This window comes from Hemicordylus capensis, chromosome 4 (genome assembly GCF_027244095.1).
Source record: "Hemicordylus capensis ecotype Gifberg chromosome 4, rHemCap1.1.pri, whole genome shotgun sequence".
Taxonomy (NCBI): Eukaryota; Metazoa; Chordata; class Lepidosauria; order Squamata; family Cordylidae; genus Hemicordylus; species Hemicordylus capensis.
The window spans coordinates 142,244,885-142,316,973 of record NC_069660.1 but is presented as its reverse complement, the minus strand read 5'-3'; the positions used below and the strand labels follow the sequence as shown (position 1 = coordinate 142,316,973).

Sequence of the window (72,089 nt, the reverse complement as noted above, 5' to 3'; positions counted from 1 at the left end):
GGAAAGGCTTCTAAGCATGGGGTGGGGAAACAGCCAGAAGCTACCCATTTATTACTTCAAAATGAGAAAATTTTACTTTGAATTTGTTCAATTCAAAACAATAGTTATTTTGGAAAGTTCGTACCAAACAGCAATCATATGAGCACAAGGAACAACTAAAATATGAGAAAAATGCATCCAATCTATAAAAACGCATCCTATATGCACGAATACTGGGCCTTACCAAGAGTCCTCTTGCAATCACCGTTAGTCAGCTTCTGCAGCAAGCCTGTCTTGTCTCTTGTTCAGGCTCAGGGCCTGCTCTTCCTTCCCAGTTCTGTGGGTTCATTCCCAGACTTCAGCTGCTTTGGGAGCTATTCAGTCCTTCGGAGAATCAAAACTCTCCCAGTGATTTCTCAGCTCTCTTTCCAGCAGCTCTTCTCAGTTCTTTTTTCCAACTCCATCTCTGATTCCCTCTGATTCTGACAGCAACTTGCACTCCTTGAACACCCTCACTTGAACTCTTCGGCTCTCAACTTGCACACTAACTCTCCTGAAAGCAGCCTCCTTATATTCTTTTCGCCTCCATTTTCTTTCAAACCAATCCCACCATTATTTTAAAACTCATCCAATCCAATCAAACCCTCTCTACCCTCTAAAACTAAAGCAATACAATTATTCTCCCTCCCAAACCAACTGCAGAACAGGAGCTGTGAACCTTAGACCCCTTCACAGCTTTTGGACATTTGTATAGCAAAGCAATTGCAATACAGAAATCTTGTATACAAAAAGAGGAGGTTCAGGCCTCATTACTTCACAAGAGGATTGCTTGATTTTGATGTAAATCACTCCCTACCTGTATATTGTAATGTCTAAGATTTTTGGCTTTATAGTGCTGTACATTCTATGCATTCCTACTGTTTCAATCAGATTTTATCCCACGTAAGTGTGAATAGAATTGGAGCCATAACTGAAAAGCTCAGGGTATTTTTTGTTCTATTGCTGCTATTAGTATCTCAAACTTCATCTTCATTTAGTTTCTATAGGTATTATTTTGGTTTTGTGTGCTTTTAAATTTTGCTTTAAGCCACCATGAATTTTCCCTGCCTCCTGCTGTTTTCCAGCCTATATTCATTTTGGTGTTACATTTTATGTACTAATCTCAGGATGTAAATGGTGACCATGACAAGGCCTTAATCCCTAGCACCAGTTTTGTAGGGTCACTTGTAGAATTTAGTGGTGAAGAAAATGCACTCAGCACTGCTCCTCAGGATGAGCTTAGATTTGGTATCTTCACCAATCTTATCTGGTATCTTCACCTTCACCAATAAACAGTATATTTAAATTAGCATATTTAAACCAATAAATAGTATATTTATTCACTAATAAATAGCATATTCAGGTAGTGGAAAGTGGAATGGGGTGGTAGTCTGCAGTTGGTGATGAATCCATGACAGCACTACACACAGCTAATTAGACAAGTTCAAAAACTCAACTTGTATATTAGAAAGTGTTGGAATATCTGGATGTTTAATGCTCAGATAAATGGTCAGGTAAAGAGATCCTCCCCAACTATTCTTGGTAGATATCCAGATCAAATGCAAGTCAACTGGACAGTGCATCAGTTAATTTATTGCATAATCAGCATAATATGATTGATTGATTGAATTTATATATCACCCAATATTGAAATCTCTAGGTGGTGTACAGATTTAAAACACAATATAAAATATAAAACATTTAAAATACATAAGAAGATAAAAATCATAATAGATAAAAACATTAAGATTTAAAATTTTAGGCAATCCTTTTCATAAAATAATTTATGCCAATTATTTGCTAGCTAATTTGCAGAACTTTCAAAATAGGGTGTCCAGATTTGGGGACCTTGAATATGGCAACCCTACTCCAGAGTGGAGGTTTTTCGGAACTCTGAAATATGTAATACTGTCATTACCCAGCTCCCTGCGTACTTCCAGAGACATTTCTACCAGATTCCTGCACTTCTTAGCAGTAGCCTAGGCTTTGCAAAAGCGCATAGAGTTGCCAATCCAAATACTGGGAAATTTTTTAAACAGGGAAGGAGAGATGTAGTGTAGCTGCTTACAGAGTTTCCTGAAGTACTACAGCTTTCAGCAGTCTGTGCAGCAGAGATAGGAACTAACAGCACAAACAGAGACTCAGAGACTAGGGGTGTGCAAACCAGTTTGACCAGAGTTTGAGCTGAACCAGCCAAGTTCAACCAGTTTGAGCTTGAACTGGACCAGTCCTACAAAAGAGGGGGTCGGTCCAAGCTCAAGCTGAACCGGGCCCAATTCGGATCAAAACGGTTTGGCACAGTTCGAATGGTTCTAGTGCTTGTAAAGGGGAATCCGGTAAGGATCTGCCCATCCTTTTTAAACCCCATATAGGGTTCCTCCAGTGCTTGTAAAGGGGAATCCTTACCAGATTCTCCTCTACAAGCACTAGGACTGGGGTTGAACCAATTCAACCCTGGTTCTAAGCACAAACCGAACCACTGGCTGTTTGGGCAAAACTGGTACGGAGACCAGGCGGCTTGGTTCAAGTCCAGTTCAGACTTGAACTGAACTGCCTGGAGCAGTTCCATGCACACCCCTGTCAGAGACAGAGACTGAGAACAAAAGGTGTAGTAAATATGTTAAATTAAATTTTGTAATTATTAAATACCTTAATATAATTTACTAAGCCTTTAAGCAAGAGAGTACACAAAAAGTTGGAGTAAGCAGCAAAGTGTCCAAATTTGCAGATGACACTAAACTATTTAGGGTAGTGAAATCCATAACAGATTGTGAGGCACTCCAAAAAGATCTCTCTAATCTGGGGGAGTGGGCAACAAAATGGCAAATGTGGTTCAGTGTAAGCAAGTGTAAAGTGATGCATATTGTTACAAAAAAGCCCAACTTTACATATATGCTGATGGGATCTGGGGACAGACCAGGGGAGATATCTTGGCGTTGTGGTGGACAGCTCATTGAAAGTGTGTGCGGCAGTGGTTTAAAAAGGCAAATTCCATGCTAGGGATCATTAGGAAGGGGGTTGAAAATAAAAATGCTATTTGTTTGTTTATGACATCTCTATACTGCCCCATTCAAAGGCTGTGGGCGGTGCACAGCAAGTAAAATACAAGAACAAACACCATTTAAAACAAAGAGGTTACAAAAAGTTCAGAACCATAATGATATAATGCCCTTATACAAACCTATGGTGCGGCTATAACTGGAGTACCACATAGAGTTCTGGTTACTGTATCTTAAGAAGGATATTGTAGGACTGGGAAAGGTGAAGAAGAAGGCAGCCAAGATGATCAAGGGCCTGGAGCACCTTCCATACGAGGCTAGGCTACAGCATCTGGGGCTTTTTATCTTGGAAAAGAGGCGATTAAGGGGAGACATGATCAAAGTGTATATAGTTATGCATGTTGTGGAGAGGATGGACAGAGATAATTTTTTCTCCCTCTCTCAAGAGACACTAGAACCAGGGGTCATCACATGAAAATGAAGGTCGGCCAATTTAGGACCGACAAGAGGAAGTATTTTTTCACACACCACATCATTAATCTATGGAATTCTTTGCTGTGAGATGTGGTGATGCCACTAGTTTGGATGGCTTTAAAGAGCTTAGACAAATTCATGGGGACAGGTCTACTAATGGCTAGTCTGGTGGCTACACCCTTGCTAACTTGGCAAAGAGGCACCTTTTAATGTGGTGATTCTCTTTATTTAGCAGGGGTAGAGTAACTGGCCCTATCCACCCCAGCACAGTACCTCCAGTGACTGTTGCTTGTGTCTATCTTATGTTTCTTTTTAGATTGTGAGCCCTTTGGGGACAGGGATCCATCTTCTTTATATATTATTTCTCTGTGTAAACCGCCCCGAGCCATTTTTGGAAGGGCGGTATAGAAATCAAATAAATAAATAAATAATAATAATAATAATACCAAAATAATCCCAGTGGTAATTGGCGCCCTAGGTGCAATTCCAAAACAACTTGAAGAGCACCTCAACATGATGGGGGCCACAGAAATCACCATCAGCCAATTACAAATAGCAACTTTACTGGGAACAGCCTATATTTTGTGACGATATCTATAATAACCAACAGTATTGATGATAAAATTCAGCCATCCCAGGTCCTTGGGAAGGACTCAATGTCTGGATAAAAACAAACCAGTTAATAACACCTGTCTGACTGTGTAAACAAGAATTAATGATAATATAGGCCACCTCCAGCCTCAGAGGCAAGATGCCTCTTAATACTAGTTGCAGGGGAGCAACAGCAAGAGAGAGGGCATGTCCTCACCTCTTGCTTGTGGGCTTCCCAAAGACATCTGGTGGGCCACTGTGTGAAACAGGATGCTGAACTAGATAGGCCTTGGGCCTGATCCAGCAGGCTTGTCCTTATGTCCTTATGTATGTTCTTAACAAAAGAATGTGAAATTCAAGGCAAATATATGGATTCTTCCTCAGACTAAAAATCTAAGAGCAATGAAAGCAAGAATCTTTCCTAAGGCAAGGCTAACTGAACCTTTATCACTTTTCATACTAGTATGCCCTGTCAGACTTCCAAAATGCAGTAGTACTAAGATATTTAGTGAAGGTTTCCAACTGCAATATTTTCCCAGATGTGGGCTAATCTGGCAGCAGCTGTAGTGCCCTACAAGAACAAAAATTATAGCCCCCCCCACCCGCAGTATTTCAGGAAGACAGTTCTAAAGTTGTGGGTGAACTGAAAACCACCAGCCATGATGTCATGAGCTCTCCCAACTGAAGTAGCTGACCAGAGATTTATCACACAATAGCCAGTTGTAGTTGCAGCTCAAGTTTCAGCTTTACTGATAAATGGCAAGTTACAACGAACAGTCTCACTATGTATATAGAAATAAGAAGTCAAAGCACCACATTCACAGTAAATATCTGATGGCCCAGGCTTTCCAACACAACTCCAGAGGTCCAAATTCCAGGGCCACAAACTATCTGACAGAAAACAACAGGCTGATTAGATGTGTTATTCCCAGCAGTCTGTTCAAGGCACAAGTAGCCAGATTTATAGCCCACAGCCACATGCACGTAATCAGCACTCCACCCCTGCCAGCTGCCATACATTCAATCCATCTCCTGTGGTCTTCTTGCCAATAATCGGCTACCTCTTTGTAATTCTATCACCTGCCATTGATGCCTTTCCCACCTGCATCCCCTAGGAGATAACGGCAGTTCAGTCTCTGGCTCAGATCCCAATCCTTCCCTCCAAAGATCACTTTTAAGGGATCACCTCCCATTTGAACTTCCTGGTCTCTTTAAGTGTGTGTTTGTTTTAACCATGTTTCTCTAATGAGTGATTTCCTACACTGTCATGATTCCACAGCTGTTGAACTCAGATCTCTGGATGCTTTATGGACAGCAATGAATACATTTTTCCTTTACGAAGAGATACTGAGAATGACATGAAATGTGGCTTTAATATGTACCGTATTTTATGGATGCACTTTTTTCCTCGAAAAATATCCACCAAAATTCAGGTGTGTCTTTTACTTGTAAGCCTGCCCAACAGGTTCAAGGGGGGGCTATCCCCCGGCAAAGCCTGTACGGATGCTAAAGGAGGGGGTTGGGGGGGACCCTCTATTAACCCCATGCAGCCTGGGGACTGCCGCTCCAGCTCACCCTCCGCCGTTTTACATCACCACCAGCAACACCATTGTTATCAGCTCTCCCTCCTGTTTTACTTTCTGCAAGCATGTTCAGCTGCCTTTCTGCAAACATGTTCAGCTGAAAAAAGTGCAAAGACGTAGGAAAGCCGAAGTGGTGGCTGCTCCCTCCTCTGGTATGTGCATTCTGGTGAGGAGAAGGAAAGCTTGAAAACGAAAGAGGTTTGGGGTTTTTTTTAATAGGGTCAGAAGCAAGGTTGAAGAGAAAACAAGGAGTGGAGTAGAAGCAATTGAAAGAGGACTTATCTGAGGCAAGAAGAACAGAGAACAAACTGAAGCAAGGCTGCGAGTCCTTTCCTGGAGCTAGCAGGACTTTTCGGTACAGTTTTGATAACAGTTTAATATGTTAAAACTCTGAAAAACTGGATTAAAATTAAGGTGTGTCTTATAGTCTGTAGCATCTTATAGTCCATAAAATACGGTATTGTACTGACAAGTTCAAGATGGTTTTTAGTCTACTCTCCATAAGGAAAGTAAGCTTATAAGATCAACCAGCATTCTCTCTCTCTGTGTGTGTGTGTGTGTCTGTGCACTCATGAGTGTGTGTGTATGTGTGTTCCAATCAACTTTGCAATGCCTGGACCAAATTTGCTACAGCTGTATGGACACATAGGGACACCTCAAAAGCATAGTTTGTGATGATGTCATTCATCCCAATTAAAGATGGACTCGTAAACATGTGAGGAGCAAGCGGGCTAACTTGTGAACCACCCAACCAATTTGAACCAAATTTGCTACAGCTTTAGGGACACATAGGGGCACCTCAATGGCGTAGTTAGTAATGATGTCATATACCCAGTTGGCAGATGTGTGAAGGTTTGAGGGGCAAATGAGCTAACTTCTAGACTGTCTAATGGATTTGAACCAAAATTTGGTACAGTTGTAGTGAGTGACACAAAGGACACCTCAATGGTTTAATTTGTGATGATGTCATCTACCCCAATTAAAGATGGTGGACACATGGATGTTTGAGGTGCAACTGGGCTAACTTGTGAATGACCAAACTGATTTGAACCAACTTTGCTTCAGCTGTAGGGACACATAGGGATGCCTCAACGGCATAGTTTGTAATGATGTCATCCACCCTGATTAAAGTTGGTGGGTACATGAACATTTGAGGCGCAAGTGAGCTAACTTGTGAATGGTCTGATTTGAACCAAATTTGCTACAAGTGTAGGGACACATAGGGATGGCTCAACAGTGTAGTTTGTAATAATTCCACCCACCTAATTCAAGATGGCAGACATGTGAACATTTAAGGCTGAAGTGAGCTAATTTGTGAGGATGGTAATTATCAATTAAGGTTATAGTGAAAGGAAAATAGGCAGATTAGTTCTTACCACAACAACTCGTATTGTCGATTTCATTGCTGTTTAGCTGATGAATTGTGTTATTGAATCTGTAATCTGCCTTGGCTGAGTTCATGATGTGGAGAAAGGCAGGACAGTAATGAAGGCAACCCAGAGGTGCTTCTCAAGAGCACACTTGTGTAGACCCTTAAAACAGTGCATGGGCAAAACAGTGTATTGGAAACAAAATAGTTTAGCACTGTGGAAGTGGCCATGCATTGTTTTAAGTAGTTGCAGAAGTGTGCTCTTGCACACAACACTTCCAGTGCTGCCTGCTTTTCATGTGCACAAGAGACAGACCTGACAGGTTGGATGTCCACAATGTTGGATAATAATAATGTTTCATGTGACCAAAATAGGATTTAACTATGCTCAGGTGCATCCCCTCAGCTGAGCCACTAAGTGTTATGATGATAAAAATAATACTAATAAAATTAAGTAGATAAAAACCAATGGACAATGCAGTCAAAAACTGGCTTCTAAACAGGGGTGAACACAGGCTGAAATGATAGTACATTTCCCTTTCCAACTGCTAGTTATGCAAATGTTTCAAGGCCTCTAAGAAATGAGTGTCTCAGCAAATGGCATTTCTACAGGTTATGAGTATTTTGGGGTGATAATGGGATTTTTAAGCTAGTTATCATTCATCAGCTCTCACTGATCTGTTCAGGGTATTTCTCCCAGCTTCATACTAATGTTGCAGCTGTCTCTTTTGTTTTATATTTTTTAACGGGACTTAAGAAAAATATTATTAATTTGTCGACAGCAGGGAAAAAAATGTGTGTAGAAAAACTCAGACAAGATACAGAGAAGCAAAACAGCCTTGTGTGTGAATTTATATTGCTAGGGAGAGAATTAAATTTGCCCTGCAAAATTCATCTTGTACATAACATCATAGTTGATTTTTCTTTTCCTTAGTTCATTTTATAGTAATAGAAGTGGACTGTTACTGAGTTTGTAAGCAGAGCTCCAGCAAGTGCTAGCTAAAGTTTAGTGAGCAGAAGCTGGGGCACTTCTAGAAATATTGATTTCTCTGAGGACCCACCAACTATGCAGTTCCTGTTGTACATCTCCCCAGCAGCTTCAGGCCCCTTTATCTCCATTTGCTCCTGCTGCTTGGGACCTCCTGCACCACTGAAGTTTAGTCAAAATGTGCAGAGGTGTGTCTGATTTGTGCATGATGATTCCCATAAAAGGAAGTGGGTCTGCTGCTGGGCTTGAGGCTGGGCCACCTCTATGTGCAAATGTCATTTGTGTGAGCTACCACTGTTCAAAAGGTGCTTCTGCCATCATGGAACTCTCATTATCCCTATATATACATGACACATGTGGGAGTGCCAATTCACACAGGTGCTGCTCTCCCCATGAGTGTGTTCTGACCAAGAAATAAGTATTGGCCCTCTACATTCTCATCCATCATTGTATATTAAAACAAATGAGAAAGAAGGAAAGGGGGGAAATGACCAAGAGGAGACTCCACAAAGTGTTTCAAAGATCCTTTATTCCATCCAACACATTTCAGACAACATTATCTAGGGCTCTGAAAAAGAAACAATATTATGGTTGTTCACACAACCATTTTTTCCTGAGGTGAGGATGGGCTGGGTGGAAGGCAGGATCACTCCTACCTGCTGCCACATGACTGCCACTGCTGCCCCACTCAACACGGCATGCTCATATGATCACCATGGCAACGAGTGGTGCGGTGAGAGAGAGGCATTGTATCAATTCCAGAGGCTGGGTTGCTTCTTCCCCCGGCCTCTATGCTACCAACTGGCAGTTCTCATGACCAGGTCTACCCAGGAAGGTCTGCACTAGCCTGGGTAGACCTGGCTGGTTGTGTAAACAACTTCACTGTCTTTCATTCAAAAAGCTATACAAAAACTTGTGTAGAAGGGTGGCACTTTCTGGTGGCTAACATGAAATACAGTTTAAGACTTGGATGAATTGTTTAAGAATCAAGGCTTTGTAGTAAATATCTAAACTTTGTAGAAGTTTTTAAATTTTAGAATGGGTGTGTTGGTAGAAATATGTAGCCTGAACTATATTAAGTTCTTGCAGGGTTGTTTTTTTTAAGCCACATAAGTGTGAAGTTCCACCATAGTTTTAAGACATTTTCTATTATTTCTTGTGGGGAAATGTTTTCTTTTTATTCCTTTTTTGTATTAATGGCAACTATCTTGGTATAGCAAAATTGTACAGCACCAGATAGTGGTGGCTTACATGAGGTACAGCCCTCTGGAGATGGAAGGAGGGCTGTGGGTCTGTGAGAAGCCTTCAGCATCCCTTCACTAAAGACTTCTTTGCACAGTGGCCTGGGTGAAGAGTGGGAGGGGAAGTTATTTTCATGGTTCCCTCCCTCCAAAAGCCCTTTCTGTTGGTATAAATCTGTTCCTGAGAGTCGTGCAGCCCTCATATTTATACCGATGGAAAGGGCATTTAGAGGGAGAGGAGGGATGTGAAAATTACTCCCCTTCCCCCTTGGCACCTTTGTGCAAAGAAGCCATCAACAGAGGGATGCGAGGGTTTCTTGCAACTCCAAAGCATTCCTTCCATTGCCAGAGGGTTGTGCATCATGTAAGACTCTGTATCTTGATGAAGGGGTTGTTATCCAAAATACATTGAGGCTATTCCCATGATCAGCCAAAATCGGGCTAGGGGAGCCTAGCCCGATTTCGGCTGATCGTGGAGCCACTGGGCTCGCAGGAGAGCCCGGTGGCCTCCTGGCAGTTAACCCACCAAACAACCCCTCCCCTTAACCTGGGTTTGTGGAGCGAGTGCAAACCCTTTAAAAAATCATGAGTAGCGGTGGCTCTGCACTGTGGCTACTCATGAGTAGACCCCTGGAGGGGAGGTGAAAAGCCACCTCCCAGCTCCGGGGGTCTCTCCAGTATACCCTGTGCACTCATGCAGGGCATACCGGAGCCTCCGGGGGCCATGCGGCCCCCAATCTTCCTAGTCCCCACCGGCTCCATCATGGAGCTCGCAGTCATGTGGGTGGCTGATCCAGCCGCCCAGGGCTTCCTCTCTGCTCATCTGTGGGGAGAGCGGGCTTAGCCCGCTCTCCCTACTTACCTTCCCAAACCGGGTCTCACTGATCGTGAGACCCGGCTCATTGGATGCAATAAAGTTCTTTGAGGCGTTTTGAGGAATCTCCTCTTCATGGTTGTATCACCATTGTGTATGAATAGGCCCATAAATGAGATCTATAGAGCTCAATGAGATCCATGAAAGTTGGAAATGCCCGGGGGTGGCCCAGCTCTAGAAGTAAAAAAGTGAATATCTTATGCCAAAGTGTTTACCAGACTAGAGTTTGAGAGCCATGAACTCTTTCACTCCTGTTAGCAGCACCTGTCTCACTGGCACTTCACTCACAATTAAATAAAGTTGACTGTAACAGTTCCACATCTACGTTAATATTCTTTGTCAGTGCACAGTGCTCACAGTCTGAAACCTCAAACTGAATCTTGCTCTGCTGATTCTCTTTGACAATTGTTCTTATTTCATCAGAACTATGTAGATGCATCTGTTAATGTCAGGATTCGTCCTCCAGCTGTCATCCTTACTCACATGGCTTCCATAAATTCTAGCCCCCAAGAGAAGTCTGTGGTTGTCATAATCTCACCAAAGCAGTAACTCTTGTCGCATTTACTAGGTAAAATAAAAAATAATAACAACTTTGTTAGCTACCCCATAACAAATTCTTCTCTGGGTGGGTCACAACACAGCATTAAAACATCAAATAAAAAGCACAACACACCAAAAAAATACGAAATACGAAATACAAAATGCAATTTAAAAAATCAAACTTTTTTAAAAAGTCAGTTTAAAAAAATAAAAATCAAAATTTAAAAGGCTTGAGTGAACAAAAAGGTATTTATTTATTTATTCATTCATTTCTACTTTTATACCGCCTGATATGTACATCTCTATTTAAAAGGACAAAGAGACAAATCCAGCTGAAACTCACTTGGGAGGCTATTCCATAAATGGGGTGCAACAACCAAAAAGGCCCTCTCCCTGGTAGGGATGTGCAAGCTGGCTGTCATTGAACTGACTTGGTTCAAATTGGACCAACCCTGGGTTTGAAGAACCAGCTTGCGGGCTGGCTTGGAGGGTGTACTTGTAAAGGGGAATCCAGCGAGGATTCCCATTTACAAGTAAAGGGCATGCCCAGTAAATGAGGGGTGGGGGCAGGGGCAGGAGAAAGACTTCATTTTACCTTTAAAATGCAGGCTCCAGAGGCAGTGTAGACATTAAAGGTGGCAGTGGGGGTTCCTCCAACCCTCCTGCCGCCCTCCCAAATGACAACCCAGGCTGGCTGCAGCCCAGCTCAGGCCTCTGTGCATGTGTGGAGGCCATTTTCGTGACCTATGTGCATGTGCACAGACCATTTGCATCACCACCATGGGTGCCATCATTTTAAATAGTAAAAGGAAGCCTTTCTCCTGACCCTCCCCTCCACACATTTACTGGGAATGCCCTGTAGTTGTAAAGGGGAATGCATGCTGGGGTGGATTCCCCTTTACAAGTATACCTCACAAACCAGCCTGTGAATTGCTTCAGCCCATTTCGATGGCCGAACCGGACCAGATCCGGTTCAGCAGAGCCCATACCAGGTTGGTTCAAATCTGGTCCGGATTCGAATCAAGCCAGACAAATGGCCAGCTTGTACACCCCTACTCGCTGGTAGCCACCTGCCTCACCTTGTTTGGCAGGGGCACTCAGAGCAGGGCCTTTGAAGAACTTAAGGTCTGAGTTGGGACATATGGGGCAAGGTGCTCTATCAGATAACCTGGTCCCAAGCCATTTAGGGCTTTAGTTTAAAGGTTAAAACCAGTACTTTGAGTTCAGCCCAGAAACTGACTGGGAGCCAGTGCAGCTGACAAAGCACTGATGTCATGTGATCAAAACGTCCAGTCCCAGTTAATAATCTTTCAGTCCTACCTTGTACCAGCTGCAGTTTCTGGACTGCTTTCAAAGGCAACCTCACATACAATGCGTTGCAGTAAGCTCTGTATAAAGTCCCATTGAGCTCAGTGCGACGTAAAAATGGGTTGTGAGGCACTCAGTGCTGAGGTCTGGGCAAGGCACGGCAGAGTAGAAAAATGAAAAGTATTCAAGTTGGGATGCAATTAATACTTGTGATTTTTGTCTGGGGGAGTGGAAATAAAGTTCAGAACTGTGGATGAGTACCACAAATACAGCAGGAGGTTTCTGAGCTGTTTTCACAGACCTGCAAAAAAGGGGGAAATACAGTGGTACATAATTCAGCAAGTTGTTGCATAATAGGCACCCTGTACAACAGCATGCAACTCAGTGCTTTGAATTATCCAATTACCTATTATCAATGCTAGAAAATTGGCCAGGGCTTAGAATGGGAGACTGTATGAGTAACAGAAAACCAGTTATTTTAATGTCAAATCATAAGTGATTACATTACTCAGTAAGGAATGGAGATGTCTATATCTATATCTATCTATGGCAGAGGATGTGGCCATATGGGCTAACACAAATGCCTTTATTCCCCACCTATATATTTAATTCTCTTAGCTGGTGCGTGCCCTCCTGGATGTGGTGGCAGAACTCTCACGACACATTGCGAGAGTTCCTGGGCCCAGTGAGAGTTGAGGAGAGAGAAAAAATGGCGGCAGTGGGGGCGGGCTGCAAAACGGCCAGAGGAGGTGGCCTCAGCTGGCTGCTCGGAGGCGGAGGCGGCGGGACGGCCTGGCCAGGCCGTCCCAGGTATGAAAGAGATGGCGGTCGCCCCCCAACTTGGTGAGAGGTGGTGGGGCGGCCTGGCCAGGCTGTCCCAGGTATGAGAGGCGGCGGTGGCGGCCTATCAAGCAGGAGGCGGTGGGACGGCCTGGCCTGGCTGTCCCAGATATGGAAGAGGCAGCAGCCTGGCCGCCTGAGGCATCGGAGGCCGGGATGGGAGGGAAACCTGACTGTGGCGGGAGGGGGCAAATAGAGTGGGGCTGGAGGGAGGGGACAGGGGGAGGGGGCAGGAGAGAGTGGGGCAAGGGGGGCAGGAGAGAGTGGGGCAGGAGGGTGGGGGAGTGGGGTAAAAGAGAGTGGGGCTGGGGGGGGGAACAGCAGGCCCCCAAAGAGCACACAGATGCTCTGTGCAGGTTGGCTAGTTTATATTATTTATTTATTTAATACATTTCTATACCGCCCGGAATGCAAGTTCTCTGGGCAGTTTACAAAACATTAAAAAACAGCCAATAAAAGATTAAAACATTTTTAATCTTGTTCCTACTCATTGTATCCACTGGCTGACATCCTGACTATCACAGTGGGCCTGGGACATTAGTTCCACGCCTGCTACAGAGGATTTAACCTAGCTGCACTGTAAAGCATTCAAAAGTGAGGCAAATTTCCTCCTGATCTTCAAAGCCCCCTGCCCTGTGTGTAAATATGTCCCTGAGGGTCATACTTTCAGGTGGTACAGAGTGCTTCTGGGAGAAGGAGAAATGGGGAAGGCTCTTTGGGAGCAACCTTTGGGTGCTCCCACCACATGTCCTGAACCATTCTGTCTTCCATCCTCTGTCAGGAAGGTTGGGTTGGCGGGCAGGGCAGCTGGACAATAATTTACAATTATGTATGCACAGGTTTATAAACAGTATGATAAATAATTGTGTAGCCATACAACTATATTTTTGTCTTATCAGAATGATAATGTCTGTTTTTTTAATATTCTGAGATGGCAAAGCTTACAGCACTTATAAGAGATGAAAATTTGGAATGTTTTAAAGAAGATTGGGTACCATTTTTGCTTTACTTGAAGAATTATTTTTCTAATACGGACTTTTCAGTAGGGTTTGAAATATAATACTAACAGCAGGTTGGGTTGGGTAAAATCGAGTAGTATTGTGGAGTATATTTGTTTTGAATTATTATAACAATGGTTTATATGTTTAGTTATTGTGAACCACGAAGATAAGGTAAGTGGGAAGTCAATATTTACTTATGTGTAGAATTAAATAAATGAATGTAATTTGAATGTAAAAGCTATTTAAAAGGCCAATAAAAATTTAAAATGCAAAAAAAAGAGAGAGAAAGAGAGAGAATGATAACGTCTATTTTAGAGTCTTTTTCCTTTCTCCTTTTTTTCCAATCAATTACATAAAACTTGAAATTTAGTATTTTGGGACTTTCAGAGGGCCCAAGTTCCAGCTTATTTAGCTTGTGCCTAAATTCAACCCACCATTAGGAAGTGCAAACAGGTTCAAATTTGAACCAAACAGGCCAAGCCAGTTTTGTGCACATCCCTCCCCACCACGTATGTCAGACTGCCTGGCGTGTGCCAGCTCTCCTGGTTTTTTCCTCCTGTCTGGAATGCCATACACAGAGGGATTCACAGAGGAATCTTGGTGTTTTGGTGTCCATTCAAAGTTCAGTGACACGATATATGGGCTGCAAAAGGTAATAAGGCTGGAACATCATGAGAAATCCAAAGCAACAATTATCAGTATGGGTATGGAATTCTTTATATGCAATTAGGGCTGTTAGCATACATGGCTTTTAATCAGGATTTGGGGGAAAGTAGATATCTATTAGCTTTATGATAAAGGTAAAGTGTGCCATTAAGTGCTGGCACCTCCTGGAGCCCACAGAACCCTGTGGTTTTCTTTGGTAGAATAGAGGAGGGGTTTACCATTGCCTCCTCCCGCGCAGTATGAGATGATGCCTTTCAGCATCTTCTTATATTGCTGCTGCCCGATATAGTACCAGCAGGGATTCAAACTGACAACCTTCTGCTTGTTAATCAAGCATTTCCCCGCTGTGCCATTAGGTGGCTATTAGCCATGATAGCTAAATGGAAACTTCTTGCTCAGAGACAGATAATGGAGGCAAAGCGTAGGGACCGATCATTATCATCTTACCTGGCTTATGAATTTACAGAAGCTGGGCATTGTTGGAAATGGAATAATGCTGAACCAGATGGACCTTGGTCTGATCTGTCAAAGCAATACCCCCGCCCAGAGTGGTGTGTACATCAGGATTCTTCATAATTGCAAAAAGCTCCAAAATGTGTTAAACCCTTTCCTGGCATTGAGATGTGGAGAGGTGGGGCTGGATTGGAGCATGCTGAATTGGGCTGGGCACACCCCCTGCTCTCAGCACTTGCCTCTGCAAAGTATTAAATACAGGGAGACTAGGGAACATAGTCATGGAGTGCATTGGCACCAGGGGTGTAACTAGCCCATGCTGTCCTGATACTGCTTTCCTGAGAGACGTGTCATTTTGGTCAGATAAGTAAGGGCCAGCAAGACAGGCAGAGCTGAGGATTCTCAATGCATGGATGAGACAGTGGTGCCTGGAGGAGGATTTAGATTTGTTAGGCACTAGCATACATTTTGGGGCAAATGAAGCCTGTACAAAAGGGATGAGCTCCACTTGAACTAAGATGGAACTAGACTGCTGGCACGTAAAACCACTGAGCAGCTTTTAAAATGATGCCTGGGGAATTACTGACAGGTACTGGTGGTATCTGGTTCAGCACGCAAAATCAGGTTACAATCCTGAACAGACAATCAATAAGTATGTAACTGATAATGAAATAAGTTTTATTATCAATGGAATAGGAAATTACACACAAATATGATACAATATAGGTGAGCCTTTAGATAATAATACAAACAGAAAGCTGAGACTATATTATAAATTGAACAATGTGATATTTGTAGCACTAAGATCAAACTTCAAAATATTCCTCAGTCAATGAAGTACAATCAATAATCCAGCTACTTATTTTGTAAATTATAAGCACATTCCAGAATCCTCCTTAAATCCAAAGGGAGCTGTCTTGAAGTGTTACTCAATAGATTGACAAAGTCTTTCTCAGTCTTCAGATATGTGGTGCTTTCAATCTGTGGACTGCTAAAAATAAGAAGGTACAAATCTAAAATACCAATATTTTATTTTAATTAACATATTGGTATACCACCCACTACCAAAATCTCTATGCAGTTTACAGCAATAAAACAAACCAAGACACTTTAAATTTAAAAACATAAAAAATTAATTAAAATACCCATTAAAACTACAAGTCTAAAACTACAATACAATATTTTAAGCCAAAACTACAAAGAAAATTAATAATAAGCACTTTCTCCAAGTAATTATAGACCGATAACCTGCTTGCCAACCATGTTCAAATTATTAACTGGAATAATAGCAGATGAAGTAATGCAACACTTTTTAAGTAACAAACAGCTTCCAGTTGAACAGAATGGAAATTGCCCAAACACCAGAGGCACAAAAGACCAGCTGCTGATTGACAAAGTGATTTTAGAAAACTTCAAGAGAAGAAAAACAAATTTAAGTGTTGCATGGATTGACTACAAGAAAGCCTTCGACTCATTGCCTCACACATGGATACTAAAATGTTTAGAAACAACTGGTGTCAGCAAAAACATTCAGAAATTTATTTTTAAAAAGCCACAAGCATGAGGAGTACACAGTTAACAATCAATGGCGAGACACTTGAACAGGTTAGCATTAGAAAAGGTATTTTCCAAGGGGACTCACTATCCCCTCTGTTGTTTGTGATAGCCATGACTCCACTTTCACAAATACTAAACAAAACAGGCCTCAGATACGAAACATCTAAAACATCAAGTAAAATCAACCATCTGCTGTACATGGACGATCTGAACTTGTATGTAAAGTCCCAGTCAGAAATTGAATCACTGCTAAACACTGTCCGTATATTCAGTAGCGATATAGCAATGGAGTTTGGACTAGACAAGTGTGCTGCATTAATAATGAACAGAGGAAAAATCAGAAAAACAGAAGGAATAGAACTGCCCAATGGAAGCAACATCAAGAACCTGGAACAGAAATAACATTACAAATACTTGGGCATTCTCCAGGCTGATAACATTGCACACACTGAAGTTAAAAGAAAAATTGGAAGTGAATACATCAGGAGAGTTAGAAAAATTCTAAAGTCCATGGTGGTAACACCATACAAGCCATAAACACCTGGGCTATACTTGTTATCAGATACACTGCAGGAATAATAGACTGGACCCAGGCAGAGCTAAAGATGCTAGATCGTAAGACCAGGAAAATCATGACCATTAATCATGCTCTGCACCCCCACAGTGATGTAGATAGGCTATACTTCCCTCACAGCACAGGTTGAAGAGGAATGCTGCAAGTCCATCAAACAGTAGAGGAGGAGAAAAGAGGCCTTGAAGAATATATCAAGGACAGTGAAGAAGATGCACTTCAAATGGTCAATAATTAGAAACTATTCACCACCAATGAAACAAAGCAGGCCTACAAGAACTGAGCAGAAAAATCTACAAGTCAAGAACTGAGCAGAAAAATGGAAAAATAAGCCCCTGCATGGTCAATATTTGCACAATATAAGTGGAAAATCCGACATCACCAAGACCTGGCAATGGCTTAAGAATGGCAACTTGAAGAAAGAAACAGAGGGTTTAATACTGGCTGCACAAGAACAGGCACTAAGAACAAATGCAATAAGAGCAAAAGTAGAAAAATCCACAACAAACAGCAAGTGCCGCCTTTGTAAAGAAGCAGATGAAACAGTGGACCACCTAATCGGCTGCTGTAAAAAGATCGCACAGACTGACTACAAACAAAGGCATGACAAGGTAGCAGGGATGATACACTGGAACATCTGCAAAAAATACAAGCTACCTGTAGCCAAAAATAGGTGGGACCATAAAATCGAAAATGTGGTAGAAAATGAAGATACAACAATACTATGGGACTTCCAGCTACAAACAGACAAACATCTGCCACACAATACACCAGATATAACTGTAGTCAAGAAGAAAGAAAAACAAGTTAAAATAATCGATATAGCAATACCCGGGGATAGCAGAATAGAAGAAAAAGAAATAGAAAAAATAACAAACACAAAGATCTACAAATTGAAATTGAAAGGCTGTGGCAGAAAAAGACCAAAATAATTCCAGTGGTAATTGGCGCCCTGGGTGCAGTTCCAAAAGACCCTGAAGAGCACCCCAACACCATAAGGGCCACAGAAATCACCATCAGCCAATTACAAAAAGCAACTTTATTGGGAACAGCCTATATTCTGCTATGATATCTATAACAGCAACAACATTGATAATAAAATTCAACCATCGCAGATGTCTGGATAAAACAAACCAGTCAATAACACCTGTCTGACTGTGTAAATAAATAATAATAATAATCAGCACTTACTCCTGTTATCTTTCCAAGAAGCAGATTTTAATAGTACTTTCCACATCCAGTGTCTCTTATTTAGTGTATACTTAAATCAAAATACATTTTCTAAAGAACCCAGCTACATTTTGTTATCCTTAAGCAGTATTCTAAGTCAGTAGCCAATTCTTTCAAAAGACAAACTTACAAAACTGCCAATAAGACAAAAATAGTCTCCAAACTTATTTTGGAGTTATATTGTTGTGTTCATTTTTCCTTTTATAAAAACAATGAAAATTGGTTTCTTGCCATGAAGACCATAGTGAGTTTTATTTAAAAACAAACAACAACTCCCAACTTTCTCATTCTTATGGTGCATTCAGTGCCTGGTAAATCTCCAGATAGCTTCCTGCCTCTCCCCATACTTTGAAGATGTGTAAGAAAGTATTCAAAATAGTAAAATTTCAGAATAACATGTAAAATAATACATAGAGAGTGCAAATGTAAATAATGTGCACATTGTATACTACTTGGAGAATTCAGTTTTCCCTCTCACAAAATCTGGCTTACCTTGGCACACCAGTTTTATTGGCTTAGCAGTGAATGTACCCAGTCCTATATATATCCTTAAATTCTTACATTCATTTTTAAATCCAAAAACAAACAAAAACAATGTACTAATTGGCCTACACACTTTAAAGCAAAATCAGACAAAAGCTCACTTACTTTTGAGCTTTGTAGGGAGGAAAAAGGTCAGTAGCAGCCTCAGGTTTTGTCTGTCATAGTTAATTGCAACATGCACCATAGAATCTTGAAGAAAATAAGTCTACTGCTTTCTCATCCCCCCCACAACACCAACACCTGTTGTAAGCATTGATAAGAGATTACAATGCTTGTTATGGTTAACCTCTCATTTTTGAGGGACGACCTTTTCTTCTTTTGACTGGAATGCATTATAAAGAAACAACTGCAAATCACCTTCGGTTCAGCTGAAAATAAGATTGACAAAGAAAGAGATAATATGTTTGTCACATAGCAAGGAAGGGAAGAAAGCATCATGATCAAGAAGCACTGATTATAGCAAAACATTAATCTGTACAGGATTTTCAAGTCCCAGACCCCTTCAGTGCCCATCAACTCTCATCAGTGTCTCTTCCTAGGGGACATTTTGAACAAGTAACAATAAGAGGATCCAATCTCAGTCTAACAATCTAGCCAAATCTGAAGATAACGCCAGTTGTTATTTTAGGAAATTGGGTAAATACAGCTGTCAAATCGGTGGCACTATATTCTAGGCACAGCAAAAGCAGGGTGTTATGTATGGCTAAGTTGGTTTTTATTTAATTGCTCCCTCCTAAACCTGATGCACACTCTTCAGAGTTATGACACATAAAACTGCTCTACAAAGTGTCTAAATATTGTGTTGGAATACCGTTTTAATTATTGTTATCTCTTTGAAGCATGGCTTTTTATTTAACTTCCCTTAATTAAACATAGGCAGCTGGAGGCTAATATGCAGTCATTTGTAGTCAGAGGGTAGGTTTTGTTCCTTGAGTAAATCACCTTGTGCTTGCTCTGATATTATGTTAGTTCTAACAAATATTGTTGAAATGGGCAAGGATAACAGTTGAACGTATCAGAAGCTTTGCGGATTCCCTTAAGATACAACTCCCTTAGTCTAGGAAATGCATAGAAATGCATTTCAAAAGCAGAGTTCTAAGTATTTGCATACAATCATGTACTCAAACACTTGGGAGGATGGGTATTATGGTCTGTTCCTCCCCAGCTCGTCTAGGGGGTAGGCTCTTTGCCCCAGCCTTGCAAAAGGCAGGAGGCATCAGAGCAGCCATTGGCTGGAGGATTGCAAGGGGGCAGGAAGCCTGCCCCAAACACAGTCTTCTCCAGTCCTTTCTAGCGGCGAGGGACAAGCTCCTCATTGCATCTCCAATGCTCCCTCCAGCAATGGCTGCAGCTGCACCGTTGATCGGGGAAGGGAGGAGAATTTTGGCTCCACCACCCGGCGGCCTGCAACATGTTGGGAATTCTCTCTGATAAGAGATATTTTTCTATTACAGCAGAGTGCGCAGAGGCACAACACGGCGGAGTCTGCCTAGGCATGCGTGTATGCTGAGAGTAAAAGAAACTTGGAGCCAGTTCATAGTTTCAAATCAAAATAAGGAGTCTTTATTGGTGAACTCCATTCTAGATAGTAAAGTGGAGAGATAGGATCTCTAAACTAGCTAGCTAGCTAGCTGGATGCCGAGGGATGTTTTCTGCTTCTCTGCACACATGGTGCAGGGAGAGAGGAGTGTGGGTGTTGCAAGGGAGAAGAAAGGGAAAGAGGAAGAGAGCAGGCAGTAAGTAAGTAAGCAAGTCCGTCAGAGTAGCAATCTACATATTAAAGGGATAGTGTCAGAGCAGTAGAGAAGGGATAACCAATGTCTTGAAACGAGGGTGGGTTTGATGGGCCTGTGTGCTATATTAGCTGGCTTTGTTGGGAGTGGGGTGGTTTGAGTGTGAGCTCATCTTGTTGTCAGCATAAAGAATGTGTGGCGCTGGCCAGTATGCCTCCCAAGAAGGCCACCAGTAAAACAGAGGGTAGACCCATTAAGTGGAAGCAGGCCGCCCCTGTTCTCTCCTCCTCTTTGGACGAAGAGGACTTGGGACCATTAAAGCTCTTACTGCCCACTTAGAAGCCTTGGAAAGGGCTAAGAAATAGCAGCCTGTGGGTCCTGATCCATGGGGGTCGTCAGGCATTCCACTCAGGCCTCACAGGGAAGCTAAAGCTAAAAAACACACTAACCTCCTCTAATTTTTGTCCAATCACCTAGCACAACTTGAGGGAGACAAAGCCCCTCAAGTCAGACAGTGGATCTCACCCAGGAACCCAGCCCTCAAGTGCCTGTGCCTGCCCCTGTTTCAGAGACTCACCTGCTGACATTGGATCAGGTGAACAGCCCACTGGAATATGGCCAGGGCCTACAGGGCCTTATGGGTTCTATCCTCCAGCTGTTTCCTGCAAGTTTACCAGTGGATATCACCACTGCCTCCTTGTCCACCTGGTCAGCCTTTGCCAGCATGGAGAGTGTGCAATCAGGTCTGGCAGGGGCCTAGTGTGTCAGTTCAGCCCACCTGGCCTGCTGCTAGACTTGGCAGCACTGCTATGTTGCCATATATCTCACCAGAAAATTATCCTGCCTTGGGTGTTTTGCCTTTGGGTGACCATCTGCTCTTGGCCACAAAGGAGAAAATATGGTGTGGGGAATACACTGGTGTGTTTCAGCTCTTTTACAGGGAACCTGAGACTGTGGCTAAGTAAGGTGAGGATGTGAGGGTTCAGGAAAAGAGTAAGAAGAAGGTCATAGAGCGGAATTGGTCTAATTAGCTATCCGGATGTATCACGATATACATGAGAGTAGTGCTGCAAGTTCAGGCCTCTCATGGGCCTGCACTAGTGAAATATTTAGACATCATTCACACGGGGTACAGGGACCTTGTGGGTAACTCATGGCAGCACTATGATCAGAGTTTTCGCCTTAGGGCATTGCTTGAACCCACTCTCTCATAGGATAAGCAGCATCAGGAGTTGTGGCTACTCATGACGCCGTCCCATCCTATATCAGGGAAACATGCTGAGAGTGGCCACTTGCTCTCAAGGGCCTCTACTGGGTCTACCACCACAGGGACAAGTGGCCAGTTGGTTCAACCCCTGTGGGTGGACTGGGACTTCAATATCAGGGGGTGGTGCACATGCTCATCATGCAGATTCAGCCACGATTGTGGTTTCTGTGGGGTTAAGCACCCCAGCACAAGCTGTTCCAGAATCAAGAACTTCAGAGGTGGAAGGGACACTGGTCAAGGCGAGAAAGGCAGAGCCAGGGGCACACCAGGGGCTTCTGGAAAAGGGACCTAATCCTATTAAGGTGGAGGTTCTCCAGCACCTGTTATCCAGGTACCCACTTCGGGTGCAAGCCGAGTATTTGTTAACTGGTTTTACTTTGGGTTTCCATATTCCATGTACATTTCCCAGGACTATCTGTGCAAGGCATAGAGGATGTTGTCCTAAGAAGATCGACAAGGAAGTTAGGCTGGGGAATGTTCTTTGGACCTTTATGACACCATTCATACCTAACCTGCAAATCTCACCCCTGGGGGTGGTTCCCCAAAAGGCTCCTGACAAACATAGGTTAATTCACCACTTGTCCTTTCCCATTGGTTCATCTGTCAATGATGGCATCCCACCTGAGCTTTGCTATTTGCGCTACATGCCCTTTGATGAGGCTGTGCACATTGTGCAGGGATGTGGGGTTGGCACGCTCTTGGCATAATGTGACATTGAGTCTGCCTTTTGCCTCCCGCCTGTACATCCTGCAGATTTTGAACTGCTGGGGTTTTGTTTTCAGGGGAATTATTATGTGGGCCATGCCTTGCCCATTGGATGTTCTATCTCTTGTACAGCCTTCAAAGTGTTCAGGTTCTTACCAGCTTGAATGGTCCTTGAATAATTGGGCAGGCCTTAGCACCACGGTGCATTATTTAAATAATTTGTTGATAGTCGGGCCTGCTGCCTCAAAGCAATGTTCCTTCCTGCTTAATTCCAATATTAAACCAATAGGTTTCCAGGCAATACAAAGTGCTAGTTATAACTTATAAAGCCCTAAATGGCTTAGGCCTTGGGTATTTAAGAGAGCGTCTTCTTCGCTATGAGCCCCACCGGCCTTTGAGGTCACTTGAGGAGGTCCGTCTCCAGTTGCCACCAACTCATTTGGTGGCTACACAGAGACGGGCCTTCTCGGCTGCTGCCCCAAGATTGTGGAATGCGCTTCTTGCTGAGATACAATCCTCCCCATCTCTTGCAATTTTCAGAAAACACCTGAAAACACACCTCTTCAACCAGGCTTTTTCAGCTTTTTAAAACTTGTTTTTAAATAGTTCTGAATATTTAATTGTTGTTTTACGATGTTTTTAATTGTTAATTATTGTTTTATGTTTTATAATTTTTGTTTCAATGATTAATTGATTTTAATGGTGTTTTAATGTAAACCGCCCTGAGCCTTTTGGAAGGGCGGTATAAAAGTTTTAATAATAAATAATAATAATAATTCCTTCATGGAGCTGTGCTTGGAAGTTGGGGTGCCTTTAGCAAAGGATAGAATCAAGGGCCCTACAATGTAGCTCACTTTTCTTGGCATTGAGTTAGATTCTATGGCAGGCTGTGCCTGATTGCCAGAGGACAAGCTGCAGGTGTTCAAGGTGCTACTTAGGGATTGCATGGCTGCAAGGAAAGTTTCCCTTAGGCAGCTCCAGGGACTGTTAGAACACCTTAACTTTGCTTACAGGGTAATTGCACCAGGCACGGAATTTTTGTGGTGCCTGCGATGCCACCATTGGACCTAATCTCCACACCATCAGATTTGGGTTTTGGCAGGGATGAGGGAGGACCTCTGAGTGTGGGTGGGTTTTCTGGACACATTTAATGGTGTCTCCTTTTGAGTGCCTCTTAGAGGCTGAACTGCCGGTCCACTCAGACATGGCTGGAGGCTCCAGATTTGGTGTTTATTTTAAAGGCCGTTGGTGCACTGCACGCTGGCCTGAGGAATGGGCTGTGCAAGGTCTTACTTGGGACCTGACATTTTTAGAGTTTTTCCCCATTGTGGTTGCAGTTCACATATGGGTCTCTGACTTCACCAAATCCACAGTCCGGTTTTGGTGTGATAATCAGGCCACTGTTCAGGTCATCAACTCACAAACATCTAAGTCCCCCGGGATCATGGTTTTAGTTCAGGCATTTGTTTTACAGTGCCTGCGGCACTTTCATTGCTAGGCATGTCCCTGGGTTACAGAACGGTACAGTGGATGTGGTCTCTCATTCACAGGGGGAGCGTTTGATCATTAGGAAGGGGATTGAAAATAAAACTGCTAATATTATCATGCCCTTATATAAAACTATGGTGCGGCCACCCCTGGAGTACTGCGTACAATTCTGGCCACCACATCTTTAAAAAGGACATTGTAGAACTGGAAAAGGTGCAGAGAGGGCAACCAAGATGATCAGGGGCCTAGAGCACCTTTCTTATGGGGCAAGGCTACAACACCTGGGGTTATTTCGTTTAGAAAAAAGACAACTGAGGGGAAACATGATAGAGGTCTATAAAATCATGTATGGTGTGGAGAAAGTGGATAGAGAGAAATTTTTCTCCCTCTCACATAACACTAGAACCGGGGGTCATCACAGGAAATTGATTGCCAGGATATTTAGGACCAACAAATGGAAGTATTTTTTCACACAACGTATAATCAACTTGTGGAATTCTCTGCCACAAGATGTGGCGACAGCCAACAACCTGGATGGCTTTAAGAGGGGCTTGGAGATCTTCATGAAGGAAATGTCTATCAACAGCTACTAGCGTGAGGGCTATAGGCCACCTCCAGCCTAAGAGGCAGGATGCCTCTGAGTGCCAGTTGCAGGGGAGTAACAGCAGGAGGGAGGGCATGCCCTCAACTCCTGCCTGTAGGCTTCCAGTGGCATCTGGTGGGCCATAGTGTGAAACAGGATGCTAGACTAGATGGGCCTTGGGCCTGATCCAGCAGGGCAGTTCTTCTGTTTCTCATGCTGGTTCTGGGGGTGAGACAGGACCCAGACAGGATGTTGCTATGGATGTGGAGCCATGGCGAACAGAAGCCCAGAGAACTGTGTGGGTGTCACTTGCTCCGAGCCCCAGGGCCGCATAGAGCAGGAAGATTAGGGCCTTCCAAGCCTTCAGGAAGCAGGTTGGGCTGATTGGCATGTAGCCTACCTGGGTCGAACATATCATGCAATACTTGGTCCATTTACGGTCCACTGGCCTTTCCTCCAATTCAATGGCATTTAGCAGCCTTGGCTTTTTATTCTAAGGTCCTGGGTGTGAATGACTCCACCAAAAATTTCCACGTGCAGCGGATGGTCAAAGGCTGGTCATGAGAGCTGCCCTCCTCAGCAGGATTCCAGGCAGCCAATCATGTCTGAGATTTTGGAATCTGTTCTAAATTTATTCCCCAGTTTATGCCTGTCGCTGTATGAACTGACATTGTTGTGTGCTGTGTTTATGTTCTTTGGTGCATTTTGGGCCTCTTAACTGTTGCCCAGAGTTGGGCAGGACGCCAGTCCAGGGTGGTACAGTGGTCATTGGTGTTACTACATCCTGACAGGGTGCTTATTAAGCTGCTATATTTTAAGATAGACCAGAAGGGCAGGGACCAGAAGGTTCTGCTCCACAGGTCTGGTCTAGTGACATTGTGCCCAGTTCAGGCATTGGAACACAGTTTGGCGCTGTTGCGGGGATGGGCAAGGCTGCCTTTTTAGACACAACGATGGTTCCCCCTTGATACAGTATCACTTTTGGGATGTTGTCAAGTGGGCTTTGGAGAGGGGGGGTTGGCCCCTTTGGGATTTTCTCTCTCCATTCCTTTAGGATTGGTGCTGCTTCTGTGGGTGTGAGGCTGGCCTTTCCTGAGGGTGATATCAAGCACATTAGGTGTTGGCATTTTCAAGTTTACAAGCATTATGTGTGTTTATGAGTAGTTAATGATGTTCTTTTTCTGACAGGTCCTCAGATACCCAGGTGAAAGGGCAGGGTTATCATCGTGGGCCATTCAATAGTTTTCTGGGCTCACAAGCGGGCATGTGAGCAAAAAAATTGGCACCCAGCTCCGGCTGAGATAGCATGCTGCAGTCATTTGGTTTGGTAGGAGGGGCATGGTGCTCCAGCAACTCCTGCCAGCTGTTTGGAATCTCTTGGAGGCTAATTCACCTCCTGATGTGCAGATACTGCATTTGGGTAGAGATGAAATAGGTCAGGGCTGGCTATTTCTCATCAACTTAGGAGGGACCTTGAGACTATACGTAGTTGGGTGCCTGGGGTTGTTTTGTCATGACCCGATTTGTTGCAGCATTGGGTTTGGCAGGGTACTCAGTTTCCAGGGAAGACTGGCCAGGCTTGATCTAAAATTAACAGGTTTGTGGGCCAGCTGGTAGCAGTAGACAGTGGGGCTTTCATCCCTCACCTTGAAATTAGGACATCACATCCTGAGCTGTTTAGGGCTGACGGTGTGCATTTGTCTCCTTAGGGCTCCCGTTTGTTCCTTTCAGATTTGAGGGGAGGAGGATTTGTGGTGGATTGGTGGGTGGTGAAGGGGTCAAGCTAGGTTAACTCTTTCTCATGGCAGGTACAGTGCAGTTTGTGGGAAATGGATTCCTGGTGATCACTTTTCAGGCACATGCTTGGTGTAAGGGAAGGTCATGGCCAGTCCTTAGAGGCTTTCTGGCTCAGAGAGTGCTGGTTGATGGCTTTCTCCAGCCTGCTAAGGAATTCAACACCATCTAAGGCTTTCCGGCTTGCGGATGGCAAGTCCTACAGCAGGTGCCTGCACATTAGGTGGGCTAAGATGAGCTGCAGGTAGCCTTTGGCCTGATACTGCCTGGAGTGGAGGTGTTTCACCCTAGGCTTTAGGTTGGTTGGCTTGCACTGAAGCAGCGAAGCTTGTACACTGCACTGTTGGGGGCGGGGTGGAGTGCCAATCCTCCCAATCTCTTTCAGTTAATTATAATTTATAAAGTTGTGGCCCTAATTTACTCCATAATTATGTCTTGTGTCTTTATTGTCCGGGTGCAAAGGAGCATTCTCCCCCCCCCTTTTTTGCATTTTAAAATTTTATTGATTTTAGCAATCCCTTATCAATCAAGTTACACTTAATTAAGTAAATAATGACTTCCCGCTTACCAGTCTGTGTGGTTCTTGTTAACTATACATATAAGCCATTGCTATAATAATACAAAACATATATACTCCATCTTACAATTCGATTTTACCCTACCCAACCTGCTGTAATTACTAAATTTCAAACCCTGCTAAAAGGTCCATGTTAGAAAAATAGTTCTTTAAGTAAAGCGAGAAAGGTTCCCAATCTTCTTTGAAACATTCCAAGTTTCCATCCCTTATAAGTGTTGTAAGTTTTGCCATCTCCGCATATTCCAAAAATTTTATCAACCAGTCTTCTTTTGAAGGCATTTTATTATCTTTCCATTTCTGCATGTATACTATTCTAGCCGCCGTGGTTACATACATTAAAAAAGTTAAGTTTCTTCTAGAGAACTCTTCTTGAGTTATTCCCAGCAAGGAGGATTCTGGCCTCTTAGGAAATGTCATTTTAAGATTTTTCTTCAACTCATTATATATCATATCCCAAAAGGCCTTTGCCTTCCCACCTGACCACCACATATGAAAGAAAGTTCCTTCACATTGTCCACATTTCCAACATTTATTTGAAACATTTTTATACATTAATGCTAATTTTTTCGGTGTCAGATACCACCTGCACATCATCTTATAACAATTTTATTTTATAGTATAACAGGCATTGAACTTTAAATCAGTTTTCCATAATTTTTCCCAAGCTGCCATCTCTATATTATGACCCACTCTTGAGCCCATTCTATCATAGTCGTTTTAACCACTTCATAGGAACATAGGAAACTGCCATATATTTAGTCAGACTTCGTCTCTTGTCTCCTCCAAAAGCAACAACTTGTACATCTTAGAGACTAATTTTTCATCATTTTCACACAGCTCCTTCTCAAATCTTGAAATCTGATCCTCAAATCCAGCTTTAAGATCCTTCTTGTAAATTTTGTTTAGCTGATGGTACTTGCTATGGATAGCTATGGTAGTTGCTATCCAAATTTTGGACTTCAGCTAGATTTTTTAATTTACAGTCCTTATCTTGAAAACATAAGAAATCTCTATAGGTACCACATTCAGACTGCATATTTATCTCTTTACGTGCCAAAGCTTCAATCGGGGATACCCATAATGGAGTTTTAGGTTCCAGCCATGTTTTATAGTTTACCCACACTCGCATTAGACTCCTTCTTACATAGTGATTAAGAAAATCTTTATGCACTTTAGTTTTATCGTACCACAAATAAGAATGCCATCCAAACCTTCTATCAAATCCTTCCAAATCAAGTATTCTGGGATTTCTTAATGTTATCCCATTTCTTTAACCACGTCAAACAAACAGCATCAAAATACAACCTTAAATCTGGCAGAATAAGACCACCTCTTTCTTTAGCATCTGTTAAATTTTTAAATTTAATTCTTGGTCTTTTCCCTTGTCAAACAAATTTAGTTATGTCCTTTTGCCATTGCTTAAAACAAGTTAATGTATTATAGGAATAGTCTGAAAAATAAACAACATTTTAGATAAAACATTCATCTTGACAACTGAAAATCTTCCCATTAAAGATAAGTTCATTCTAGTCCATCTTTGCAAATCAATTTTTACTGTATTCCATATTTTGACATAATTTGAAAACAACAAAGAATTTTTATTTGTCAGCTGGACACCCAAATATTTGATTTTCTTCTCCACTTTCAATTCGCTTATTCCATAGAGTCTATCCTTAGATTTCTGGTCCATATTCTTTGTTTTAGTCTAATTTATATAAAACCCAGCCAATTGGCCAAATTGCAAAGGAGCATTCTGACACGTGGCAGAAGCATCCAAATAGTACAATGACAGTAAGAGAAATATCTAAATGAATAGCTAAACATTTTCCTGCCCTTTAATATTGTCAATGTGTTATCAACTAAAACTAAACTAGTTGATAAAACTATTGACTGCATTGACATTCCTCAGAAGTCTCATTCAACAGGAACCATCAAACTTTGCTTAGGTGAAGCTTAGTTGCAGTGTAGCGATCTTCCTCCTCTGGAGAAATGTCGTGACAATGGCATGTGGGGGGTGGGCGCCCCCCCCCCCCACACACTACAGATTCATGTCTGACAGTTTGATTTCTTGTGTGTATATATTCCCCTTTCTCTGAAAAGTTCTTGAAGATATTCATGTATAGTAACAACTTCGTGCAAGAGCCTCTATTTCACTTGAACTTTTTTTTTTAACATAAATTTAGGCATGATTCCAGTTATTTCATTGGCCATCAAACTGTTGAATGCACCTGAAATCACCTTCAGTGAGGAAAAGTCAAAGACCAACAGCCTAAGGCATGGTTTGGGGACACTTTATTCAGCATCCCTTCTCAACCTTAGCAGATCTAACTCTGGTCAGTGCTTGAATGGATGATTACCTGGAACTCCATGTATGTCATCTTGACTTCCATGACAGGAGAAATAATATAGCAGGTGATTGTAAAACCAAGTTGAATTTTGTTTTTCACTTCTTTGTCAATACTTTCCATTTGCATTCACATATTTATTAAACATAGTAAGACCCCATCTACCTTTACACAATTCCATTCATGAATGCTAATGATCAGATTAACATAGAAAAGCAGCCACCGCCACTTTGTTATATCCTTGTGCCAAGAGAGTCAAACTATGCAGGCTTAAAACAGCATACAGAACTCTTACGTTCTTTGCATGAGTGATGAATACCAATGGCAAGATTATTTTTTAATTCAGTATAGTCCAAAATTCAATTCAGTAGTTTGTGAATTAAAACATTAGACGATCGCTGATGTAAGTTTTCTAAAATTGCTTTAGTGCTGTAAACTGAAATACTTATTTGATATATAATAGGAAGCAAAACCAAACAAAGTATTCCATGTTAATTTTGTTTGCTATATAAATACCTCTAACATTTTTCCAAAAGAAAAATAATGAACTGGAATATTTGATTAGGAAAAGAATAATAATAATGTGATAATGCACACTTAACATAGGTTAAATGCTATATTAGAAAAAAAACAAAGCTTGGAAGTTTATTTTTATTGGAAAAAATAACAAATGGTAAAAAATTTAAGAGATGACAATTCAATGTTATGCACTTCTGTTAAATGTTTAAATCTTAAGGAAAACAATGATAGAACTGAAAATTATTAACATGCCAATTTTAGCACACCAAATAAATCTGGAACAGTAAGATGAGGAGTTATGTCATCATTCTGCCATTATTACCCCTGCTAACTGGGCAAAGGGGCACCTTTTTTAACATTGTGATTCTTTTTATTTAGCAGGGGGAGAGTAACTGGCTGTATCCACCCCCAGCACAGTACCTCCAGTGACTGTTGCTGGTGTCTATTTTATGTTTCTTTTTAGACTGTGAGCCCTTTGGGGTCAGGAATCCATCTTATTTATTTGTTATCTCTCTGTGTAAACCGCCCTGGGCCATTTTTGGAAGGGCGGTATAGAAATCTAATAAATTATTATTATTATTATTATTATTATTATTATTATTATTAGCCCAGAACATTCTATTGGTCATAAATTTTTAAAAGTCTGTCAAATCGACCTGAGCATGTAACAAGAGACACCACCCTTCCAAATTTGGTGCAAGTTCGAAGAAAAATGGTTAAGATACTGCAGTTAAAATATTGCCTCCTAAAAAGAGATGCGTCACATGCTTGCTATACTTCCCCCCCACCGCTGCAAAAAAGCCAGATTGTGCTTCAGCATATACCTTAATTTCTTTAAAAAGCTTTTAAAGGGGCATTACAGATTTATAAAATATATTAATTGATGGCAAAAAAGCCATCACCTGTTGTGTTTTGATTTCTATTGATATACTTTGTGTATATTTTGCCTCCCTCCTGCCAGGAAAATGCCTGCATGGAAGGTAGTGAAAATGGAGAAACATAGTAAAACAAAACAGGGTATTACATTTTTTTTGGAATTATTGGTCTGATTGAGTGTTTAAAAAGCTGAAAATATTCCAGTTTTTGCAAGACGAAACCAAGCACATTAGTATGTTGAATGGGTATCCCATTGTCCAGTGGCTATTTTTTAAAAGATATAATACAAGTCTAATATCAAGTGGTCCCATAGAACAGTTATTTTCCTTTGCTGGGATGATTCACACCCCCAGAATGCACAACTTGAGTGATTTAATCTTTGAAAAAAACTTGTATTGCTTAAAGGAAGTGGAAACAAATTTGAATAAGTAACAATAATCTCAAAATTGTTTCCTTTTTTCAGGCATTGTATTTTGTATTTTAAGATGTATTTTAAAGTAATATTTTATATTTAACCAATATTTTTATTGGTTGTTTACCAAGTATTTTGCATCTGAAATATGTTTTGTTGGTTGATTGATTGGTTTGATTTGATTTCTAGACTGCCCTTCCAAAAATGGCTCAGGGTGGTTTATATTAAATTAAAACTAAAATAAATTAAATATTAAAGAAAACTGTAAAAACATAAAACCATTATCAAAACATTTAAAACAGTTTTTAAAACCCTGGAAAACCAGGCCTAACAGATATGTCTTAAGGGCTCTCCTGAAGGCCAGTAATGAACTCAGATTTGGATTTCTGCCGGGAGTGCATTCCACAGCCCAGGAGCAGCTACAGATGTGTTGGTGGTAACTGAAGACGTACCTGATCAGAGGACCTTAATGTGCAGTGGGGATCATGAAGAAGAAGGTGCTCTCTAAGATAACTTGGACCTAAGCCGTTCAAGGCTTTAAAGGTAATAAGCAGCACTTTGTATTCTGCCCGGAAACATATCGGCAGCCAGTGCAACTGTTTCAAAACAGGCATAACATGGTTTCTCCGGGTTGCCCCAGAGACCAATCTGGCTGCTGCATTTTGAACTAACTGAAGTTTCAAAACTACGTACCAAGGCAGCCCCCCATAGAGCGCATTGCAATAGTCAAGCCTGGAGGTTACCAGCTGATGCATACAAATGCTCCGGTATTTTGTATCTACAATACTTTTTAAGCAGTATTTTACCCATCTCTGTTCGGGGGGAAATGAACCACGGGTGACGGAGGGAGAAAGAGACTCACCAGGAAGGTGGAGGGCAAGAGCCACATGCTTGGCTTGCCATGGGGGTGGATGGGTCGAGGTGGAAAAGCCTGGCGTGGGGAGAACACCATGTTTCACATCCCTGGAGAAGTGAGGGTGGAAGACTATGGGGGAGGGGCAACTTGCTGCACCATCTCATATAATTGAAAGGGGGGGGGCTGTGATTGGACTGGCCCTGCAAGGGCAAAAAACCAAACAAAAATCATATAGTACCTCTTATCTCATATTCTGAGACTGAGGGATATCTGCTAGCATCCCCTTGTTGATATTTGCTGCCACAAATCCAAGTGCTTTTGTGCCCATTTGTATGCATAAGTTAATGTGATTTGTCTGGAAAGATTCTGATATAAGTGAACTGTTCAGTTCTGTGAAAGTTATGAACATTAAAAGACTTGAAACCTTAAAAATCGATAGGCACCTGTTCAACGGGAAAATCCTCCAGGCCTATTAGTGATCAGGCTAAATCTCTTAAAGCATTCTGACTCACTCCCAAGCCATGCTAGAATAGATTGAAATTCACTCCAAAATCCACCAAAATATCTGACTCTGAAATATGCAATAGTGGACCTGTGCAGCTTGTAACCCATCAAGTTGAATTCAGCCTTCTAGTCATTTTGTGCTTGGCCATCCCCCTCTTTTTGCATTCCCAGATAAGCAAGAACAAGAGGTATATTCAACTGTTATCGTAGCCCCTGGTGAGCTAAGTTCAGCTAGGTGAATCAGAAGTTATACATGGCTAGTATAAAGCATCCCCAAGAGCTTTGAACATATTATGGGAACTGTGATCAATATTAGCTGTTTTTCATCTTTAAAACATCTTGAAAATGGTTGTCTTGTGCCTAGTAGATAGCGTGGCAAAAGAGTTAATGTGTGGCTTTAATTCAGGAGGGAAGGTTCTATTTTTTCACTGGTGATACTGTTGGAGCTCTGGCCCTGTCAGAATCAGCTCTCAGCTACAATGTCTCATAGGGACCACTGGGGTTTTTTTAGGGTCATGGATAAAAGTGCTGGACTCTTCCCCTCTTTGGCCTCCAGTGTTAGTCTCCATTTTGTCTTTCCAGAGATGGCTGTTTGTTTTTGGTCTCTCTCTTCAGCCATGAGCTACAGCTGAAATTAAGTTGCAGGCTTTTTCATATTCATTTGTAACCTTTTCTTTAAATAAATCCTTGCAGTTCTTCAATACTAAAAAACTGTCTCAAGACCTCTTGCTTTTCTGCTTTCTCACTAAACTGGTTTTGCTCTTCTATTTGGGGACTGACTTGCCATTGTTCCCCCACAGATACAACAATATATTATGATGTAGCTTTATTTAGAGGAGAGAGCTGAGCCCCTAATATTCACTGCTTTTTGTGAACTTTTTTCAACACTGTCAAATGGTCCCCTCCTTTCAGTGATGTGATGGTGATTATTCTGAGAGTGTAAGAGCTCCCTGTCAGGTGTGTATAAACTGGAGTGGGTGTGCTGTGATTGGCTGCAGAGTTAGTTTGAATGATATATAACTTGTAACAAAAATATGTAACTTGTCCCTACAAACAGGCTCTGTGCCAAGGACTGGAAAGTAGGGGTGTGCACGGAACCAGCTGGTCCGGTTTGGTTTGAGTCTGGACCAGACCCGAACTGGACCAGGCCAGTTTGGTACGGTACCCACTTGAACCCCCCTCCATTCGGTCTGGTCCAGGGATGGGGGGCGGAATTATTATTTTTTACTTACCCCCTCTGGAGGAGTTGTTGGAGGTGGGGGGGGGTCCATGGAGGTTCCCCCTCCCCCCACTGGACTCACTTGAAGCCCATACTGGCCAGCCGGCTCCTTGGCCCCTCCGGTGTGGCTGCCATTTTGGAGGTCACCATGCCTGCACAATTTGCCTCTGCGTGACCCAGGCTATGCAGAGGCCAATTGTGCAGGCGCAGCGGCCTCCAAAATGGCCACTGCGCCATAGGGGGAAGGCCCGAACAAGCTGAAGAGCTGGCCAGCCAGCCAGTATGGGCATCAAGGGAGGCTGTTTGGGGGCGGGGACCAGTTAGCTTAGCTTTTGTGCCGGGTAAGTTGATGGAAAGCACACTTAAGGACAAAAACATATATAAGAATAGGTCTTGCTGAAGGAGAACCAGCATGGCTTCTGCAAGGGCAAGTCTTGCCTCACTAACCTTTTGGAGATCTTTGAGAATGTCAACAGACATGTGGATAAAGGTGATCCAGCTGACATAGTATACTTGGACTTCCAAATAGCTTTGGTTTCCCACCAAAGGCTCTTGTGTAACTTAGCAGTCATGGAATAAGGGAACAAGTTTATGTGTGGATTGGTAACTGGTTGAATGAAAAGAAACAGAGGGTAGGAATAAATGGACACTTTTCACAAGTGAGGGAGGTAAGAATGGAAGGCAGTACAGACCCTAAGGATCTTTACTGGGACCAGTGCTCTTTACCTTGTTAATAAATGATCAAGAAGTTTGGGTAGCCAGCGAAGTGGCCAGATTCGCAGACAACACTAAACTACTTAGGGTAGTGAAATCCAAAACAGATCACGAGGAGCTGTAAAAAGATCTCCCCAAACTGGGAGAGTGGACGACATAATGGCAAATGTGATTCAATGTAAAGTGATGCACACTGGGGCAACACACACACACACACACACACACACACACACACACACCCCACAACTTCATATATATGCTGATGGGATCTGAGCAGTCAGCGACTGACCAGGAGAGAGATCTTGGGGTCATGGTGCACAGCTCATTGAAAGTGATGACTCAGTGTGTGGCACTTATGTGAAAAAGGCTCATTCCATGCTAGGAGTCATTCGAAAGTGGATTGAAAATAAAAATGCTAATATTATAATGCTCTTATACAAATCTATGGTGCAGCCACATCTGGACTACTGCATACAGCTTTGGTCACTGTATCTTAAGAAGGATATTGTAAAACAGGAAAAGGTGCAGAAGAGGGCAACCAAGAAGATCAGGGGCCTGGGGAACTTTTCTTATGAGGCAAGGCTACAGAATCTGGGGCTCCTTACCTTAGAAAAGAGGTGACTAAGGGGAGACATGACTGAGGTGTATAAAATTATGCATGGAGTAGAGAGGGTGGGCAGAGAGAAATCTTTCTCCCTCTCTCACAGCACTAGAACCAGGGGTCACTCCCATGAAACTGAAGGTCAGGAAATTCAGGTTTGACAAGATGAAGTAATTTTTCACACAGTGCATAATTAATCTATGGAATTCTTTGCCATGGGATATGGTGATGTCAAACAGCTTGGATGGCTTTAAAAGGGGCTTAGACAAATTCATGGAGGACAGGTGTGGCTACTAGTCTGGTGGGTGTGGGCCACCTCCAATCTCAGAGGCACATTGCCTCTCAATATCGGTTGCAGGGGAGCAATGGCAGGAGAGATCACATGCCCTCACATTTTGCCTGTGTACTCCCAGACATCTGGTGGGCCACTGTTTGAAACAGGAAGTTGGACTGGAATGGCCTTGGGCCTAATCCAGCAGGGCTGTTCTTATGTTATACTCTTGACTTCAGAACAGTTTTAGGAGCATAACTATGTACAGGCTTTGAGCCAAAGTCTTGAGTAAATATAATGCTTGAAACTTATTGGGAACTCTTTCTCTCTTTCCACCTACATGGAAATAAAGTCCTGGATGGAACCTCTTGACTGTTTAAATATTTACTTTATACAGCAGAGCATTAAGTTTCTTTCATAAGCAATTGCTTTATGCCTTTGATCCCTCAGAACAAAGTGCCTATTTTAAATGAATATATTGCTCTTGAAAGATGCAAGGCTGGCAGCCTCTTGAGAACAGCACACCTCTGTTCAAATGACAGAACAGGAAGCAACATGGCAGAGAGTTAGGAATCCTAATAACTTTCAAGCAAAAGTAACTTGGTTTGAATATCTTGAGGTGCTTCAACCTCATACAATTAAAGACATTACAAGAGAAGAGGACAATATCCTATTGGTGCTTCCCTGCCCATCCCCGTCCCCACACCAGTTCACTTCATAGTCAAGAGACAGGTTTCAACACTCTCAGGGCCCTATTGAGTTAGATTTCTGAGTGGTCAAAGAGAAAGCCCCAAGGAAATTACACAGTTTAGTTCAGACCAAAATCAATGACCAAAGCAGTACACAAAGTTAAGAGATAATAATAACAACAACAACAAATGCAATAAGAGCAAAAGCAGAAAAGTCAACAACAAACAGCAAGTGCCGCCTTTGTAAAGAAGCAGATGAAACAGTAGACCACCTGATCAGCTGTTGTAAAAAGATCGCACAGACTGACTACAAACAAAGGCATGACAAGGTAGCAGGGATGATACACTGGAACATGTGCAAAAAATACAAGCTACCTGTAGCCAAAAATGGGTGGGACCATACAACTGAAAAAGTTGTAGAAAACGAAGATGTAAAAATATTATGGGACTTCTGACTACAAACAGAAAAACATCTGCCACACAATACACCAGATATAACTAGTCGAGGAGAAAGAAAAACAAGTTAAAATAATCGACATAGCAATACCAGGGCATAGCAGAATAGAAGAAAAAGAAATAGAAAAAAATCACAAAATACAAAAATCTACAAATTGAAATTGAAAGGCTGTGGCAGAATAAACCCAGTAGCAATTGACACCCTAGATGCAGTTACAAAACACCTTGAAGAGCACCTCAACACCATAGGGGCCAGAGAAATCACCACCAGCCAATAACAAAAAGCAACTTTACTGGGAACAGCTTATATTTTGTGACAATATCTATAATAATAACAACAATATTGATAATAAAATTCAGCCATCCCAGGTCCTTGGGAAGGACTCAATCTCTGGATAAAACAAACCAGTCAATAACACCTGTCTGACTGTGTAAATAAATAATAATAATAAACAAACAAGTGTATTTGTTAGCTACCCCATAACTAATTATTCTTTAACTATACTATACTATTGTTCTTTAACTATATAGTCAAGAGCCATTTTCAGATGTTGCTCACCGCCACAACAGTCACGCTTACAGCTGCAAAAGTAGGAAGGAAGTCCTGCCCAGGAGCTGTCACTCATCTCTCCTGCTTGGCACTCACAGTTGTGTAACTGTAATTGTAATGGCCGGGGCTTCTATGAGCAGCAAACTGGTTCTCCTGAGGTTGCTGCTCACAGAAGCTCTGACCATCACAGTTACAGTGTTTCATACAAACAGCTCCATAACCATGAGCACCCTGCAGGAGGGAGTGAATGACAATTCTTGAGTGGGACTGTCTCCTCACTTTTGCAGCCGTACGTGTGAGTGCTCCAGGGATGAGCAATGCCTGAAGAGGGCTTCATTCAAACACATACCAAGTTCCACAAGAGAGCATCCAGGAGGGAGCAGGGCAGACTACCTGTGTGACTACTAGCAAGGTTGCTCAGACTGAGAAACAACAGAGGCAACTGTTATATAGGGCCAGCCAGGGCTGGTCACCTGGTCTGGCTGGGCTGATAAGCTGCAGTAGTACCCTTTCTGGCCATTTTTTCACAAAGTCCAGGCCAATAGCTCCCTCTGTTGAAGAGCTCCCCCGCAAGTGGCTGCCTGATTTGCTGGTTCAATAAGCACCTATAAGCACCTACAGAGGCACACCAACCCCTGAACCTTGGAGACCCAGTCTGGTCCTCCAAGGTCCGGGGGAGCCTCCAAATGGCCGGGGGCCTCTGGCAGCTGAGCTACCCCGCCCCCACCCCACCAAAGCTCTGCTTTAAAAAAACATGTCTTACCGTAGCCAAGGTGTGGCTGCAGGGGGAGGGGGAGCAGAGAGGGGCAGTCCTTTTCCCTTCCCCCCCTCCCCCGGTGGGGTGGGAGTAGGAGATACACTGGCCCCATCTGTCTGGGCCAGCGTCTTGAAGCAACTGCGAGGTGCTTCTGCGCAGTTGTGATTGTTGCAAGTCAGAAAGACTTGGCTGAGTCCAGAGAGAAAGGATGAACAATTGCTCTGGTCTCTACCCAGTTACCCTGTCTCTTTGGGCAGCAGGAATATACAGAAGTGGGGTCAGGGGGGCTGTCTAGAGAAAGTGTGCTCCCTCACCTCCCCCACTCCAATAGTGCATCCGAGAGAATTGGGTCAGCTGTGCTCAGAGAGAGCACAGCTGTCCAAGAGGGTGGAAGCAACTGCTCATCAAGAAGCAATTGCCTCATCTTATTGCTCATTCACCTGCACTGTCTCCCAGGAGAGAGCCCAATTCTCTCTCCTGACCACCAAGAGGGAGGGAGAGAGTGTGTGTGTGCACACGCGTGCAGGCAGAAAGGCAGGCACAGCTGGTCTGTCCATGAAGACATGTTGCTTCAGATGGTAAATTTCAAAAGTGGCAGATTCCCCTTTACCTTTTCATAACAAGTTAGCCACAGATGCCTTGTGTTCCATTGCCCTGGAAATGTGGAGCACCTGATCACCAGCAGGAGGTGTAACACAGTGGCAGTGACATTTTGTCTGCCACAGGATGTGGTGATGGCCACTAGCTTGGAGGACTTTAAAAGGCGCTTGGACGAATTCATGGAGGACAGGTTAATCAATGGCTACTAGTCTGGTGGCTATAGGCCACCTTCAGCCACAGAGGCAAGATGCCCCTAAATACCAATTGCAGGGGGGCAACAGCAGGAGAGAGGGCATGCACATACCTCTTGCCTGTGGTCTTCTCAGAGGCATCTGATGGGCCACTGTGTGCTGGACTAGATAGGCCTTGGACCTGATCCAGCAGAGTTGTTCTTATGTTTCAAATGTAAGAGGTCATCTCTGCGGGCTTCTTTGACTGCTATGGTGGTGTTCCGACAACTCATTTGCAGGGTACAAGCAGTTTCCTAACTAGCTTGTGGGGAACTAACAATTAAGTCCAGATTGAATTGGTTTAGCCAGTACCTGCTTTGTGGAGAGGTAGGCCTGTCTAACCTTATTTGCAGCCCAGCCTTGCTTTCAGGAGTCTACGGGGAATCATCACCTCTCAGGCCTCCACTTAAAAAAGAAAAAGAAAAACCACATCAGCTGTCTCTGCTTGAATTAAACCAGAGATAGCTCTTGAAAATTAGTTGCCAGGGCAGGAAAACACAGTGGTGTTTCCCCTTACAACCTGGCTGGTTCTTGTTATCCCACCACCTCAGGAGACTCTTTGCTATAAATAACACTTTCCTGAATACATGTTGCTAAAAACAACCACCACCACCACCACCGTTTCCTACTTACTGTGAAAGAAAATTGTGGTATTATTTTCTTTTTGTGGCATCAATGTGTATGACTCAATCATACAATTTATGATTGTATGACAATACATGATAACATTGATATACTATTTAAAATGTTCAGTGTGTGTGTGTGTATTACCAGTATTTATATCCCACCTTTCCCCCAAATAGATCAAAGCCACTTTATGGTTAAAGTATGTGGAGGGAGGGCCTGTATGTTACCTTTAAAGCCCTAAGTTATTTTGGACCAGGATACCTTAAGGACCATCTCCCCTTATGATCAGCTTCAGAGACCCTTCTGTATGTCCTACCATTGAAGCATAGTTGGAGAAAGAAGGGGCCTTCCCCATGGCAGGTTCAGCCATGGCAGGTTCAACCCTACCCCCTGCCTCTTGGGATGTGTTTACCCCCATATCATTTGCTTTCCCAACAATTTTATGTAAGTTGGGTTTACTTAAGACATTTTTGTTCAGGCATACAGTTGGCCTGCTTTTTGATCAGTGTTTGCATACTGCCTGTTCTATTTTCTGCTGCACCATGTTTTATATGTACTTTGTATTGCATCATATTATAGTATGTTTTTATTGTAATTCACCTTGAGCATGGAATGGAAATGCAGAATATTTTTTCTTATTAGGATATACAATAAACAAAAAAATGAAAAGCAGTATATAGCAAATTTAATTTGCATAAATAAATAAATTGGAAGGATTCAGGAGGAGGGCACAAATTACATATATAGTAGAGATGTGCACAAAACAATTTTTTTGATTCATTTCAAAATCAAATAGAATTCTGAAAATTGATTTTGAATCCAAATCAAATTCAAATCTGGTCCAAAAATACGATTTGAACTTGAATTGAATTAGAATCAATCCAATCCTGTTTTGATGTCTTTTTAAACCGATCAGGGAACCTAAATGGTTTTTAAAAGGTGCCAAATGGCTCTTGAAACAAATTTGAATCAGATTTTGAACATATGATTTGAATTCAAATTGAATTGCGCTTTTAAGGGGTTATTAGACTTGAATTCAAATCACTTGAATCACCCAGATTCAAGCTGAATCAATTTCCACATCCCTAATATATAATTGCCCTTTTAAAAGGTTATTAGACTCAAATTCGAATCCCTTGAATCACCCAGATTCAAGTTGAATCAATTTCCACATCCCTAATATATAATGATGTAAGCACAGAGAAACATTCCATACTGCTGTCCTGTAAAATCTCTATTAGTGAAGACCAAGTCAACCTGTGTGCAAGGCAGTTTCTCCCTGCAAAAATGTGCCCTAAATCATAACCAATGTACTTTGTCCAGTTGGACTCAGTAGGAGCCATTGAGTACCAGCCTGACCCTAACTGCAGAGATTTGCCTCATCACCTGCATAGCCCTTTCCTGAGTGTTCATTTTTTGGTCACACTAGGGATGTGCATGAAACCGGCTAGTCCGGTTCAGTTCGAGTCCAGACAGGACTTGAACCTGACCACAGCAGTTCAGTCCGGGACCCCCTCGAAACCCCACCACCCGGTTTGGTTCAAGCTGGGGGGGGGGGTTGCCAACATTCCTCCCCCCTAAAAATTTGTTTAATGTCTCTTACCCCTCTGGGGGTGTTGTTGGAGGCAGCTGGGGGTCGAATCCACGGAGGTTCTCCCTCCCCTGCCGGCCTCAATGCAACCCAAACCAGCCCATTTGGCCAGCTCTTTGGCCTGTTTGGGCCTTCCCCCTGGCACAGTGGCCCTTTTGAAGGCTGCTGGGCCTGCACAATTGGCCTCTGAGAGGCCTGGCACGACTCAGTTGTGCAGGCGCAGCAGCATCCAAAATGACCACTGCACCGAGGGGGGAGGCCCAAATGGGCCGAAGAGTCAGCCAAACAGGCAGGTTCAGGCTACATTGAGGCCGGAGGGGGGAGGGGGAACCTCCACGGACACCCCACACACACCTCCAACAACTCCCCTGAAGGGGGTAAGTGACATTATTATTATTATTATTTTAGTAAAACAACAACAGCAACAAAACATAAGTCTGCAAACCCCCGAACAGTCGGGGGATGTTTGGTTCGAGGTTGGACCACACAGGGTGGTTTGGTTTGACCCCAGACCGTTGAACCAAACCAGCTCAACATCGAACCTGTTCGACGTCGAGCCAGTTTGCACATCCCTAGGTCACACTAGAGTATGACAAAGTGAGGAAACACGGGAACTGTTTTTTATATATCTCTCAAGATGATTCAAGTTATTAATCTATGCAGTTAAGGCTTGTTGCAAATCTATTCTAATCAGGGTTATTAGCATGAAGGGTGTTCCAGCTTTTCCTGTTTCTTAGTAATTAGAGTGTCTTTTAATAGGGCAAAATCAATTCTGAGTAATCATCTTAACGGCATCTTCAGCACCAATTTTTTATGAGAATGTTAATGGTGATTGCAATTTCCACTGATCTATTTATCTTGATGTCAACAGATGCAAACCAAAGAGGCATAAGGTATAAATACAGCAGCATGCCATTAAAATACCACTAAAGTATTTTGGCTAAAACCTAAACAGAAATAGGACAAATCCATTGCAAACTATTTTTCACCAATCTCTATTTCTGGCATTCCTTAAAGAATCATATCAAAAGCTTCCCAAATTTTTGCTTCAGCATGTAAGTTAGTGGGACCATTCACACGACCAGATGGGTAGGCAGGAATGGCGGCAGGGAGGTTGCTCAAACTCACTCCCCCCCCCCCCCGGATGAGCACAAAAATACTGCTGGGAGTGCGGACCCAGATGATCCATACTGTGCCACGCAGCACTGAGCTCTGGAGATACTGCACAATGCACTGTGCCATAAGCACAGTGCATTGAAGGGATCCCCCATCAAATGGGTGTTCTAGGCACCCATCTCTGTGTTTCCTCAAGCTGTGTGCAGCTGAAGGAGACACATGATCCTGGCAGCTAGGTTAAGGGAGCACTAAGAGCTGGGCTTGGGAGTCGGGTTAGGTTGGGTGCCTAGAGCTCCATACGAGCAGCCTAGCCTGGGTTAGCATGGACTAGGCTGCTCATGAGAACAGCCTCATTTAATATCTTACAGCCAAAATGGCAGCACCTGATACCCTAAGAACATAGGAACATAGGGTGCTGCCTTATTCCAAGTCAGACCATTTGTTCATCTAGCTCAGTATTGTCTACACTGACTGGCAGTGACTTCTCCGAGGTTTCAGGAAGGAGCCTTTCCCAGCTCTGCCTGGAGATTCCTGGGACTTTCTGCTCTATCACTGAGCTATGACCCCATTCCCTAAGGGGGATATTTTGCTGCAGGCAGTGCCCATCCAAATGCAAAGCAAGGTGAACCATGTTTTACAACAGGGACAACTGATGCTTACTACTGCAAGCATCTCCAAGCAAGTGCATATGAAAAAGGTGAACATGAACATGATCAAGATGAGACTGTGGTTGGAATCAGTCCCTCTCCTTCACAAAGTGAAATCCAGATGGTGGTCTGTTAAGCAGCATAGGTAAAACCAAACATATTTCATATTTAGTTCTAGTTATTTATATTGTTTTTATATTGTAACTTGGATAATGTACACCATATATATATAGAGAGAGAGAGAGAGAGAGAAAGAGAGAGAGATTATTCTTATATTGTAACATCAATCATATATATATATATATATATATATATATATATATATATGAGAGAGAGGTGAATATGATAGATAGATTCATTATTGTACATACTGAGTGACAGTGATTCTTCCAGGTTTCAGACAAGGAGACTTTCCCAAACTTAGCTAGAGTCCCTGGGGATCAAACCTGGGATCTCTTGCATTCTCAGTATATGCTCTCTACCACTGTGCTGTAGCCCCACCTTCTTATTTATCATAGAAAAATAACAATGTTGCAAAGAAAGTATAAAGTATCAGGAGTTTACTGCAATCTCCTATGAATTCCAATTGTCTAATTTTCAAAATAGCCTTTTAAAAATGCAGCCTCTTGTTCCTACCCGTTTGGAGCGTGGCTTCTTTGCCCCAGCCTTAATTATAAGGCACGAGCAGCCATTGGCTGAGGAGGCTGCAGGGGAGGAGCTTTGGCTGGTTGGACCATGCATGCCAGCCTTCCCCTCCCAGTTCACCTTTGCTCAGCATCCCCCACCCTCCCATCCCTGTGTTCAGTGGGATTTTTTTTTTAAACTGGATGCCCTTTTATGGGGGCCAGGTAGGAATTTTTTATCCCTCTGCTGATTGGCTTTTGCCAGGGAGGTTCGCCTACTTCTTATTGTACCCTTAGTTAGTTAGTTCCTTGCTGGTCACAATGGCAGGCACAGTAAAAGTGGACAGTGTAGTTTCTGGTGAGCCCCTTAAAGCAAAGCATATGGAATCAGGAGGAGTCCTTGGTAGTCCTTAGAGGCTTCACGGCTCAAGGAATGCTGGTCCTGGATTTATTTATTTATTATTTATTCATTCGATTTCTATACCGCCCTTCCAAAAATGGCTCAGAGCAGTTTACACAGAGAAATAACAAATAAATAAGATGGACCCCTATCCCCAAAGGGCTCACAATCTAAAAAGAAACACAAGATAGACAACAGCAACAGTCACTGGAGGTACTGTGCTGGGGGTGGATAGGGCCAGTTACTCTCCCCCTGCTAAATAAAGAGAATCACCATGTTAAAAGGTGCCTCTTTGCCAAGTTAGCAGGGTTACTCCTTCCTGCCAAGGTCTCACCCTCTTTAAAGGTCCTCATGGCTTGGGGTGGAGGTGATCTCAAGGCAGGCTGCTTTGATATAGGTCGGCTAAGATAGCGGCATTAACCACAGGGCTGATGCTAGCCGGAGCCAAGGTTTATCACTCATTCTCTGTAGGTGGGTTCACTGTGGTCAGTGAATAATTAGTTTCTGCACTGTGTGGGGGGTGGAGAGCCAATCCTCCAGTTCTCCTTTCTGATTCAACAAATAAAGTTGTGGCCTGTTTTCAATTCCATTTAAGTGTCTTGTTTTTTTATTGGGTCCGGGTGCAACAACCATCACTGCTGCTATTCCTGACTCACAATAGAGTGTTGAAAAGAACCTGACAGAGGAAGAGTGGAGGACACTGAAAACAGTTCACCCATATATAGTCTTACCCCAGAATCTTGTAATTGATTTGGGATCAGGGGAAGTATAGATGTTCTCTACTGTCAGAACCAATAGAGAATGAGCGCTGGGATAAAATTGTAATGATCTTATTGTTCTGAATTGACCTGAAGTGACCATATTTTAAGTGTTTCGTAATATACTACTGGCTTTTCTTCTTCACTATAGTGAATAAAACTATAATCCTATTTTACAGAGTGTATTTGTAAGTGCAGTTATGATTGGCATGAATACAGGGAAAGAACTTTGCCAATCAATGTTTTTAATGCAAAGGTAAGACTCCTATGCTATTTGCAACTCATTCTGTTGTACCTAGGGGTCTCGTATTAAAGTATTATCCTCCATAATGCTGACCTGAACTACTTTACATAAGGGGATTGTGTTGCAGATCTAGCAAAGGGTAACCATTGTAGGCTAGACTCTATTCGTCCTTCATCACTTGACTCTTCTAATCTGGTGTAGAATGTCCTTTGGCTTTTAAGAATCCTGTTGTGCCATCTGCTCTTCCCCATGGAGCTCCAAAAAACTATAATGAGCTATCTACCTAATGGTGCTGATAGCAGCATCTGGCTTGCTTTTCGGGTTGATACATTCTATTTTATTAAATGTATTTATCATCACAGCCACATCTTTTCTTTTAAAATTCCATGAATGTATTCATTTTCCAGTATGATATTCAACATACGGGTATATTACATGAAAAGCCAGCCTGTAATAAAGTGAAGAATGCTAACTTTCTACCATAGGGCAATAATTATAGTATTTGAATATTAGGTTAAAAGAATATCTGCTGTCATGCAATCCAATCCTAAGCCTGCTTAGCTAGAATTAATTCTCACTGAATTCAATAGGTTTCACTTCTAAGTATACACTCATTGGACTGAGGCCCTGCATTGTGATAATGGCACTATTGAAAAGAAAATGTCAACCCAAAACAAAACACAAGTGGGAGCCAGTTTTTCCTCCCCCAAAATCAAGAAGTTCCAATCTAACCTCTCTATATTTAACCATCACTAGCTGCCATCCAGACTAACTCTCTGCCAATGTTTCATGATATCTCCATGGCATGGTGAGGGAGGACACAATTTTCAGCAATTTCCCCTTCTATCTGCAGCTGCTTGTGCCTCTTGAAACTATGTCCCTGAGGGTTGACAGACCCTCAGGAATAGTTTGGGGAGACACAAGTGGCTGAAGAAGGAAGGGAAACTGCTGAAAATTGTGTGCCCCCTCACACAATGGAAATTCTCTATACATCAATGGAAATTTCATCTGAAATTGGTCAATATGTATATTCATGTTCACTAGATTTCCTAGTCTTAGCTATACATTTTACAAAGATGACTCAGCTACATTTAGTCAAGAAATAAATGGAACAAATTAATCACTTCTCCTGTTAAGTCCCATTGATTTCAGTGAGACTTGTTAACAAACTTTAGATGAATTTAAGCCTTTTTCTTTAGAAGTAGAACTGGAAATCAGATTCTCTGATATCAATAGGTTTGCTGGTCAAATGACCGTAACAATAAAGATTTGATTTGATATCAATAGGGCCTTTAATATGTGCTCAGAAATACAGTCTTTAAAACTAACATCTCCTCACTTTTAGTTTATATTCTGAAGATGCAATAGTTGAAGATGTTATTCCTCTTGGTTCAACGCCATGATTTTAGAATCGTTTATTCTTTCTTCTACCCCCACCCACTTGTAGGGTTCATTGGAGGTTTTATACAGAAGAATATGCTATACATGCAGTTTGCCAGTAGAGATGTATGTAATGGACAAAATTCAACTTTTGTGTGACCTTAGTAACTTGAAAGGTAATGCAGTCTAAATTAATTTGATCTCATAGACGATCAACCCTGCCTTCTATCAACTCAGAACTTTATTACCATCAATTAAAAGATATTGGAGAAGTTTCCAGGCACTTCAGATTTAAGTTTATTAGAAGTATACTACCAAATGTTGTACCCCATATAACATGCTGTACTCCCTATCCCAGCAGTGATGGTCTCCCTATCACCCCATTATCAGGAGTGGCATGCTCCTACCACCTGTGCGTCACACTCCAGACAGCTCTGACCCTGATGCAGATGAGAATGAAGAGTGTGCATGCGCCTAGATGACATGGGTGCATGTGTGCCCACACTCCCAGCCACTTCAGGATCAGAACCCTGAGTGGCTGAGAAGCAGCAGCTGGCTGCAAGAGTGCTGTGCAGTGCTGGGGATGGGCAGTGTGCTGTGGGGAGGAGAAATCTGGCAGGAGGAAGGCAACGGGCAGCAAAAGCATGGCAACAGCAGCAGTGTCTGGCTGGTGGGGGAGAGGAGCTGGGGGGATGCAAGCAAGACAGCCCCAGAGGCAGGGCAGTGTGTGTGCTTGAGACACGTCTACCCACTTCTAGCTCCACCCCTGCAAGAATTATATTTCCAGACCATGACTATGGTGACATTTTGCCTATCATATAGGAGCTAAGGTGCTAGCAGCAGTGCATGAAGGGATGTAGACCTGGCTCTTGACCACAGCCAAACTCGCTGGTTGTGCTATGCTGTATAGGAATGCTACATACCTCCACTACTTGTGCCTATACACTAGTCGCTTTATGCACTGTAGGGGACTGTGACAGAGCTGAGTATTTACCCATTGTTCGTTTTGTTGGTAAAATCAGCATGGGACTAAATAGTATAAATACAAATATTTTGGTCCAGTTGAATGAGGCTAATTTTGTTTTATTTTTAATTGAACTTTCCTTTAAAATTTCTAATGATATCATCAGGACATAACTAGGCCCTAAAGTTATGTGAGTAATTTGGTTAAGAAATCCTCTTCATGGAGGCCCATGTACGGCTTGGGGTACTTATTTGCCTATTTTGAAATGGATGTCCTAGTTTGGTTCCCATGGAAACCTTGTACTGAGGCTTGCATGAAGCCAGTCAGCTAGTATATATTTCACTTGGTTTCCTTCTTTTCTTCTGCTGTAGTTAATTGTTTTTTTTAAATGCTTAATAGGCTGAAGAATGTTAAATGATTGAAAATTTCAAATGTTTTGCTGAAACCTTCTAAAATTACTTCCCTGCTTGAAAAAGATAAGGCAACAAAATGTCTGATTCATGCTCACTCCCCACCCCTCCCTCAGTCTTTAGGCAGTATTAGTTATGTTAATGATTGTGCATTTCATGTGTGGGCTTTTGATAAATGCAGTGATGTGATATTTCATGCTTATGCATTTTTGCTCCTTTTTTGTATGCATCAGTTCTACATTACTATATTACTCTAGCCTGTTTTAGGGTGCATTTAATGTGACACCTTTCTCTTTTTGACTTTTCTTTTCTTTGGGTGACCCCTGAAGGTTGGATGCTCTGAAGAACCCTGGGCTGAAAAACATGAATTGGCTTGGTGGCATCAATCAGTTGAGTGTTCCAGTGACAAAAGGCCACCACTGTCTGAAGGCATATTCAAGGTTCAAATCCCTCAGGGTAATATTTGCACTATATAGTGTCCCAGTTTCAAAGCAATTGTTGTCACCTGTAACAATCACGACTGCTTCAGCTGCCTCCAAGAAGAAGAGGAAGAAGAGCTCTTTCTTGAGGGCATAAGAAACAAAGGACTTCTTTGCTTGCAGGGAAAATATAATCAAGCTGGATCCTAGCTTCTGGCGTGGGGAGGGGACCCAACACATATCATTTCCCCACTTATTGTTTTTCTGCACAAATCTATTTTTTTCCTGAATGCCACTTCAGCAATCCATGTGTTCTCACAGACAGGTGTAGTAGTATGAATGCTTTTCTAAATATTTATTTTCCAGGGGGGGGAAATAGGATTATACCTAGCTTTGCATTTATTTAGATGACAATGCACAAAAGATTGCATTGCTCATCTATGGGATTGCCATGTCTGGCCCACAATGATGGCTATTGAACTTGAGTCCTCGAAGTCCTCTTCAACCATTGAAATACTTTGACAATATAAAGCGTTGTTTCTTAAGAAAACTGTCACCTCATATTCTTAGCTTACCAGCTCCAGAATAAACAAGTTTAATTCCCAATGTCAACGGGCTGGCTTGGATAAGATGTCTCCCAGCACATGCAATAAGAATGGGATCATGCTGAGAGTGCACCTGAGTTGATGGCACTGGAGGCAGGGCCGGATTAAGCTAGTGTGGGGCCTGTAGCATATGTTATGAAGGGGACCCAAATTTAAAAAATGCACATAAATATTGAAACATGAATTATTTACTTGCATAGTAAAGTAATTCAATTTTTTCATTTGCCTAGTGCCCCCCCACCAACCACCCCATGCCTCCACTCAGCTGAGCCAGCCAGTCAACAAACTTTGCAAAACCCACAACCCCCCCCCCACACACACACACTTTTGTGACTCCTGACCATGGGTTTTCCTTTGGAGTTATTTTCACAAAGAGAAAGGGGGTGGGGAACAAACTCTGAATGTTTAAATTAAAAGGTTCTCAGGAATTCTGTACTTTGAGAAATCTGAACCTATTAGCAATTTTGGCACACAACAGTGGATGTTTGATTCCATTGTGTGCAGAACATATTGGATCCCAGCAGCCATCACATTAAAAGGGCCATTTGACAATATTAAAAATATATGTTTAACCTCTTGTGCACGCCAGACAGGAAAGCAGATGTATATTTAAGATAGTTGATGCATTGCAAATGAATGTGATTATGATAAGGTGCATTAGCAACTTCCATGAAAACAGAAGTATCCAAAAGACAATCTTTTGGCAGGAGGCACAGCCTCTTTCAATCTAAATTACACTAACATGCTTAATATTAAAAGGAGGAAATGCACAAATCATTCAGTGCAACCCTAAGCATGTTTACTCAGAAGTAAGTCCCACTGAATTCAATGAGCCTTACTCTCTAGTAAGTGTGTTTAGGTTTGCAGCCTCCGTTTATCTTTGGACAATTTCAACGGGCATCCCAATGTAAAGCTAATGAAGCTGGCAATGCAGCAGTAGTTATTTCAGTTATAGAGGAGAGGAAAGGAGCTCACCTTAAATTTGGCAGTTCCTTGAAAAGCAATGATCACAGATTCCCTCCCAACAGCACTAGATACTAAAGGAGGATATAAGTGACCTTACCCAACAAGACCATAATATAATCTCCCTCCAAGCTCCCCTTAATTGATCCACTAAACTTTGAGACTCCTCTTGCCGTGCATCTGAGTAACCTCCGGCTTTCTTTTTCCTCTTAAAGGTACACATTCTCATTGTTTATCTTTACCCTCTCCCAGTCAGTCGGAAAACGCTGGCAACACTAAACTAGCATCTTCTTTAGCTTCCTTTCTTCCGCCCAGCATTAATAGTTGGTTGTTTTTTAATCTAAACTGCTTTTATTTCTTTTACTCTCTCTGTGTATGTTTTTTAAAACTTTTACTGTTTAAACAAATAAGGACCAACTCCCTGGTGATTAAGTTATCTTTGAGACCCCTTTGCAAGCTATCTGTTCCTATTGTTGTTCTTACTACTCCCTCCCATGCTGCTTAACACAATAGATAACCCAATCAACACCATGGTGCCAGGAAGACCTTGCTTAAATGCCCTCGAGCGAGGCGAGAGAATGGGCAGCAGCAGGCAATGAGGAGAGTAAGCAGAGAGCACCAAGTAGAGAGCAAAAGAAAGGGCAGACGTTCAAGCCAGGCGTGCGGGGCCCTAGAAAACGCGGGGCCCGTAGCAAATGCTACATTTGCTACTATGTTAATCCGGCCCTGACTGGAGGGTGTCCTGACATATTCTTGGGGCATCCCTTAAATGCATTAGGGGGCTGTTCATCTGCATTGCCCCTCATCTGCATTGCCCCTTGTTTAAACAGCTGGTGTGATAATAGATTGCAAAGTATGCATCTCAATACATGTGTTTTAATGCAAATGAATTGAATACATAGGATCTGTAGAAATCTCTGCATCATATAAAATTCAATCCACTGGGGGTCCAGAATTATGTCATCACAAGAACTGGCAAGAAAATAAGTCAGTAACATCCCTGTATTATTTATTGTATTTGTATCTATCCTTCCCCCAGGAGCTCAGGATGGTATACATGAGGTTTATCCCATTGTACCTTCACAAAAACCCTGTGTAATAGGTTAATCTGAGGAAAGGGATGGTCCCAAGGTCACCCAGTAAAATTCACAGGGAAGCAGTTGTATGACCTCCCATTTCCCTGGTCCATCTCTAACACAGCATCCTCTACTCTACACGGGGGCCACCTTTGGATGTAACACAGAACCATGGGCCCAATGGACCTGCGGTTCCATGCCCCCTCCCTCTGGTCACCCATTTGCATTCAGGCATACTGGAGAGCTCCTTTTCTGCAGTCTTGCTGACTGAAGAGAGGAAGGGGAACTGGATGCTGGGGCTTTCTTATTTAATGAAGGACAGCCCTGGCAGCCAATAGCAGCAGAAGCAAGGGAGAAGCTTCCTTCCTCAAGTCTATTTGCATGAGGGGGGGAACTTTAGTGCCAGTGTTAGGAAGTAACACTGGCACTGTGCAACCAGGGTTAAAGACCATGAAACTGCACTCTAACTGAAGGTACAGATTGGAGTCCAGGGAGGAAAACAGTGGGTCCATTTTCTCACTTGACTCTTTGCCTGCATTTATTTATTTATTTATTTATTTATTTATTTATTTATTTATTATTAAAACTTTTATACTGCCCTTCCAAAAGGCTCAGGGCAGTTTACATTAAAACAACATTAAAATCAATTAATTAAAACAAAAATTATAAAACAGCATAAAATAATAATTAACAATTTAAAAACATCATAAAACAACGGGGCATTTGGATGTATAGCCCCCGAAACCGGGACCTCTGGTTTCATGTTACATGTGAATGGAACTCTGTCTGGTGGAACTCTATCTGGCTGTTGCTTCCTTGTGGCTGGTGTGAAAGAAATTGAAATATAATCCATTTTGGTTACGGGTTACATGAAACCGCTGGAGAGGTCATCAGGAGATTTGGTGCAGGGTGTTATCAGTATGCTGATGACACCCAAATCTATTTCTCCTTGTCATCATCATCATCATCATCATCATGAAATGACACTCATTCCCTAAATGCCTGCCCACAGGAAGTAATGGGTTGGATGAGGGACAATAAATTGAAGCTGAATCCAAGCAAGAAGGAGGTGTTCCTTGTGAGAAATCAGAATTTAAGGCATGAGTTCAAGCTTCCAGTGCTTATACTTCCCCAGAAAGAACAGGTATACAGCTTGGGAGTGCTCTTGGATCCAGGCCTCACCCTAGTATCAAAGGTGGAGCCTATGGCCAGGAACACTTTTCTTTAGCTTTGGCTGATTTGACACCTGCGTCCATTTCTTGAAAAGAACTATCTCAAAACAGTGGTGCATCAGCCAGTAACCTCCAGGCTTGACTGCTGCAATGTGCTGTACATGGTGCTGTCTTTGTACATAGTTCAGAAACTTCATTTAGTTCAAAATGTGGCAGCCAGACTGGCCACTGGGGTCTCTGGCCTATTTTAAAACAGTTGCACTGGCTGCCAATATGTTTCCAGGCAAAAGAAAAAGTGCTGGGTATTACTTTTAAAGCCCTGAACAGCTTAGATCTGGGTTACCTTAGAGAGTGCCTTCTTCTATATGACCCCACCACATGTTGAGGTAATCTGGAAAGGTCTGTCTCCAGTTACCAACGATACATCTGGTGGTGACTTGGAACCGGGCCTTCTCTGCAGCTGCTCCTGGTCTGTGGATGCACTCCTGGCAGAAATGCATAGTTTGGGCTCATTGTTGGCCTTTAAGAGAGCCCTAACCACTTATTTGTTTGGCCTGGCCTTCCAAGGTTCTAAAACTGTTCTTAAATGTGTTTTAACTGGTTTTAATATGTGTTTAAACTTCTTCTTACATTGTTTTAAGCTGATAGTCTTAAACATTTGTTTATTTTTTCATTTTTGGTTGTTGTACGCCGCCTAGAGCCTTTAAATGAATAGGGAGGTATACAAATGTAATAAATAAATAACATACTACTGTCCATTTACAAGACAAACCTAGTGTAATCCCGGGGAAAGGGAAGGGAAGGAAACCCAGAACCCCCTGTCTAGTTGACCTACATAGAAAGTCAGGTCTCATGATCAGTGAGACCCAATTTTGGAGGGTGCGCGGGGAGAGTGGGCTAAGCCCACTCTCCCTGCACACGAGCAGGAAGGGAGCCCTGGGCGGCCAGATCGGCCACCCACGATTGCTGGCTCTGTGACAGAGCCGGCGGGGGCTGGGGAGGTCGGGGGCTGCGTGGCCCCTGGAAGCTACAGTATGCCCTGTGAGTGCGCAGGGCATACTGGGGAGACCCTCGGAGGCAGGAGGCAGCTTTTTGCCTCCCCTCTGGGGAGGGAAGTAACCGTGAGTAACTCATGAGTAACCATGGGAACTCATGAGTAACCATGGTGCGGAGCCGCACCACGGCTACTCACGATCTGTAAAACTGCTAACTTGGCAAAGAGGCACCTTTTAACGTGGTGATTCTCTTTATTTAGCAGGGGGAGAGTAACTGTCCCTATCCACCCACAGCACAGTACCTCCAGTGAATAGCTGGTGTATATCTAATGTGGTGTTCTTTTTAGATTGTGAGCCCTTTGGGTACAGGGATCCATCTTATTTATTAATTATTTCTTTGTGTAAACCGCCCTGAGTCATTTTTGGAAGGGCGGTATAGAAATCGAATTAACAACAACAAACAACAACAACAACAACCACCTAGTTTGCAGAGCGCTCGCTCCGCAAACCTGGTTTTAGTGGAGGGCTACAAAAGCGGGCTAGCTGCTTGTAAGCCACCGGGCTCGCCTGCTAGCCTGGTGGTTTACATGAGCAGCAAAAATTGGGCTAGGCTCTTTTGCTGCTCATGAGAATAGCCCCAGAGAGTAACAGGGCTGTTAAAGTGTCTGCTGATCTGCAAAGCAATAAAGGTTTGGTATTTAATATCCTTTCCATGTTGTGTGACATTGGCTCCCCCCTGCTCTTTTTAGGTCTGCAAAGAGCAACCATGTAAGTGAATTATCACCACTGTCTTCTTTACACATGGTAGCAAAACAGCATGTGATTCATCCAGGAAGACATGGCAAATGCACCTCTTTGGCCATGTGTGAATCAGCCTTGCCTCCTAGCATTGTGCACTACCTCCTTCCCTAGTCTCCAGATCTGCCTTTCCATTGACTTGTTTTTAGAACTCATGGTAGATTTCACCTGCTCAGATGGAAACAAACATATGGATACTGAGAAATGCTAAAATAATTTTAATAAGATTTGCAACATTTCTCAGGGGATGGGATCCCATCTCATGGGAGTTACATACCTTTGCTTATTTTGCTTACCATAATTTCCAACTTTTGCCTTACCTAGTTTTTTTCTATCCAGGAATTGTTGACCAGGACCCATCCTCTGATAGAAATTGATCTATGAGATGTGAAAACAAAATCCTTGATTCCATTATAGGACTGTGTAATGGTCCTATGCAGTCTTTCTGATTTACATATCATCACACATTCTGTAAAACAAAAATTAAGACAATAATGCAGTCTTATCACATTAAGTATCCAGAGAGGGGAAATTCCTAAGAAAGATGTTCTGAAAAATCATACTAAATGTGAGGGTGCCTTTCAGCACTACTGAAAGAGTTAAAGCACACACAGCTCAGTCCTATGTGTTTCCCAGCCTTTTAATGGTCAGGAAAGTGAACCTGGGATTTTACACTCTGAACCATGTGCTCATTCACTGAGTCATGTTCCCTTCAGTACCAGAGAAGGAACACATGAAAAATACAGGTGGAGTCATGTGTCTTAATCTCTTGCTAACTGGAGAAAGAGGCACCTTTTTAAATGTGGTGTCTCTCTCATATTTGCAGGAGGAGAGCATTCATCTCTATTTGTCCCAGAATAGCATCCATCCCAGTGGCTATTGTCATTGTTGCCCTTATGTTTCTTTTTAAGTTATGAGACCTTTTGGACAAAGAACCATCTTTTTACTCCTGCCATCCTGTAAACTGTTTTGAGAGCTTTTGTTGAAAGCAGTATGTACATATTCCGACCACTGCTACTGCAAGCTTGAATTTGCTAACCTAACTAATCTGCAGATCATGAACCTAAAGTACTCCCTGATTTGGTTATTTGGAGGCATTGCCTGAAGAGAGTTCAAAAGTGTCTGCCACTTTTAATGAGGTGTATTGGCTACTTCTGATACTTCTTGGAAGTGGCTTTTTGTTTGACCTTTGTTATTATTGTTATTTATTTTTCTCTGTAAACTGCTATGAGAACTCTGAAGCCTAAAAGGAGGAAATGCACATATTTTTACACATGCACACATTACACTGCAGGCAGATGTCCCCCCTACCCCCTCAATATTCTGAAAGAAATTTCCAAATGTAATGAGAGACAGTTTCAGGCCATGGCTTCAAATCTTTCTCACTTCTGGCTGCCTGTCTGTGGACTCTAGGATAACATGAAATGTCCTTGAAATAATTCTAAAAACATGCATTGACATTACAGGCAGTGGCGGGGGGGGGGGGGGTGGGAACCAAGAGGTGAATAAAGAAGATTGATTCATGAATAAACTTGCTTTTTAGCTTTTATCCTGTACAGAATGGCTCCTGTAACGAAAACACTTTGAATATATTTTCTTATGTTTGTAACACTTTTTTAAAAATGTCTGTGTGTAGGTGGGGGGGAGAATGCTTAAGTTTGAATATTTGGGCTCTAAATTTGTTGTGTAAAATAGGGAAGAATATGAAGACAAAAGCTCCAGAATTATAGTATTTGTTGAAAGATATAAGGATGGTTCAAAAGACAGAAAGAAAGCAGTGTTTCTGCTCCCTGGATTCAAAGCTTTCCCAGACTACCACCACTGTGATTTTTTATTCAAAGTTTTGTATTTTTGGTACGCCAGACTTGTCATAACCTTTGGTTTGGGCAATAAACCCATCATTATCAAGTAGAATACATACATTGTTGTTTCTTCGTATTTATTTTTCCCAAGGAAATGTGGTGTGAGTGTGAAAGATCAGTCACACATAACACTTTTTGGTCAGCCAGAGCTAACCCTTTTCTATGTTATCAGGGCTGAAAAGGTTGTCTGAAACAAAATCCATGCTGCTGGCTGCATGCTGAGCTCAGCCTGGAGTGGTCTTGGGCACTCACATGCAAGCAGCATGGCTCTACTAGGGGAAATCCTACCTTATCAGTCTTATAGAATTCTTTGAGAATTCAGTAAACATGAAGATGGGGCGATCCTCTAAACATCATATACTTGTATTTAGAGATGGGCAAACATTCCTACAATTGCCTTGGTTAGAAATGAGCCCAGTTGTTTTTTTTTAAAAAAAAAACACCACTCCTGAAATAACTCAGCTTTTCATCTAGGGCAGCCCACAGCTCAAAAAAGCCTACTTGCAATGCATGGGAGAAATCCTCCCTTGTGTAGTCTTTTTAATTTTTTTTTTAAGGATGCCCCTTGGAAAGTGGAGGTTGTGCAGGAGGCAACTTTGCATTTTTCGGGGAGGGATTCTTTCTAAGAAACTTCATAGCTAAGCAGCAGAGACTTCCTCCATTGCTTAGCTCTGAGGCTTGTTTTAAGGAGTGCACCATGAAAATCTGAGGAAAGGCACGCCCCCACTGGGGATCCTTTGACCCTGAGTGTTCCCTATGAAGAGTTTGCCTTTGCACCTCTACCCTGGTTTACCAGGAGGCAGGGTTTCAACATGCCCTCCATGGGTCTGCCATGGAGGTTTGGCTTTCATCCCATACGCTTGGCTTTGGCTCTGGAAATGTCTGGATTCACCCTCTGTTAGTGTAAAAGAGCACAGAGCTTCAATATATTAAATTGTAAGAGAATCCTTCAGTTCTTCCTTGTTCACATTTTCATCTGATATGGAGGAGAATTCATGGGTTCATACAGTTCAGCTCTCACTAAAGGATGGTTTTAACAGGCCTTCAATATTTCCCACGTCCGGCTTGGGGAAAATTTGCAGCATCCCTGCTTGTGCTTCCAAAACGTGTTCACAAAGTCCCATACCAAAATATTTTCTGCAAACTTAGCATTCATGGGTGATGACTGCTAACCTGGAGGGCTTTTCAAAAGGATTAACCAAGCCATGGAACATAGACTTATCAGAGTTCACTAACTGGAGCCTCTGAGCCTGTTCTTGACTGCTGTGAGAACTGCCACGATCTGTGTGGATCCTAAACCCAGTGATGAAGCTCAGCTCTTAGCTGAGCTTTATGGTGCAAATATACCCTAAACCTGGTTCCCAGGATTGTGTGTCAGTGTGAGCTGCTTGCATCAAGTGCTGACACAGAGACAGTCGCCTAGAGTGCCAGTCCCCTGGGGAAATCACCCAATGAACTGTACTCAGGGTGCGGTGCATTGTGGGATTCATGATTCCGTGTGGGATTCTCTGTTTACCTGCGCTGCCAGGAAAGAGTGGGATATAAATCTAACAAACAAACAAACAAATAAATAAATAAATACATAAATGAGTAAATATGTTTGAACCTGTATTTATTTATGGCTAATGAGTTTAGAGATGCTTCAAAAGACATTTTATCTACTTGGGTGTTAAAAAGAAAACCCAAGGGGGGGCATATTATTTTTTAAAATATATATGAAAAAATTAATGTATAAAAAAATCAAAGAATTATATGACATTTTTACTGTCACGTAGAAAAACACACACATTTTTCCATATGACCATATGTTTGAATGCCATTATTGATGGCATCTTAACCATAAATAATGGCTAGGAGTCAAAGAACCACACAAGTAGGTCCATGTGCCCAACCCCATGCCACATAGAAAGCTGCCTTTGATTTTCAAAAATCAAACTGATTTTCAAAAGCAGTTTGTGAAATGGAATGGGAATCTACTCTTCAAAGAATATATGCCCAATCTCTATTAGACATTCTGACATCAGGTCTGCATATCTCAGCATTTCCCCCTACAGGTTCAGTTCTCTTGCATTCTGCTGTATGTGCCTGACAGCCCTGGATAGGGATCTGCATGCTCATCAGATACATCCCTTATCTGAGACCTAGATGAGCATTGCAATGTGCATCTATACCAGCTATACACATAGATCTCCTTTACCATATTAGTGTGCATGTGTGAAGCAGTCCTCCTGCTGTGATCATCGGGGATGTAGCAGTGATGTAGTGTAAAAAAAGCATAAAAGAGTTTTAAAGAAATAGAAAAGTGGAAAAATGATATTAAAACATTTCGCTCAGTCTTATATGAGGTTGGCTGTTCTGAGTATGTGAGTTGTCATTTAGTACAAAGCTTCCTTCCGTCCTGGCGCATTCTGTCACAGATATGTCAGTCCGCATTGGATCTTGCAGCTCCAGTGAAGCAACAATCCAATAAACAATTTTGGGGAACTGAAGTAAGAGATTGTCTATCTTGTGCACAGAATCTGAATTACTTTCCTATTTATTAAACTGAACTTACTTTTTCTGGTGGCCAGAATGGGGTGTGTGTGTGTGTGTGTGTGTGTGTGTGTGTGTGTGTGTAATAAATTTCCTTTGTGTTGCTTCTTTGAATTTGTTTGTTTGTTTGTTGTGATTTCTATACCACCCTTCCAAAAAAATGGCTCAGGGCAGTTTACACAGAGAAATAATGAATAAATAAGATGGATCCCTGTCCCCAAAGGGCTCACAATCTAAAAAGAAACATAAGATAGACACCAGCAACTGTCACTGGAGGTACTGTGCTGGGGGTGGATAGGGCCAGTTATAAATTATGGATGATCAAGAGATAGATAGATAGATAGATAGATAGATAGATAGATAGATAGATAGATAGATAGATAGATAGATAAAAATATATGCATCTTTTCCATCACTATGAAAGAAAATGCATATAAATTGCCATATAAAATCATATAGGTGTGTCCATATTTGGTACAATATATTAAACAATCCTCCCAACCCTACCACCACCACTAAACAAATGAGCTGACATCCTGTCTAACAAAACACACATAAATAGGGTGTGTGGGAATACAGCAGCACCCCTCATGCAACTTTCTCTGTCCTCCTGTGCTCACACTGTTGTGTGAAAGCTCCTTGTGAATATTCCCTGTGCTCCAGAAGCATGTAGTAAGATCGGAAACATGTTGTGGAGGGTCAGCCACTTGTTTCCAGTTTAAGTTCTTCCAGAGCACAGGAAGCATTCTGGACTCATAGCCCTCTTGTACAATAGCACAAGTGCTAGAGGAATTGTGCAAGAGGTGCTTTCTTTAAGGGGAAAGGTGGGTAGCAACATCCTCCTCCTCCTCCTCCTCCTGTGTCGCAGGCAGTTAACAGCTGCTCCCCAAAGTGACAAGCCGCTCTGGAGTGTCAGACTGCTCTGAAGTGCCAGGCTGTACTCTCTTGAAGAAGCTTAGGAGTGTCAGTTGTGCCATCTTCTTCTGGATGTCTTTTTGGACCTCTGTGTAGGGCTGAATCAGGTCATGTAGCCCCTGCCTGGATGTCAGGCTGTGCTGCATAAAGGGGTCCATGTCCACTGCCTCATCTACCAGGCATGTGTCAGGAACCTATTGATCTTCTCCAGGGTCAACTTTGTTGTGGTCCTGCGGTCTTCCTCTTCTTCACCAGCTTCTTCCTGATAACTGGAGGATTTGATCGGGGCCTCGAGGTCTTGCTCTGGGTGCTCCTCAGAGTGTGACTCCAGGAGCTCAGCAAATTCAGCTGGCTGAATGTCCTCAAAGCCCTCACTGCCAAATCACCTGGCACAAGCCACTATCCTCCCAACCTCTTCCTCCGCAGCTGGCACATCAGTGTTGTCTCTCACTGCCACACCTTCCTCCAGTAGGCATTCGAGGTGCTGCTCCTGACCTCATCCATTACCTCCTTGATGATGGTCAAGGCATGGGTGATGTGGTAGCCTTTCCAGGCTTCCTTCAGGGTCATGTTGGGGTATCTATCCATCAGGTCGGCTACGTGTCCAAAGTTCCTCCTGGTGTAGTAACTCTTCAAAGCCTGGATGATGCCTTGGCCCATCGGCTGGATGAGCGATGTGGTGTTTGGAGGCATGAACACCACTTCCACATTGGAGTGGGCAAGCAGCAGATCTGGAGGATGCCCAGGGCCATTGTCCAAGAGCAGCAATGTCTTGAAAGTCAGGTTCTTCTCTCTTAGGTAGTGTTTCACCTCATGCCCAAAGCAGTTAAAACCAAAATATGAAGATGGAGCGTATTACCCAGGCCTTTGCATTTGCTGCCCAGACCACAGGGAGGTGGTTCATGTTCTTCCCCTTCAGTGCTCATGGATTCTTGGACCGGTACACCATTGGGCCACCTGAGGCATTGGCGCAGAACAGAAGGGTCAGCCTGTCCTTTGCGGCCTCTTCTCTCCTCCTTGGCGAGGAAGGTGTGGTTAGGCATCCTCTGCTTAGGCATCCAGAAGAGTCCAGTCTCATCCATGTTGAAGACCTGGTCCGGCACATAGGCCCTCTCCTTGAACAGCCTCTTCAGCTTAGCAGGAAATGTGGCTGCACTCTCATGGTCTGCAGAGGCAATCTCCCCAACAAGCTTCACATTGTGAAGGCTGAAGAGCTTCTTGAAGTTTTCAAACCAGCCCTTGCTGGCTTGAAACTTCTCAGGGTCTCCCTTTCCAGAACTCTCCACCAGGTGCCAGTAGATCTGCCACACCTTGATCATGTCCATTCAGGTGCTGAGAGGGAACTTTTTCTGTGCCTGGTCCTCCATCCATAAGTTCAGGGCCTTCTCTTCTCCATCTTCTCAAAGTTGGGGTCTCGTGGCATGTATGAGACCTTGAGATAGGACTGGGTCCCACTAGCCACCCTACCTCTGATGGCATCCTCATTCTTCTTGATGCTGCAGATGGTCAATTCATTGACCCAGAACAATCTCCCAACTACGCTGTTGCTCTGGCCTCCTTCAGGCAGTCCAAGACTTTGATCTTGTCCTCCAGGGACATGACATTCCATGCTTTGGACCCATTTTCTGAATGTGCGCTCTCTCACACACACAACTGTTCCTCTCTCTCTCACCTCCACTTCTCTACCTCGCCCTATAAAGCAATGCAAAAGCAGCAGTGAAGACACAGAAGCCATGCAGCCTCCCAACCCCCACATTTACAGCCCCCAATTTCCACAGCTCTCACCTCTGCCTCTCCCAATCTCTCTCTTTACTGGACTCCAACTCTTCTCCAACACTCCAACACATCCAAAATGCTGTGAAGACACAGTAGCCATTACTGTATAGCCCCCCAACAGTACAAAAGCAGCAGTTGACACAGCAGTCCACAACCCATTCAGGCTCTCCCCAGCAGGAAACAGTGCAAAAGCAGCAGTTAAGACACAGCAGCCATGCAGCCCCCAAACACAATCAGGCTCCACCCAGCCCCTAACATCTACAGCCCCCAATTCCCACAGCTCTCACCTCCACCTCTCCCAAGCTCTCTGTACTTGACTCCAACACCTCCAAAACACCCCCAAGAACCCTCCAAAACATCTCCCAAACAGCTCTGCAACAATCCTCTGACACTTCCCCAACACTCCACCAACTCACCACAAGTTTACAGCGTCTCATGCCAACAAAAACCCAAGAGATCCACAGATACTCAAACTGCAGTTGGTGAGACCAGTCTCATTTTTCAAATCGCAGATATTCAAAACCATGATTGGGTTAACCGCGATTGATGAGGGACGACTGTATATATTAATAAATGAGGTTGATTAATTAGCAGCTTAGCCCAGGCTAAGGCAGCCTAGCCTGGGTTAGGTTGCTTGTGTGGAATGCCGGGATCTGCATGGATCCTGGCACTCCCACCCAGCCTAACTCCATTTCTTAGCCTGGCTCTTAGCTGAGGTTAAAGGCTCGAGTGCACCCTTAACCCTGCTGCCCAGATCATGTGTCTCCTTGGGCTGCACGCAGCCCAAGGAGACACAGAGATGGGTGCCTAGAGTGCCTGTCTGATGGGGAAATCTCCCAAGGCACCACACTTGGGGATATCTGGAGCCTTGGGGATATCTGGAGATTGGGAAAATGATTCCTGGCCTCTGTTGATCCGCACTGCCTGAAGCAGGGCAGATAGTGATCCACAATTCTCCTGGCAGCATGGATCATGTGGGCATGTGGTGTGTGTGCTCAAGACACAATTGTCAATCATCTAGGGGAAGGTAGTTTGAACCATGCCTTCCTCCGTGCTTGCCATGCTCACCCCAGTATTGGTTGTGAGAAACTTACTTCTGCAGTTCAGACCATAAGTAGTGTCCTCTCTCCCTGCCCATTCCATCTGTTAGTCTGAACCTCTCCTTCCTCCTCATTCTCTTCAATATTCGGCCTTTTGGACTGTTCCCTTTCCCAGGTCCCAACCCTATTTTCCTAAACCACATTGCATACTTTCACCCTTCTAGGCCCATGCTGCTTTTTCTTCTTTCCTAGTCTCTCCTATGAACTCCAACTCTCTCTAGGATCTTAGCAGCTCAGTCAATGACAGCCAGAGGAACTTTGAGCCTGTTCCACTTCCTTGAGGCAAGAGGACAGGTCAGCCAATCACTGCCAGAGGCTTCATCACTACCACTACAAAATATTTTGCTGTATGACAATATAGATATAATGACTTTCATGTCTATGAACCTAAAAAGGTTGGAATGGAAATTAACCATATCATAATCTCCATGATATCCCAGGTCAAACATTTCCCAGGTAGCCTGGAAAGAACGTGACCCTAGTTTGAACTATGTAGTCAAAGAGCCCTTTCTCACAAGCAGTAAGAAAGGGTAAGAGGGCTAGCAGGGAGGAAGCCTTAAAAAGCTTATCACCCCACAGACGCTCCGGTTCCGCCCTTTGGGTGGGTGGATCACCCACCAGATTAATACTGACTGCTGCTGGTAGCTCCGAGGGTTGGGGTGTTGAATGTATCACCCCACATTGCCCTGCCCCTTGGAGCTCTCATAATGCACTGTGCAAGTGCATGGTGCATTATGAGGACCCACCTCCCTTCCCTGAAGGTGACCAGGAGCCCTGCAGTTGCTAGCCCTGGCTATAAACAGCCACAGCTGGCAGATGATCGGTAAAACAGGGTTAGGAGAGCGCTCGCTCTCCTAACCTCATTTAGTAGGGTGACTCCATAGGTGGGTTTGGCATCATGCTGCCACTGGGATTGGGTCTGATCCCAATGGTACACACATGCAAGCAAAACTGGGCTAGTCCTTAGCCAGGTTTTGCACACACATGAGAACAGCTTCATAGTTTGCAGGAATGGTGGCAAAATAAAGTCCTACACAGGCTCCTAAGCTGCATTTGTAGCTCCGACAGAAGCTAGAATTATTTCTCGCATGCACATGCTCAGCTGCAGCTACAGTGCTGGCAAGTGGCCTCAGGAGTGTGTGACTTGCAGGGAAGAAGAGAGAAGGTTGAAGGGCACTTAATTGTTTGCCCACCTCCTGTTTCTTCCCAGCTAGGATTCCAGACTATCCTGGAAACTGAGCTCTAGAATCTGAAGGAATCAACATTGAGCCGGGTCTCACGATCCATGAGACCCGGTTTCTTCGGGTGAGGGGGAGAGCAGGCTAAGCCCACTCCCTGCTCACGAGCACGCAGGGCATACTGGGGAGACCCCCGAGCCGGGAGGCAGCTTTTCGCCTCCTGGCCAGGGGTCTACTCGTGAGTGAGCACAGTGCGAAGGCGTGCCGCGGCTACTCACAATTGTAAAAAGCAGGTTTGCAGAGCACTTGCTCCGCAAACCTGCTTTTAACCAGGGGTTCCAGAGCGGATTACCTGCTCTAGAACCACCGAGCTCGCAGCCGAGCCCGGTGGTTCTGATGATTAACAAAAATCGGGCTAGGCTCTCCTAGCCCGATTTTTGTTAATTGTGAGAATAACCCCATTAAGTTACAAAGTTTGGTAACAGTTTAATGGTCAATCATAAGTTGACTAGGTTAGCAGGAAAGTTGGGTCATTGAATAATCTCCCCTTCTAAGAATCCTGTAGCTGAGAGGTGAGGAGTACTGTTGGAGTATTAAGGAGTACTTCCTCTCTTAAATGATGTGAACTTTTTTTCTCTCTCCTACAAATCCCAGCTGGGGAAAAGGTAGCTCAGAGGAATGCCTAAAAACCTGCCTGTACATATCCCCTCCCCCCCACAAATCTACCTTTCACTTTTGTAGCATTTTTAATAGGCTGAACTAGACCCGAAATACAAGTTACTGGCCAACTTGTGCATGCAAATGTGTAGCCATCATCCTCCCGCCCGCTTCCCCACTCCCATCAAACCCTGCTTCCTAACAACACTTTGCAACTGAAAAATGATGGCTAGATATTTGCATACACAGATTGGACAGTAACTTGTAGTTCTGGACTAAGTCAGCCTACTAAAGATGTTACAACAGTGAAAGGAAAAGGTGTCTATGTGTAGGACTGTTCTGAGAAATATGGGTCATGTGGTGACAATGCTCATATACTGAGGCTATTCTCATGATCGGCCAAAAGTGGGCTAAAGGAGCATAGCCTGCTTTTGGCCGATCATATGCTGCAATGGGAACTGCGTGGGTCCCAGCAGCAAACCTCCCAAAGTACCCCTCCCCAGGCGCGTAACAATGATAGGGCAAGGGGAGACAGTTGTCTGGGGGCCCCACTGCCTGGAGGGGCACCCCAGAGGCACCTCATGTGACTCCCCATTGCCCCCTGCCCAGCCCCATAGCCTCTCAGCCACTTGCCCTCTTCGCCGTCTCTCCTGCTTGTTCTGCTGGCCCGCAATGGAAGCAGCAGGCAAGCTGCAAAGAGCTCCTTTTCTCCGGCCTCTCAGCTGATCGACGGGTGGGCGGGGCTTCCACGGAGGCCTCCGTGTAGGCTGCAGTGAAGCCTGAACTCGAGTAGGGCCCAAGCCAGCCAGGAAGGAGGAGGCAGCCAGAGTGTTCTCTGCAGCAGAAGACCCCTTGCTGCCCTGCTTAACCCAGACCAGCATTTGCCAGGTAGAGTGTGAACTCCTTTTTGTGGTTACCTTCCCCCCCCCCCCATATATAGGGATCTGCTTGCCATAGGGCTTGGATATGGGGGGGGGAGGGACCGAGAAGTCTCTGAATATTTATTTTGAAACAGCTTGGAAAATTTGCTGACTTAAAAAAAACTATCTAAAAAGTCCTATAAGTGGCTTGTTTCATGGCAGAAAATTGCAAAAACTTCTGGAACAGTATTTTATTAATTTTATTTATTTATTCATTCATTTATAAATGCACTTATGTTCAAGTTGTTTTGCAACCCAGAAGGTCTGAGTGAGAACTGTGAAGCATGTGTGGTGCTTTTATTTTATTCTTCTTGTGTGTGAACTGCTCCCCAATAACTTGCAGGGACTTCAGGGTAAATCTGGCCAAGATGTGAATGCAGCATCTCCATTCCAGAGGAGATGTGTCTTAAAGGGCTTTAAAAGCCTCCTGTGAAAAACCTCCTGCAATCAAACTTGACTGAATTTGTTCAGAATTCTGAGAAAACAAACATAGGTTCACCCTGCATGGTTGAAAGTCTCCTTTGCTAATCTGCAGCGAGGGGCCCATTTTAATAATTCATCTTTCTAGTGTGTTCTAGGCATTAAAAGTAATACAAATGTATAGTACTCAATGTATATCACTATATATTGTGACGTCTGTGTGTGTATTCAGTGAAATGTATTTGCAGGCAGCATACTTATTTTGGAATATCAGACTTAAATCCTTGGGGGCCTGGGGTGTGCGGAGGCCCTGGACTTTGGGGGGGGGGGCCATTTTAAAATCTTGTCTCTGGGCCCACTCCAGCCTTGCTATGCCCCTGCCCCTCCCCTCAGACAAGGTAAACAGAGTGAGCGCTCCATTAAACTCATCTATTTGATCGTGTGTTGCTGCAGCACGCAGCGACACATGAGTAGACCCCTGACCAGGAGGCTGCAAGCAGCCTCCTAGGCTCGGGGGTCTCTCTAGGATGCCCTGTGTGCTTGCTGGAACTTCCAGGGGCTATGCAGCCCCCGATCTCCACCACCCCTGCCGGCTTTGTGACAGAGCCGGCAGTCATGTGGGCAGCTGATCCGGCCGCCCAGGGCTTCCTTCTGATCATCTGCGGGGAGAGTGGACTAAGCTCACTCTCCGCACAGACTGTGAGAAGATTGTGAGAAGAGCTTCTCTGTGTAATATATTTTATCCCAAGGACATGAGGGTGTGTGTGCAAAGGATTTATATTACTGGTATTGGTACTTAAAGATTGTATAAGCAGAATTTCAGTTCAGAACTAGAACCGGTATTCACAATGGAAATTGGAATACACTATATCAGAATTCATAGGCAGATATATTTTAAAAATCCCAGAAAAGAGGCTTCATATACCTGTAATTCACCTGTAAAAAACTGTATAGTAGTTCTATCATTATGTAATTCACATAATGATAGATATACTATATAATACGTCTGATTTTTAAAAATCAATCCTAGTTGTCTTGTACATATTCTCAAGAGCAAAAAGGAACTTCAGAGATTATCAGTGAGCCCCATCTGTCTTGTTTATGATCTCAACGGGGAAATAAAAGACACATCTTGGAAATACTGGTGGTTATATATTAGTTGCATGGATTTACAATATCTATGATTTACATAATTTACATCTAGGTTCTGTCGCTGACCAACAGTGTTTCCAAACTGCTGCCAATTAGATATGTATAGGTTGAGCCCTTTCTCAGGTTTGCATGAGAGGGCTTGAGGGCAGGCAGCAGGGAAGGCAGCAGAAGCTCACCTACGCCTTCCCTGCAGGCTATCATGTACACACGGAAGTGCAGGGGTCAAGATGCATCCCAGTAATCCCACAATTTTGGAGATCTCCCCAACTATGGGAGGGTGCCTGTCAGTGATTCAGGACCAGCAGAAAGTTGCCGGCACTGAAAGACAGTCCAGTAAATGGGCTTAAAGGAGCGCTTGCTACCTTAACCTTGTTTAAGAGCCCGGCTTCTTAGCCGGGTTTGCCACCTAGGCACCAGTCAGCTCCTGGCAGTTCCCATAGGCAGCCAAGCCTGAGCTAAGTTGCCCTATCCCAGGCTTGGCTGCTCCTGGAAACAGCCTCATATTGTTCAGATGGCTTATACGGTTACAGACCACTGTGGTAATTCCTCATCTATGGAGGGAGCATCCTCAGTGTGGTACATAGCCACAAATCCTTCAGTGTGGTTAGATCAATCCTAACCACCTTGAAGGATGTGTATGTTACCTGGAGCATCTATGAAGGCAGTGGCACCATTGCAGCTACATGGTGCTAGGAATTGATAAAATATAGGGATGCTTACAAAAGTCTCCCCTGCTGTATTTCTGGAATTACTGTGAGGTTATACTCGAGTGACATGCCAGTAAAATTGAGAGGCTGTTATCACAAGCAGCCAAGCCTGGGCGTGGCTGCCCATGATAACCACTCGGATCTGCGTGGATCCCAGCGATGCTGAGGTGCTAAATCCAGCACCAAAGCCCAGCTCTTAGTTAATGTTAAGGGTGAAAATGTGCCATTAACCCAGCTCCCGGGTTTGTGTGTCAGTGCGCTGTGCACTGTGGGATTCTTGTAGCCTGGGACAATGAGTCCCGGCCTCTGTTTATCCATGTTGCCAGGAGCAGCATGGTTAGTCATCCGTGCTGCTCCTAGAAGCACTGGTCATGTGGGCGCATGGCTTGCACAGCACAGGTGCTCAGAGTGGTCATCTGGGGGAAGGTAGGTTGAACCCTGCCTCCCCCCCCGCCCTTTACTGGCCTGACTGCCTGCATGCACAATTATGTGAATAGCCCCGGAGTGAAATAAGTAAAATGGAAGTACTCTTATGCTAATAATCCATGGTGCTTCCAGATTGTTCATTTAATTTATTAACATGTTTTTGCTCTGCTTGAGCACTGGTTTGCTGATACCTCTAAAAATATACAAGAAAAAAATCTCTCTTTTCAAATAAGAAATCCTTCTTTGAAAAGAGAGTCTTTTCAAACCTCAGCAAAGAAAAAGTATTGAGGACATTCTTAATTTGGCGTAGGGGTCAAAAGTATCCCAAAGCATGTCATAGAAACAACAGCCAAGTTAGGGTGCATCAAGCATTACACAAGCCGCAAAATAAAAAACAAGAACCCTTAAGCAATTCTGCCTTGGGGGAACTGAAATACAATCACACACACACACACACACACACACACCACCAATCACCAGAGTCAATAATTCCTCATAATGTTAATATAGGGGAGACTGCTTGTCCCCACAATTCTGTAATCATAAAATTAACGGATTCACTGAAATAGAAGTGTAATGATTATGATCCATGAGTCAGAAAAAAATGAAAGTTTAACAAAACTTGCATGGATTGTACATGCTACTCAATCAGCCTACACACAATTCCAACATTATATAAAAACAAATTGTGACATGTCCCTTTCAATAGATTCTAACTAGTCATTCTCTTTATCTGCCTTTGTATTCCTCTGGGCTGTCTTCAAAGGTTGTTGATAGTTTCAAATGGTTGCAAGCAATCTTTTGATTTGCCTTGACAAGGCTCCACCATGGTCTTTGCCTATCTATGAATCTTTCTGCATACATTTAGAAAGGGTCAATTCAGGGTCCTTACATGAGAGGTGCTAGTAAATCTGGCCAGCTGCTGAGATTGGTGGAGCTGACTGTAAAGGTTTTGCAGAGGGCCAGCTAGCATATAAATGGAGAGTTAAAACAACCCCGTATGCTTGACTAGTAAACATTGTTCAATACCAAATGGTTTTTTTCATGGTTCACACAAGTAAGGTTCTAACTGCCAAAAATATGTACCGCGATTCAGGTTTGCGCAAGGATTTTCCTCCCTCTGGGGCAGTTATTGACTTTCTAAAGTCTTTGTAGTGATCTTTTTGAACACATACAAAAATGTTGTGAAAATACACAAGAAGCTATATCTTCTCCTATATACTCCTTTCTCACATTAAACGGAAAGAACAGGTTCTTTTCTAAGCAGTTAAGAGACAGCGGTTGATGTCCCGTCTAGCACTGCATTGATACAATAGTGCTAAGTTCCAGAGTAAGGCTGCATCATTGCGCAAGTGCAGAAGGGGCAATGTTCAATTATCTCTCCTTCCCTCTGAAAACCACTGTGCATTACAAAAATATGCCCTTGAGGATTGTGCCCTTTCCCCCATTTGTGTAACGACATAGCCTTAGTCTGGAATTCAGCACTGCTGCATCAATGCAGTGCCAGGCTGGATGTCAGCCATATATGTCAACAGCATTTTGCGGAGCACTGCAACACTAAAGCCCTAGATGCATAGGTTCAGTTTCACATTCAGTGCAATTGGGTTTTTAAAAAAAGGATTAAATCATTGGAGTACAGGGAATCACACTGCTACAATTTGGGGTTCAGTTCCTGTTCAGATTCAATAGCATTGTTTAATTCTCTGGCAGTGGTGGCCAGTGAGGGTGGCATGGGGGGGGCAGCGGCAGGTACCTTTAAAAAGTGATTACCAGCAGTACTGCCAGCACCTGCAAGCCACTGCAAGCAGTGGCATCCTGCCCAGCATCCTGCTCAGCAGCTGCCACAGCTCTGGCACTCACCTGATCTCCATGCATACACATAGGCCAGATGATTGCCATAGTCACATCAGCCACCACGGGGCAAGCTGGGCGGGGTGCCACTCCTCATCACAGCTTGCAGATGCTGGCAGTACCACTGGCAATCACTTTTTAAAGGCACCTCTCACCATCCACCCAGAACTGTCCTAGCCGGCTGCCACTGTTCTCTAGTTCCGTTGAAATTTCAGTGGGGTACTGGAATTTTCCTCCTCATGTCAACCAATTAGGAGTTCTACCAATGTTCCTACTAAAACCAAATTGTGGCAAGCTCCCTTGAAATGCTACCCCCAAATCTCTGAAGAATTTCCTTCTACCGATACAAAAATAATCAAACCCGAATCATTTTTGGCTGTGAATATGCTGGTGAAAATGGAGGGACATATTTCAATCAGCCCTAGAAGAACTCCTAGTAGAATTTCTTAGGAAAATGTCACACTGCTCTAGTGTTAGACCAATTTCTCTTCCATGTCTGTGGTTGTATGATTAAGCTGTATCATTAAGATAAAGTTGAGTCAAAATTTTGTATTAATTATCATAATCATTATGGTTTAATTTAAACTAAAGGATATGAGCAAATCAACACACGATCCAGTTCGGTGGAGTATCAGTTGACATTGTTCCATTGGACTCGAAGGAAAGAAATTGGTTGCAATCCAAGACGTTCATGTCGAAAGACTTGTTGGATGCAGCTACAAACTAAAATGAAGCCAAAAGAAATCCTACAGCTAAAAATTCTGAGTAAAAGTAATCCCATGATACCTTCCATCCATCTAATATCAGAAAGTAACAAAACAGAAGAAAGCAGTATAAACAGCACATGGAAGCTTGCCAAGAAAACACTAGGAAGACTCATCCTAATTGGTTTATTCTACACTTAGCTCTCTGCACCTGTACCCACATATACTCATTGATGTGCTGTCTGAAATTGAATTGTTTTTTGTTTTTGTTTTATTATCATGGCAATCACCAGGAGGTAATATGAATTCCCTTGACAAGGCAGAGCGCACATCAGAAATGGAACCCTTCTCACATCTCCAACAGTACATAGCCTTTCTGTCCCTGCAGCCTTTGTGACATTTTAATACTGAACATTGGTACACCATGGGAGTTCAGAAAGCATCTGAGGGCAACATCTCACAATGAGATGCCCTTATCCAGATGCCCTTTTCCCCTAGTGATAGGCAAACTCTCCCTCATTAGATTCAGATTGGGACCAGCAATTATGAGCAACAGTGGAGAATATTCAGAAAAATCCTATTTTTCTCCCCAGGCATGTGAATTGATGTGATAGGCCAAGCAATGAGCCTCTAACCCACTTACCATTGTTGCTGCTTCAAGGGCAGCAGCATCTGTCTCTTCATTCACCTTTCTGCTCCTCCTCCTCCTCCTCCTCCTCCTCCTCCTCCTCCTCCTTGCTTCTCTCTCCTTTCCTCCTCGGTGAGCAGCAAGGATGTCTTCTTCTTCCTGCCTGGCATCTGTATTTCTGCTGCAGTATGCTGCAGACGCCATGTCCTGGGAAATGTAGCTTCCCTCAGAGTGTTAGATGTTGCTCAGTTGAAGACAAACCTTACAAGTCACCAAGGTTCATATTCTGAGCAAAGGAATTATGGGGTTAGTGACATCATTGCTTCCCACTACTACTGCAACCTCTTTTTCATAGCCTTTGGATCCCTTAGCACTTTCCCCCCTCCACCCAGTCCTTCACTGATCCCCTGTTCCGCTGTTTTCAGGCTTCATGAATTCTGAACCAACCACACCTCCTTTTAGCCCCCTTAACCAAGTCCCCACCTTGTGTTCTTTTCACATGCTTCTGAAGCTTCTGTGACACCACAGCCCTTGCTGGGGATAGCTTACATTCTGATCAGTGAGTGTTTCTACATCCATACAGAAACCATTGTTTTTGTATTCTAGATGACAAAGAAGAGGTCTGCAGCATTCCAGTTTGAAACATAAAACATAGAAGTAAGCCTCATTTACTTCTGTGTACTTATTTCCACACAATAGCACCAAATCAGAGAACTGCAGAAGGGTATAAACTTGCTCCTGCACTTGCAATTCTAAAGAGCGATTGAGACTGGAATACAGAAATTTATCACCGTCCCAATTAGTGGCCAGGCAAGGCAAGAACAAGTGCAAGGGAAAGCACTTGCTTTTCATCTAGGAAGGCTCTTCCCATCCCTGCTCCCAATATCATCTTAGCACAAGGAGGAGCAGCTAAGTGAAGGACTTCACAGGGCTGATGAATAGAAGAAACAAAACTAAATTATGATAGAACATAACTTGAGGAAGAGTGCTAACACTTGCCACCAAGTTGCAAAAGGATGGGTCATGCTCGTTTACACAAAAGGGCTTGGAAAAACACAATGGCATGCTTGCCAGCAGTCTTTGGATCCTCCTCCCCCGCTCCCTATTTATGGGATGGGCATTTTTTGCTGGGGTGTGTGTGTGTGTGTTTGGGGGGGGTATAGAACAGGAGCACAGCAAGCCCCGTGACACCCTGTGGTGTTCTTGTCACTCTCCCCAATTGTTTGTATGTGGGGCACACTGCCCCCTGCCTCTTCCACCTACTGCCACCTCCTTCCTTTTCTCACTGCTTCATTAATCTGCCCATTATTGCAGAGCATGCAAGTTCCTTTGTTGGTGTGAGAGAGTACACTATGTGTCCCCTCGCCTCACTTGCTGCTCTCTAGGAGCCTGCCAGGAACTCCCATCAGGCTCCTAGAGTAAATGGTAGAAGATGGAAAGTTTCCTCTCACACAAGCAAGGAAACCTCCCCTCCCCTCATGGGTCCTGGCCCCTTTCTACTCTCACCACTTCCACAGCCATTAATCTGTCTGTTGTTGCGGGCGGCGTTTCCTCGCTGATGTGAGAAAGGAAGCACCACATCTTCTCCCCCTCACTGGCTGCTCCAAGAGCCTGCTGGGAATCTGGCAGACTCCTAGAGCAGCCAGTGAGGAGAGAGGACATGAGGTTTCCTCTCTCATACCAGTGAGAAAACTTCACCTGCCCCTACAACAGTGGGCAGATTAATGGACATGGGGGTGGCAAGAAGAAGCGGTGGCAAAGAAGGCCCATGGATGCCAGGTAGGGAGTCAGCTCCTGGGGGCATGGCGGCCCATGTTCACAAGACCTGTGTGAACACTGATGGCTACTACCCTGGTCTAGAATAGTGAGAACACTCCTTCT

At 43.3% G+C, this 72,089-nt stretch overlaps 1 long non-coding RNA gene across 3 annotated transcripts; it reads right to left on the bottom strand.

Moving 5' to 3' along the window:
- Window positions 1-15,602: 15,602 nt before the first annotated feature.
- Window positions 15,603-70,279, bottom strand: LOC128323617 (uncharacterized). 3 transcript variants are annotated; one of them, XR_008306390.1, is made up of 5 exons: window positions 70,224-70,279; window positions 60,475-60,544; window positions 53,701-60,381; window positions 18,952-19,214; window positions 15,603-15,936 (listed from the first exon to the last, which is right to left on the bottom strand). It is a non-coding gene; the product is annotated as an uncharacterized LOC128323617 (long non-coding RNA). The 3 variants fall into 3 exon arrangements; XR_008306388.1 differs by lacking the exon at window positions 70,224-70,279 and having other exon boundaries at window positions 60,475-60,842; XR_008306389.1 differs by lacking the exons at window positions 15,603-15,936; window positions 18,952-19,214; window positions 70,224-70,279 and adding an exon at window positions 50,923-51,237 and having other exon boundaries at window positions 60,475-60,842.
- Window positions 70,280-72,089: the final 1,810 nt, after the last annotated feature.